Raw genomic sequence first — 72,089 nt, 5'->3', positions numbered from 1 at the left:
CCTTGTGATATATAGTATAAGTTTGGCTATGATTATTTATCCTAAATAATATTCTATAAAAAGTTATTTTTAATGTTTATTATATTTGAATTGACTCGCCCTAATCTGTCGGCGTTAAAATTATCTTCCCCTTAGGATGATTATGTCCTGGAGTCATCAACAAAACAGGGCTTGTATAATTACTCTGTGTGTTACCTTTCCATCCAAAGAGGTAATCGTAACTCTCATATCCTTTTTATTGAGTTTCTAATTCTAAGACTTCTTGATCGCTGACAGTGTTGCACATACTCTTCCTTCTAAATTTGATCTCCATCGGAGAATCCTACTCTTTCTAGAATAGACTTAACCTAAATTAAGGTCCTTACTTCGACCACCGTATCATACCGATGGGTCATGCATCTAATGACCTTTCGTCGTATGAGGCAATGGCTAGACTCAAGTCTTTTGAGTTAGTCTCCAATATGGACGAAACCTTCCTTCATGTTCTAATGTGATATAATCACAATATAGCAGCTAGCAATTCTATCTATAGGCGGCTTAGCTTTACCGACGGTCATGACACTTCTGTCGGTTGCTTTGATTATCCTTTCCTTTAACCTCCTAACTTAAGTCGGATACTACATCGAACATGGTTCTCTGAACCTTTTAACTTATTTCATAGACTTATTCTCAAGTTGGACTCGATTTGATATGACAACTAGGGTTGGAATAACAATCATATTTGTAGTCATTACCGAAAAGATGGTAACGACGGAAACAAACAAAATAGACTCAACTACTATTGCCTTAGTAACCTTGTGACTTTCCTTGATCAAAGTGCAAGTTATGTGCTTCTGGTAGTATACGTGACATCCCCGTTTTCACGGCCAGAAAAGACCGATTTTTTATGCTTTATAAAAATCAGAGTACCTCCTTTAATAAAAATGTTGCGGAATTTGTTCCCAGTAAAACATGATAAATATGTTATCAAAGCATTTCCGAAGAAAAATATTTTTATTCATTTTAAAACATTTGGGATGTCATCGTCAATACATAAACATAAACATAAACAGAACTTACATTCATTATCACTAGTGATTTATATCTCCTTAATCTCTCAGTGTAATGTGACTTCATATCAACACCTGTGATATAAATAAACTGAGTGGGTCTGGTTGGGAAACTTGGTGAGTACATAGGGTTTTCAACCCACAATAATATAATTATTATGTTTAATCATCGAACAGTTAACCCACTTACCCATCCCCATTATCTTCTTTACTCTTAAGGATATACCCTAATAATCGGTTATTTCTAATTCATTCGATCCTAAGGATTATCCTAATGAATTGGAACAAAGTACATCGTTTTCAATGACACAGCTATCAAGCACAACTTCTAGTTCTATCACTTAGGTGCAGCTTCCAGAATTGTGACATTCTCTATGAGGCGCACCTATCGGTATTGTCCTTTGGGCGCAACTTCTAGGGTTATCTCGTTTATTGACAGTATTGTTTTTTAGAGTCCACTCACAATACATGTCAATGGGTTTTTGGAGTACATCAGTGAACACATCGTTCACAACACCTACAGGTTGCGAGCCTGCTAGTGTTCCACTGGACTGTCTAGAATAGTCTGTGGTTGTCAGCCATACTCTACTAGATGACGGGGCCAACATTTGGGAACAAGGCTTCTCACACCGTCCACCTCTCACCCTTACCTCATGGTCTACATCACCTTTCAACTCATCATCCAACTCATATTTCATCTACCCATGTTTTACCCAACATATTATGTAGATATAAATACATATACAGTTTAAATCATATAAAACTTTTATAAAATTGTTCATCCATCATAGATAGCAAGTATATAGATAATATGCACACATAGCATGTAGTTTATATAAAATACTTCATATCTATGTATAAGATGAAAGGCACCATGCACTCATATGAAAAGGTGGTGACTCGGCACTCGGACAACACTTCGTTACTCTTAACATAATTTTCCTTTGACAAAACCTAGTATCATTACCAATAAAGTTTCGTCTAACGCTTGACGTGACTAATTAATAGTCTAGCTATTATTACTATTATCTAAGCGTGAAACAATACTTTTCACCCACTATGTACAGACAGGGGCCAAACACAAAACACTGGAGGGCAGGGTCATTTTGGCATATAACACTTCTGAATCCAGCAACCCAAGCGGGCCTCCAAACCAGATTCCCCGTACCGCGAGTGGTTAAAAAGACATTATAACGACACTTATATAACTCATAATAATAGCCTAAATACTCATTATAAGGTCCTAATAACATTATTATATTAAAACATAAGCTATACTAAAGATAGGTTAGGCATAGCTCACTTACAGCGGGTTTTCTTGAAAATCGAGCTCTGCCGGAGCAGAGTTTCTGAGCCGAAAGGATCTTTTCTCGGGGATTTGGGAGCTTCGAGGATTCCTTCGGGTGCTAGGGGTTTACCTAGACTTTAAGGGGGTTAGGGACCTTAGAGAGAGAGAGAGAGAGAGAGAGAGTAGAGAGAGAGAGAGAAAAAAAAAAGAGGGTTGAGGGGTGGGGAAATGAGGGAACCCGTCACTCTTATTTATAGGCTGAATTCCTGATGGACTCGCCGAGTTGGTCCACTGAATCACCGAGTCAGTGCCATGTGTCATCATCTGATGGCTTTCCTTGGAGAGAAAGCAATGGTTGTGATCGCGCAACGTCACCCTAACTCGCACAACACCCTCCCGACTTAGAACAATCATAACTATCGCATACGAGCTCCGTTTTCGATGTTCTTTCTTTTCACGCGTAGGTAAAAACAAGATCTACAACATTTATTTAGACTCTATCAGTTAATTCTCGACCGATCTTAAATTTAAGAGTACGAGGAGATTAAATTGTTAAATGACCGCGAAAATTTCGTATCTCCTTCATACGAACTCCGTTTTCGTCTGTCTTTTTACTGTTAAGTTCCTATTAATGAGTTATTCAACTCTAATTTAGGTCACGTAAGCTAAAAAACACTTAAACTCATATTCGAGTTTCGGGTCGTACACTGCTATGCCAAATCTTAGAAAATTCATAACTTCCACATACGAAGTCAGATTTGGACGTTCTTTTTTTTTTGTATGTTCTCGGTTTAATGTATACTACAACATTTTTTTAGATTTCTAAGGCTAAAAAGTCATTTATCAAAAATTCACTGTAACAACCCAAAAATCACAACTAAATATTTCCTTTAAAACATTACTAAAACCATAACATAAGTCATATTATAAATTCGGAGTATCAATTCAAAACATGTTCTCATTATTAGAGTAAACATCCCAGGCTGACTAACTATGGTGTATGCCATGCGATCACGCCGAGCTCTTCCCTTCGCCATCGGAAGTACCTGAAACCAAAACTGCAAATTGTAAGCACGAAGCTTAGGGAGTTCCCCAACCTACCACATACCATACATATAACTGCGTACTACAAACACTGGGCCTCTCCCACTACCTCGGGCCGCACCCGCTAGAACATGCCCCGCTAGCTCCAGGCCCAGCCTGGCTTCGAGCCCCGTTCGGTGTATAGATAGATATGTTTCTCTTAGGCCACGCCTATCTCTGGGCCCCACCCACTAAACATATACAAACATATAACATATCACATAATGCATAATCCATAACTACTCTACTGCATTCTTGTACTAAGGTCTCGTTTGTCTTGGACCCCACCCCTGTCCTACTATTGATGAGTCATGGAACCCAGTCCACACTCCTGCTGATAGTGAGATATGAGCCCAGCCCACACTCATTCCTTTCCTGACTTGGGCCTCGCACCTGCTCGGCTATTGATGAGATATGGAACCCCATACATACTCTGCTAATGGTGAGATACAGGACCTCGCCCACACTTACCCTCCCTACCAGGCACATACAAGTATCACACAGACAACAAGTATACTTTATCATGCAAACCATTCCTTGGACACCCGCTCGACGTTGGACCTTGGTCCTGAATATCATACTAGCAAACAGTGCATAGGCCTAACCCCTGGGTCTTCCTACACATAACTACATGGGCCGACATTGTGGCTGTAAACCCATTCACACAATGGGAAACTCACCTACACTGTTGAGCTCTGGTGATAACCATCTGGCTGCTATCCGACAACTCCACGAATTGCTGCTCCTCCAGCTCCCCGAGCCACCAATAACAACAATTAGCCTAACTGTCCTCAATAAGCCAAATAAGTCAACTCCGATCAAGGTCCTTCTCAAGGTCAAAGTCAACGGTTAGAGTCAACTTCCAGTTGACTCGACTCTTCGAGTTGTTCTACCAACTCATCAAGTCCATGCTCCTCAAATCCCAAAACAACCTCGACTCTACTTGTGGAGTCTAGCAACAACTCAACGGGCTCTCATTCAACTAAACATTCGGGACCATCTTCAACCAACTCGTCGAGTTGTTCTACAACTCATCGAGTCCATCTTCATAAGCTAAGGAGATTGCCTTGGACTCGCCGAGTTCCTCCTTGAACTCGTCGAGTACCATGATCTTCATGTCCATTATGGACACATACTGGCTGAGTCCTTCTCTAACCCCACACACTGATCCAACTCATAAACAAATGGGTTTGGGTTTGTAACCCGACTCGTCGAGTCCATGAACTGACTCGCCAAGTCCATCTTATGACAACTCTATTCTGCTGATTCCAGTCCATTCCAACACCTCAAACTCATAGATCCGGACTCCTTATGCAAGCATTGCACGTAAAGTTGCTAACTTTACGTGCATGCAAGGTGTTATGAAGCCAAAACTGTTAATCCAAGCTAGAAAGAAGGTCTAGGTCATGAAATGGGATCTCAGCTGGATGAATCCAACAACTTTGAGCTTATAAAGCTCAAGAATATCCAGATCTGGTGTCCAAATCCATCATGAAGGGTTTAATACTCGGATTAACCTTGGAAATGATCCAAATGTGACATAAAGGCAAACTAGAAAGGGGATCTATCAAACAAAAGGTCAAGGTCCATAAATTTTACCTCCTAACAGTTGCCAAGTCGATATGGAGGCTGGATCTACTCTTCCTTGCTTGCTCCTTTCTTCCAAGCCTTCAAATTAAATCCACTCCATTGGACCTTAATCTTCACCAAAAGCTCAAGAATGAAGTGGGGTGGCTAGGGTTTTGGGGTTCTGTACGAGAGAGGATGTAATGAACCTAGGGAAGAGAATAATATGCTTAAATAGGGTACCAAGTCCCGGAATTAGGGCTTTCCCAACCCATACCAGACTCGGCGAGTCCACTCGCCGACTCGCCAAGTCGGCCACTTATTCTGCGACATGGAGCCCACTCCGACTCGTCGAGATCTTTACTAGACTCGACGAGTTGAACCCCTTTTGACTTAGGGTTTCCTTTATTTTCTTGGTCTTTCTGATTCTGGGTGTTACAATCACAATTAACGTCTCCCAGTGTCGTGCCCATTTTGCCGTAAAACTTCGACGAGCCATAACTTCTTCTTTATAACTCAGATTTCGGTGTTCTTTATATGTATAGTCCACTACAAGTCTTCACCATGACTTATGTATACTAAGACAAGCATTCGGAGTGTCGAGATGAGAATGTAGATAGAAATGGTTTAGACGCGTAATCCTCCTTATCACTCCGAAAATTTATATGTCAGTTCTAACATCGTAATTAAACTTTAGAAACCCAAACACATAAAATTTCCTAACTCTAGTTCGACAACAAATCTTTCAGCAGAATGTATCTTTTATATTACTGTCTTACAGCCTTACAGTAATTAAACTAGTGGTGTAATACTCCTCAAATCTTTCAGCAGAATGTATCTTTTATATTACTGTCTGTGATACAGAAACATAAGCATACGAAATATTACAAGCCTTACAGTAATTAAACTAGTGGTGTAATACTCCTCAAATCTTTCAACAGAATGTATCTTTTATATTACTGTCTGTGATACAATAAACTGAGTGGGTCAAGTTGGGAAACATATTGATTACATAGAGTTTTCAACCCAAAATAATACAATTAATATGTTTAATCATCAAACAATTAACCCAATTTCCCATCCCCATTATCTTTTTTATTCTTAAGGTTCTACCCTAAGGATCATCTATGCTGATAGTACTAGTTCAGGGATTCCTCCTTGGTACTTATCAGTAGGTCTTATTCTATATTTATTCCTAAGGATTTATCCTAAGGAATAGGCATGGAGACCATCACTTCCAGGGTTTATCTAATATGCACTAAGTGTTGGATTAGGTGTCTAAGTTGATAACTATAATTGGTATGTACTTGAATTAATAGCAACACAGTCCTTTTGGGTTGCCCTCAAACCTAGCAACTGGACAAGGAAATTCTGAAATGAGAGATATTAATTTATTATAAGATTAATAAATTAATATAAATGATTTATTAATATGTTAAAAGATTAATATGTTAATAAGAAATCATAATGTTTAACTAATAGTTAACTAGAAATTAATTAGAATTGATCTTGGGGTTAATTGTATTAATTATAAAGTGCAGGAACTAATTTGTAATTATCTAATAGTTGAGTGGAAGGTTCCAGAACCTCCTTGGAAGGGGGTGGACAAAATCTATAGGGGAAACCCTAATGATTTCGTCCAATGGGCTTAGATAAGGCCTTTGAATAAGCTTAGGCCTTAAGCAAAGGAACATTAGGGTTTTCCTTAAACCCTAGCCACCTCAGCTATATAAGGAGGCCTTTGGCTCCCAAAATTGGCCACTCCTTCCTTTGAAGAAACCCTAGTCCAAAACTTGCATACCCTAGCCTCTCTCCTTATAACTTTCCTTCTTGCTAGTTCGTGGGTGTGATTCCATTAGAGGCATTGCATTTGTGGTGCTAAGCTTCCAAGAAGAGCAAGATCAAAAGGATTACCAATTGTTTACTATAACAGTTGAAAGATATGTAACTCTAAAACCCTAATTGGTCAATTTCAAAAATAGCCTCCTCTCTTAGGGTTATTGTTTTGCAATTCAAAGTTATATGGTCAATAGTTAAAACATAGATCCAAAGTAGGTTGCATGTGAATTTAGGAATTGTTTTTCTAGTTTTTTGTTTTACCCAAAACCTAGCTGTGGTATCAGAGCCATTGTTTTTTTTTTTAAATTGAATTGCTATAATATTCGAATTGCAAATTGGGGTTTATAGCTATTAAACCCTAAATGGCCAAGTTTTCGTTTTTAGGGTTTTGGCGAGAAGGGTTTTTTGAAAAACCCTAGCCTCCATGAACCCTAATCGAAATTAGGGTTAGGGTTTTGAAAACCCTAGCCTCCTTCCCTTGATTTGGAAAATGCCTCATAATTTTAGGATTCTTGTTTTGGATAATTGTTGCCTAAATAGATAATTGAGAAAAATAAGGAAATTATCCTATACCATAATTTTTGAAATCTAGAAGGGTTAAGGATTAGGATTAAATAAATCGTTTAATTTGATTAGATAATCCTCACAAGATTTAATAAATTAATTAAAAGTTAATTAATAGATCATTATTAAATCTAGTTTTTTGGTTTATTTAAAATATAAAATTAATGGTTTAATTAATGAAAATTTATATAAACCCTAAAGTTTTAAAAGTTTAAAACACACCTTATATATATTATAATTAAAAGTTAACTATTATATATGTATAAGAATTGGTCAGTCGAATCGCTAGTATGCCTCATTCACGAAGGTAATCTATAAGGGGGTATAAGGAAACTGCCTATAAAATGGTAGTTAAATGGATGTCCATTCTCACCCACCGCTTCCTTGATTAGCGAAGCGTCATTAGCAGAACAGATTTGATAAGACAACTTAATATTATTAAAAGTATAATGTTATTAATGAAGTACTAGAACATTATTTTGTAAAAATCCCAACTCTAGTTACTTTAAGAAAAATATGAAAAGTATGCTAACCCATGAAATTACACATTAGACTTTATAATTCGTTAGTGAAGCGTGTGTGGTTAACCAGCACACTAATTAGGACTAATAAAGAATCGTAATGGGTATCTCATTATTATCGTTTTTGATTGAGCGTGTGTGGTTTACCGACATATCAATAGATAATGGTAAAGACAATGAGGTTACCAAGTACATTTGCGTGGTTATATACATCTTATTTGTGATCCTCGGTATCACAGTCACAAATAGAAGAGCATAATCTGAGATTAAAACATGTCATTGAATATTTTCAATGTATCCAAAAAGAATTAGGAATTTCACTTCATTCGTTTCGTCTTTTGGGGGGATTAGTGAATCGTCATTCACTTGAATTTATGAAATTCACACTTGGATCTCGGCATCCTATTTCTAAGTTGTGAATCCTCATAGTTGGATCCTAACATTGATATTATATCTTTGTGAATCCTCATAGTTGGATCCTAGCCTTGACCTAGTGAAAACTTGCAGTCATCTCGAGCTTTTCCCTTTGCTGCTGGAAGTACCTGAAACCAAAACTGAAAACTGTAAGCACGAAGCTTAGTGAGTCTCCCTAAACTACCCCATACCATACACATAATCACATAATAAAATAACATTGGGCCTAGCCCGCTACAACCGCTCGACATCGGAACAAAATCCGGCATTGGGCCCCGCCCGGTATCGAGAAAAGCTTGGTATACATATAACATATCAACAAATACACATAAGTAAACACATAACATAAACATATAAGCCTTCATCGGGCCCCGTCTGACATCGAACTAAAGTTCAGAAACATATAAACATTCCTCGTGCTTTCCCTGGCATTTGACCGAAGTCCGGAAATACATAAAACAAACACATGCAAGAATTACGAAGACATCAAGCATACAAATACTCCTCGGGCTTTCCCGGTATCAGAACGAAGTCTGGAAACACATACACAACTACATCGGGCACTGCCTGGCATCGAACCTTAGTCCGAAATATGCTAACATACTTAAACGGGTCGACATCGGTGCCCTCGACCCATTCCTACTGGAGGAAAACTCACCTCAAATGTCGGGTGAATTAGCTGAAACGTCTCTGCTTCTTCAACCAGATCTAATTGCCCTATACAGAGAACCCCCTTAGATATCATTCTATACTCAAGACCCCTTCACAGGTTAACCTTGGTCAAAGTCAGGGTCAAGTTCAAAGTCAATGTCCAATCAAAGTCAAAGTCAACAACCCGAGTTAACTCAACTCATCGAGTCATCCCTCTGACTCGTCGAGTTTCCATGCTCAACAGAATCGTGATAAAACGATCAACTCGTTGAGTCCCTCCTTAGACTCATCGAGTTTTGCCTTTTATAGAATCGAGACAAATCGTTCCAACTCGTCGAGTCCCACTATGGACTCGCCGAGTTCTTCAGTCTGTTGCTTCATCTTAATGGATAAACCCCTATTCTTCAGATTTGAGCTTCCTACTTCACATATATACTGGAAATGTCCTTTTAAGGATAAAGTTTCCAACTTTACCCGTTAATAGCCTTACATAATAGGTTTAGCTCAAATCCTAACTCTTTAAGACATATATTTTGATCCAAACGCCATCAATACTCCAAACCAAGGCATATAAACTTAGATCTGGACCCTAGGCACTACAAGAACATGTAAAGCTTCCATGTTTCTTTCCATGCATAGCCTTTTGGAGCTAAAAAGGCCGAAAAGGCATCCTAAAGCTTGCATGGGGCTTCAATGGCCCTAAATTTTGCACCTTTATGCCATGAGAGCCCTTTTAGGTTCTAGATCAGAAGGTATACTTAATTGGGACATACATTTCCCAAAGATCATGCTTCTTGGACCAAAAACCCGATAAAATGATAATAAGGAGATTTAAGAAGTTACTAAGCAAGTTTGAGACTTGCTTACCAGGAAATGATGAGAATGAAATGGAGTCTCTGGATCTACTAGCTTCTTCTTGAATTCCCAAGCTTCTCCTTCCTTCACTAGTTTCAACACACAAAAAACTTCACTAAAAAATGGCTCACAAGCTCACAAATGCATTAGGGTTTCTAGATTTAGGGTTTGGGACTTGGAGGCTGGAAATGAGGCTAGCATGAAGGGATTAAGATGCTTAAATAGGGTGCAAAACCCCGAAATTAGGGTTTCACCCCTACCGGCCTACTCGTTGAGTTGAGGGCTCTCGACTCGTCGAGTAGGTTGCTTAAAACCCCCGTCCAATTTCATTCCTACTCCATGAGTTTGGGGCATCCAACTCGTCGAGTTTATATATAAAAGTGAATAGTTTTGATTAAAATACATAACAGGAACCATGTATTACATAAGGCCTTCGTCAGAGAAGAACAAACAATAATGTTGAATCAAACATTCTCTTACTATTCAGTCTTAATTATGTACTACCCTAATGCATTCATGAAATCATTTTTAGTATCAACAAAATGGTAAAGCACCTAAGCAATGCACACATAACAAGCATATAAAGGCATCTTTGCTGTCATTCATACTCATCATGTGATCATGAGCATATCCTTATCCCTATCCTTGCATGCAACTAACATAATAACATACTAAAGCATAGCATTCATGTATGAGTAATTTGGAAATCACTTACTTAAGATCGACTGATTGCATGCATCATACCCCTTTCTTTATAAAAAAATCTTTTCTTTTTTATAGAAAATATTTATTTATACTCGGTTTGAGTTCAGACACACCCGAAAGTATGTCTGAATCCCTCATACCAAGGCTCCGATACCAACTTGTAACATCCAAAAAATACTAATTAAAAATTTTCACTTTAAAACCACCAAAATCCATATAATCATTTGTTCAAAGCCAACCAATGTATAAAAGTATTCTCAAACATCAGAGTAAATCAAATAGATAGTGTTGAATAGATATGCGAGGGATGCAGTACGATAAAGTGGGATCCTTTGCCTTGGAACCTAAAGTGCCTGAAACATTTACACATAAAACTGTAAGCACAAAACATAATGACTTACCAAAAATACCACATACCATACATAATATCGGGCCTTGCCCACACAACTAAGGCCCCCCGCTCCCATCACGGGACCTGTCCTCATATCGGGCCCCACCTACATCACACTCCCCTTGCAACATACATTGAAGAGTCACAAAGACAATCTAGCATCCTAAATAATATAGTGAGAAAATTCACCTTACAAATGCAGTCGAGAGCTAACAAGCTCACATAGTAAAAAAGCGGGTGCTACACCTTCTATAGAATCATACAAGGTGACCTTTAGTCTACCTTCTAAACCTAGAAATATTACTAAACGTCAAATAGGTCAAATTCAATCCTAACTGACCTCCACGTTGTGGCCACCCATTGGCCACATCTTGGCAACATCATGATAAAACAATTGCGACCACACCAGCCACCACGTCATGGCAACTACAAAAGATAGCTTAATAGATTAAGCTCTCAATTAGTTAAGCCTTTATATCTAATTTTTCAGGATGCTTCTTGGGACCTTGATGGTTCATAATAAAACAAACTTTATGGACATAAATGATCCATGCATGCTCTTAGCCCCAAGTAGGTCAAAATATGAGAAAAATAACCCAAACCACGTGCAAGACTCTAAAAACTCAACCAACTTCTAGATCCATAAGATATTAAGCTCAAGGTAACTTGATGAGTTATAAAGTTACAAACTTTATCTCATTGAACTATTTAAATCACAACTATGAACCCAAATATGCATAGCATCCAAGATCTACTAAGAAGGAACCAAAAAGATTAAGTCTTGAAGTCTTACAAATGGTCCAAAGAGTGATCCCAAAGATGGAAATGATTTGATTGTTCGATCATTGCACTATAATTTTTTTCTTCTTCCTTTTAAATGCACCAAAAACACTAAAATGAGCTCCAAGCTTGCAAAGAGGTAAAGGTTGATCAAGAATACCTTCGGAGATGATGGAGGAACCCTAGTCATCACTTCCTTTAAATAAAGCATTAAGTTCGGAAATTAGGGTTTTACACATATACCATTACCACGTCACGGACATTGCATGACCACGTCGTTGTGTCTAAATGAAACACGCATTTCATGCAGAAATGCCACATCGTGGTGATCCCCTTCCCACGACGTTGTCAACCAGATTTTCTCAAGATTACACAATTAAAACTCATATATGTAATCGGGCGTTACACGAACTCGTAAAGACCAAAACCAAATATTTGCAATAGAAGAAAGCACAGCTAAAGAATAACATGAAGATAGTGGAGTTTGGTGCTCTCCCCTAGAGATCTCCTAAACAAAGTCACCAAGGAGACATATCTTATGTTTGTGTGTAGCCTATTTATTTATATCAAAAACATATATTCTAAGAAACTTATTTTTTAAAGTCGTGTCTTCTAAAATGTCATCCCAAAAAGAAATCAAACTACGCTTTCAAGATGATTTCAACATGATGTCTAAAATCAAGTCAGACCTAAAAATCAAATCCAAACAAAACAAAATTCGCTTTTGCCGGTTTAATTTTTGATTTTGATATGATTTTGAACTTAATAAAAACGGTATTTATTAGAATATCACGTATAGCGTGTATTCAGTTAGTTATTTAAGCTTTTACAAGAAAATAAAATAACAACTATAGCTAATATAATTAGTATCCTAACATGTTTTACAATTTACATGCTTTTAACATTATAGTTGTTTTTTCTTGTGAAAGCATGAAAAATCATCATTAGAAAGATAAATTTTATATTATATACATACATCGATTAAAGCATCGTTTGTCACGATATAAGTATTTCATATTTAAAATTAACCATCAGCCCTACATGAGAGATACACATTATAAAATTGTCTCATATCATTCATTTTGATGCCTTGACCTTTGTCCATAAAAGTTCAAAAGAAATAATTAACCCTCTAGGTGATCTATATTATTATTTAATAAATATGATCCCAAAAGGGTATTTTTGTTGTTTATTACTCAATAAGAAAAAGAACAATAATTAAAACCGACTGGAACACATTTTTATGTATTTGAAAGCAGTTGTGTCATGGAATCATTATCAAAAAGAAAAATCACAGAAAATAAAGAAAAACTAGAAAAAAAAATACTGTTTCTCGGGTTTTTAATGGAAAAAAGTGTAAAGAAGATAAATGAAGATTATTGATAATCTCCCTTTTCACTTTCCTCATAAAGTGGGCGGATTTAGAGATAAACTAATCCAATACAAATGTAAAGTTTTCTCATTTATCAATTTTACCCTTCAATATATATATATATATATATATATATATATATATATATATATATATATATATATATATATATATATATATATATATATATATATAGGTTCAGGTTCATCTGAGACCGTGAGACCAAATCTAAAAATAATTTTAAAATGCAAAATAAATGGAAAAATCCAAAAAATTCTTTTTTTAATTATTATTTTCGGAACTTAAATTAACTAAAAAAAATATAAAAAAAATTCCGTTTTTTTTTTAAATACGTGAAATATTCTAAATAGAAGGATAATGATTTTAATTACCTAAAAAAACTAATCATTTTATAAGGGTATATTAGTAACTTTATATAAATATTAATTAATGATTTCCTAAAATTTAAGGATAATGATTTTAATTACCTAAAAAAACTAATATTTCCTTTTAGTTAATGAAATATATAAATATATTTTTTTATGATTTTTACCAAAAATAATTTGTAACCGTTTCAAAAAAATTACCTAAAAAATTAATATTTCCTTTTATTTTAAATCTGAAAAGAAAATCTTAAAGAATTTTTATTTTCTACTATTTTATGTTTTTGTTTTTCAAAAAAAAAAAAAGAATAGAAATCCAATCCCAAAAAATTCAATGCATTTTTCATCAACTGAAAATAAAAATAGTGTAAAAATTATCATTTCTTCATAAAATGAATACCTCTAATCATAAATAAATGCACTCATTCACATGAATACACTATTATTCATAAATAAATACAATCATTCATACATGAATACATTGCAATTCACAAATAAATACACTGTTATTTATAAATTAATACACATTCTATCATATAATGAATACATCTAATCATAAATAAATACACTCATTAACATTAATACACTACTATTAATAAATGAATACAATCATTCACACATAACTACAATGTTATTCATAAATGAATACACGTGCTATTCAAAAATAAATACAAACATTCATGCACCCCCCTTATGATCCGTTTTTTATTGTTGATCGACTACAGCGACATCAAGAGTGAATCGGTACTATTGAGTTCATCGTAGCCCAAGGTGGATTGAAGGCTTCCTTCCCGTCACTCCCTTTAGGCATTTACTTTCGCTGCCAAATCAAACAAGAAGAAAAAAAAAGGAACCCTTACCTGTTGAATAAAATACATTTCTATTCCTTCCAAGTTGTTGAAGATGTTTATTCATTTTTTGTTATTACAATCATTTAGGTCATCCGTATTTACTCGACCCATATAAAAGAAATCAAACAAATTTTTTGTATTATTGTCAACAAAGTGCTTAACTCATTAACCACATACAGTTTTAATCAAAAATTAATAAAGAACGATTATAATCATCGACAAGAAATAAATCTATATTAAAAAACAAACAAAAAAACAAATATGCGCAGATGAATAAATCACATTCCAAACGCCTCTTATAGACTAAAGAAGTAAACCTCGTTAACGATTAAACTCAAAAAATATTGCATTCTTCATCTTCTTCCTATTCATTTCAAGCAACAAAACAACACCAAAATATATTGGATTAAGCTCATCCATTTCTGTTAAAAAGCAAACCCAAAAACCCACATCAAACTCCACAAATTTCAGTCAAAACAGAAGATAAAAAAGGGAATCAAACAAACACCCACATGAACAAAAAGAAAAAAGAAAAAAGAGGAGCCCTTACCTGTTGTTGAATCGGTGCAGCCCTTCTTGATCACCAAACAACCAAATGTCGAAGCTTTGTCATCGGAAACCAATTGCAACATGAACAGCGAGAACTCCCATCGATTTTCCGTAGATTCCTTCACTTCTTGAATGCATTTCACTTGTATGTAAAGAAACAATATGAACACAAACTATTTTTGACAACCAGGTCCACCGTCGGCTCCTTGCCCTGCCCTAATACCACCGTATCGCCACCCCTGCTACATTCTCCTCCTTTTCGATCTCTCTTTTAGTCACACCCATTCTTTCCCGCATCTTCTAATTCTGTCTAATAACCCACTACATCTAATTTCTCTCAGGATCTATCGTGCTCACCCCCACGATCGGCACACATTGAATATGTGTGTGTGTGTCTCGTTGATTCCCGATCGACCAAACCCACTATAGCCTGATCATGTTTAATTTGACTAATTTATGCTCCTTCTGTTGCTTCCATCCTTCTCCTTTTCTTTAATCGTACCGAGAACCGGTGGTCTTTTTTTCCCCTCCTCTTCGCCATCAATCTGCCACCACCAAACCCTCCTTCTTTCCCTCTGTTGTTCTTCATTCGCTGCCAAGAATAACCACCAGGAAGGTCTGATTTAGACGGATCTATTGAAACTGATGTACAGATGAGGGAGGCTTGCCCTAGGTATAGAGAGAAAGATGAAGTCGAAAATGGAGGAGTGAATGATGAAGTTGTAGGTTTATACAGAGAGAGATTGAGAGATTTTAGGAGTTGTTTAAAATAAGGGAATGCTTAATTACCATGATACCCTTTTCTTATTTTTTAATTCAAATTAATTTAATTTCAACATTTTAATAATAACAAAATTTCTATTTAATTATAGCCTTAGATCTAAGATAATAGATGGATGAGATCTGTTCTCGCGTTCTCAACCTTTTAGGTGTTCGCATTTGATCCTACTCCTATATATATATATATATATATATATATATATATATATATATATATATATATATAAAAGAGAGATTACGTAATATTTATAATTACGATTTTTCAACGTTTTTTGCATAAATTATATTCTCTACTATCAAACAACTTCCCTCTCCTTTTATATCGAAATTGAGAATACGAAAATATAATATACCTTACAATTCCCCTCCTTTTTTCCCTTTATTAAATTCGGGTAAACAATGTAAAAGCCTCTTCAAATTCTTCATAGGTTTTAAAACGAGCAAAACTCTTGAAAATTTCAAACGAAATTATATAACATAGTCTAAATCACTTATGGAACTATGGAAGTAATACATTTGAAATATAAACAAAAACTAGTACTAATAATCATGGTTGTTAAGATCCCGATCTTAATCTGAAGAGTTAACATCTTACGATTTTAAGATTATACAAGTTAAAAACGAGTCCGATCTCACTAGGATCTATATGAAGTAAGATCTATAGTAGGATCTTAGGATCCTAATTAGGATCTTAGGATCCTGATTAGGATCTTAAGATCAAGATCTTAAGATCTTAATATAATCCGATCTTGGAAATCTAGTTATTTTAATATATAGTCGAACATGATAAATTCGTATATTCATCTTGAAATCAAGCAACGTAAGTTGTGAGAAGCCTCATAGAGCATTGTCACTTCATCAATTAATCATGTATTAGGCAAGTCATACTTATTATATTTCATTTATGAGCTTAATCATTTAGTTATAGATCATAATGATCTTGTTTCTTTTTATAATTGAGATGTTTTATTACCAATTTTTACGGTTTGCAGCAACAAAAATTCTGATTCATATTAATAAGTTAAAGTTGGCTCCACATCGACATCTTAATCGACATTGAGTAATAATATAAATACTTCCGATAAAGGTAAGAAAACAAGTAACTCAAATTCCACTTGACAACTTTTTAGTCATCTCATATATGCTTATTTCTTGATAACTAATATTTGTACTATTTATCGATATTTATGCTAAAGTTGTGACAACATGAAAATGATTGTTACTCAAGTTGCTTGATTTTTTTTTAGATTTCTTGTAGGTTGAAATTGGAGTTGACAAACAATAGAAATGGTCGAATTCATCTGGGTTCTTGTGAACGTAAGTAAAATATATTTTGATTTTTATGTTATGAGGGTGTCAAATTTTGTAGTTTGAAAATTAATTGTTACAGTTGTGTTATTTAGAAATTTGAATTGGATCTTTCTATGGGATTCCCCATTTTTTTTTCATACTTTTGACGAATTGTTCAATAAGTTGAGAAATCAAATTATAAACGATAGATTCATACACGATGTATGTCATATCCTTTGCTTTTGGTTGTTAAAATCACAAATTTGTTTTTTTTTTTTTTTTTTTTGATGTGTTAGGATTTGAGACCTTGATTTGGATACTTGGAAATTTTGTTTGGTCTACCTGTCTACTATTTGTTCGATGAAATGCTTAAGGGAACAATATTGGGATAAACTTGTGTCCCGGTTTAAATGACTTTAAAAATATATTAGTTTAAATTACTTAAAAAATATGCATGTCGATTTTTGTTATCCTTCACGGTTTAAATTTATATGGAATGCTACGACTGAGGGGATTCCACATTGTGAGGTGTTGGAATTCATTACAGAAGAAGACATGATTTATATACCTTATTGGCCTATTGGGTATTGATGGAAAAGTTTAATTCTTGCTCATTTAGATCAATAAATATTTTAAAATATGTTCTTTTAACCTTATATTAGGACCTTTTTTGGAAAAAAAATTGCTTTTAATATTAAACTTTGAAAAAAAAAATCATATATAGCATCATACTCTTAAAAAATGATTAATTATGTTCAATATTTCATTAATTGATAGCAACCAATTAATTGATTCTTTATTTCAATATTTCATTATTATCTTTAAACAATTAATTATGTTCTAAAGTTTTGTTATACCAAAATTTTATCGGATATATAAAAGTATTCATGTTTTAATTTTTCAAATTATAAAAGTAATCATGGTTTATGTTTTTCATATATGAAAATCATATTACGAAAAAGAGTGTTAGCATCTACCCATTTTAACATAAATTTCACATATCATTTTAGTTTTTAAACAAATATTTTGACAAAATAACTATTTTTTTAGGATTAATGTATATTTATATATGAATAAGAGGTGATACAAGAACAATATATTACGTGTTCTTTAAAGTATAACATGTTCCTGCTAAGAACATATGAAAATTTGCATTTATAAATAAGTCTCATTTTTTAACCAATTTGCTAATATTTATTGCAACACCCCCCCTCTAAACCTTAAGCCCTTAAATAGTCGTCTGAAACTTATCATCAAGATAAACTATTTGGTATCGTTGCATCACTAATAGTCAAAATAAACTATCTAGAGATTTGGTCCAAAGTTTCCTTTATGTCCGCATGAAGATGACATGTTACCATTCAAGCTGATAAGAAAACAATTTATAATCAAATTATGTTTCGCGATGGCAATCAATAAAGCTTATGGAGAAACATTTCCAAATGTAGGTATTTATCGCCCAGAATCGGTTTCACGCATGTCCAACTTTATGTGGCATTGTCAAGAGGGATATCGCGTGCTAATACAAAAGTATTAGTGAACTCTGACGAACAATTCAACGACAATGAAGTTTACACATCAAATATGGTCAACAAAGATGATATCATTGCTCTGTAGGTATTTATCTTTAAGAATCGTTTGGAGGCAAGACCATTTTATATGGAGATGGCTTTAGACAAATTCTTCTAGCAATACAAAGTGGCAATTGTTCGGATACTGTGCATGCATCATATTCGTCCAAATTACGGCGTGATGTACAGTTTTACGTTTAACCGTAAACATGAGATTTATTTTGGTTGTATAACTAAGATTTGGATGAGACAAAAGCATTTGATGAGTGGATTGTTAAAATTGGTGATGGTAATATTGGCGACCCTAATGCTGGTGAAGCTAAAACTGAATTTCCAGAAGACGTTGTTGTTCGCTCTATATGTGACCATATTCATTCAATTGTATCCATTATTTATCTATCCTTTGAAAATCATCTTGATGATCAATCATATTTTCAAGATAAAACTATTTTGGTCCCTACAAATGAAGAATTTGATGCTACCAATGACTACATTTTAGGATTAGTGGAAGATGAAGGGAAAACATATGAGTTCAAATTCTTTACGTGATACAGAGTTACCAGGTTTTTTTTGAGGAATCAATTTACTCTTCAGCTGTGTTGAATGATTTTAAGGCATCTAGAATTTGCAACCATAAACTTACACTAAAAATAGGTGTACCATTCATATTACTTTGTAATATCGACCAAACCAAAGGTCTATGCAATTGTACTAGATTATAGATTGTTAGGCTTGGAAGAAACGTCATTGAAGCCTGAATCATATATGATAGATTCTTTATGGAGACTACTTATATACCTTGCATAAATTTAACTCCGTCTAATGAAAGAATCTAATTCTGTTTTCAGCGAAGGCAATTCCCAATAGTAGTTTATTTTGTTATGGCCACTAACAAAAGTCAATGACAATAATTATCAAATGTTGGATTATACTTGCATAAGATTGTCTTCACTCATTTTCAGTTATATATTTTTTGTTTCTCGCGTCACAAGTGAAAAGGGATTGAAGATACTTATATATTACGATGAAGGTTGTCCAACTAATAAAACAAAAAGTTATGTTTACAAAGAGATCCTTCAACTATTATAGATATTCAAGTGTTTCTTTGTTTTTTTTCAAACATTTAAATGTTAGCAATAATGCTAAGTTTGTTTATGTTACTTTATTTTTTTTATAGTGCCAACTTTTTTATACATTTACATGTACATTTTTATATGTTTCCCCGTGTTTTACGCGGGGTCATAATCTAGTTAATCATGTATTAGGCAAGTCATACTTATGATATTTCATTTATGAGCTTAATCATTTAGTTATATAGCATAATGATCTAGTTTCTTTTTGTGATTGAGATGTTTTATTACCAATTTTTACGGCTTGCAGCAACAAAAATTCTGATTCATATTAATAAGTTAAAGTTGGCTCCACATCGACATCGAGTAATAATATATACTACACATCAAAGGTCTTACGTGCAAATTTGAATATGAGTTCATTTTGATAGGTTCTTTCCATCCCGATTCGATCTCACGATTGTTAGTGATTTGTTATCACAATGTTATTTAAGTGTAATGGGATTACTTTGTTGACCAAAAGTGATCTTGATAAATATTCAACAAGTAAGGAAGGTGTGGAGTACACACTTGCTTAAGTTTGATCAAGTATCAAAGTATACTGTCATCTAGGGGCGAAGCCCCTGAACGAATGGGGGTCCGGGGGCAGCGCCCCTGGGAGTACCACCCAAATATGATAGTTTTCAAACAAATATCTAAATTCAGTTTTTGATCTCATTTCTGGTACTCACGAAATCATATCCTCTCATTCTCTTACTTTCTCTCTGATATAATCTGAGTCTTATCCAATTGAGGATTTGGAAGTACCATCCAAATACTTCGATTAAAAAGTTATTATCACGATTCTCAAATTTCCAAGTGCCACTAAACCATATTTCCAACAACGATCATGATCTTACAACATTTAAAACGATATTAGGTAAGATCTCGATCTTGAGAATCTTGCTAACAACAATAAATGTTAAAATTGTTTAATGTTTGTATTGATTTTATTTATTATGGAATCTTTTTCCGTGTAGTATTGTTATTTCATTATTAGTTACTATTAGTTTAAAGAAAAGTAATACAAACAATCACTAAAACGTTTTCAAAATGCAAAAAGAAAGCCTTGACTTGTAAGTTTTTTTTTTTTTTTTTTTTTTTTTTTTTTTTTTTTTTTATCATGGATTAAAATTTTAACAAAGCGATGCAACAATACGTATTGACAGATAGAGTTTACATTTATGATTATTATAAGCATTGATAACTTTTTTAAGTTATAGGGGGCAATTTGGCAGTAGTCGGGTATCTTAAATTCTTAATACATTAGTGTATACCTTCAATCACACATTGTTGTGGGTCTCGTCGATTTCTATAAAGAGATAGTTTCATTACCTTTAATTTGACAAAAACAAAGATCGAAAACCAATCTAAAGAAGAAGGTTGATAACTTGTGTTTGGCAAATTTAAACACGAAAGAGTAAATAAGTTTTTTATCTTGGTACATGCAAAACCATAAGTAAGAGTAAATTACACGAATGATCCCTATGGTTTGGGGAAATTTGTGTGTTTAGTACCTAATTTATTTTTTTTAACTTGGTTGATCCCTATTGTTTATTTTTATTGCGTGCTTGGTCCTTCTCTTACCTAAAAGACTATTATCTCCTTATTAATTTATTTTTTAATTAATTTTCTTATTTATGTATTTTTTTATTATATATTTAAAAAAATTAATAAACCCAAATATCTGTATCTCCTCACCATCTCATCTCTCATTTCAATATTTAGTAACATTGACGTCTTCACAATCCCTTATTTTTTCCAGTCATTTAACTCCGATGAATCAACACTACAACCCATTACAGATGAAGAGACAGCGGGTTATGGTGTTGGTTTCCCAGAGTTGAAGAACAAAAAAAAGGGATGGTGTCAATTGATGGGTCTTATACAAACAATCCTATGTGTGCATGCAACCCTAGTATTGGATCTATGTTTTCACTATTAGTTATACAACTTTATGAACACAAAAAGAAACCTGACATGCTACTATAATTTTCAAAATTCATATATAAAGCTAGAATACATACATTTTGTTGTTATATAGCAATAACAACTAGTTCCTTGAATTTCCTTAGCTCTTGAAAGCAAGTACCACAAGTGTAGTACCTCTAATGGAGTCACAAACACCATATGCAACTTGGATGAAGAGGAGAAGAAAAAGAGGCACCAAAAACGGCTGGAAACCCTAATGGAAGTGTTGTTCACGTTTTTGGGGCTTAAGGGTCCCTTTTATACATGTAGGCTATTAGGGTTTACAACTAGGAAACCCTAATCTGACTGCTTAGGCCCTAAGCAGCCCATGGACTCCTTAAACATATCCCTTGGACGATTTCTAATGGGCTTCCCATAGAATTCGTTCAACCTATATATTATTAGGTGATCCATAGCCCAATTATAATTATCTTATAATTACAACTTCAGTCCCCTAAGTTTAATTAATCTCTTTTAACCACAAAATTAATTCTTAATTAATTCTTGACCAATATTAATTAAACAATATGATTTCTCCTTTAATATAATATTCTCATAATATATTAATAAATCATATTTAAACCTTTCTCTCCTTGAATCATCCTACATATTGCTATGGTGAAGGCAACCCAAAAGGACCATGCTCATAATCGGGTCAAGTACATACCAAAACAGTTATGGACTTAGACACTAATCCAACATCAATGTCACTAAAGAGTGAAATAAAATAGAAATTGAGGAGGATGAGAGATGGGATGGTGATGACCGGTTGGACCCAAATTAAATTTCTTAAATCTGGTTTTAGATTTATGATAAGCCAATACAGATATGTAGGGTCTATTAATTTTTTAAATATATAAAAACAAATACATAAATAAGAAAAATAATTAAAAATCAATTAATAAGGGCACAATAGTCTTTTTAGGTAAGACATGGACCAAACACACAACAAAAATAAACAGTAGGGGTCATCCGACTTAAAAGATAAGTTAGGGACCAAACATACAAATTCCCCCAAACCACAGTGACCATTTGTGTTTTTAGGTAACTATTTTTTTTACATAACTATGTAACGAATTTGTTAAAAATATTCACATATAACCATTATGACTTGTTGTAGCCGTAGAGCAGGCCATAATGGTTATATGTGAACACTTTCAACAAATTTGTTACTTAGATGTATACAAAAAAGATAGTTATCCAGATGTAAACAAACCGAAAAGTGAATTACCTTAATAAGTGATATTCCCAAATTTGGAAAGATTTCGGAACAATTTTGTACAATTGAAATACACCACTACTATTTCAAATCACCATTTTTTTTTGTAGTTTAGACCATATTCCTCATTTGTTGGCCAATTGGTTGCCATTTGAAGTGACAAATATGACTGAAATAACCATATGAAGTGGCTGCCAAGTAACCATTTTCTATGGGAAAATGATTTACAAGCGCAATGAAGTTTTCAAACCGTTGAAAAAACCTTAATTATGTTTTGTATGTTTAAGAAAACCCAACAAACTTAACCTTTTATCTAAAAAATCCAAAAAAAGTTTCCAAACCATTTAAAAAATTTTAAATCATGTTTTGTAGGTTAAGTTTGTTGGATTTTTTATATAGACAAAATATGATTGGGGTTTTTTGAATATACAAAATATGATAGGGTTGAATTTTAAACTTGTAAAATTCTAAGGTTTGAAATTTAATTATTTCAAAATTAAACTTTTAATCAAACTTTAAATTCCAACACTTGAGAGCAAGTTTTGAAACATTTCAAAACTATCTAGATTAAAATTCAAATAAACAATTAAACAATTAATTTTGGTGATTATCTAATTTTGACTTAATCCATTTTCATGCAAGATAATTATCAAATAATTAATATTTATTAAATAAGATAATAATTATCTAATTAAATGACAAATTTTTTTTTTTTACAAGGATAATCATAAGTAATCAATAAAATTCGTATTTTATCAATTAGAAACAGTTATGGCAATTATCCTAAGTCAAAACTAGCAAAAATCCCAAAAATCCCTTTATTTGACAGCCCGACTCGCCGAACCCCTTATAGGACTCTCCTACTCGTCGAGTACCTCATTGGGCTCGACGAGTCTGTCAAGCAGAAATCACAAAAATCGATTTTTAGCAATGAACAAATGCATCATACATCAAATACAATAGAAACTAAGCAAGGCTCTGATACCAATGGTGGGTTGTGAGCAAAAGAACATCCTATGTGCACATGCAAAACCCTAAAGCTTTGGATCTAGGTTTCTCTATCGTACATGCAAATATATTCGAAGCTTGAAACCCTAATCTAGCATACTATTAAAACGAAATCTAGAATAAAACAAGTTTAGATAATACCTTTCAATAGTTGCAAGAATCTTTGATCTTCAAGAAGCTTAGTGTCACATGTGTAACACCTCTAATAGCATACAAACACCACAAGCAAGAAGATGATATAGGAGAGAGGAGAAGAGAGGCACAATTTCGGCTATAGTAACCTTATGGTTTCTTGGGTTAGCCGAAACTAAAGCCTTGGGGTCCCTTATATAGCTGAGCTGCTAGGGTTTCAGTCAAAACCCTAATTGGATGATTAAGGCCCTAAGCAGCTTTAGAACCTTCTGGAATTAGGCCTCCTTGGAAAAAAATTGAGTTGACTTACACTCAAAATTCCACCCCCTTAATCCCATGAGGACTCACAGCCCAAAACCAACTATCACATAATTGGCAGTTCCAGTCTCCTTTATTTAATTAATCTCTTTCAGCCACAAAATTAATTCTTGACTAATACTAATTAAACTATATGATTTCTCCTTTTATATATTATTCATATAATATATTAATAAACCATAATAACCTCTCTCTCTCTCTCTCTCCCCCTCTCTCTCTCTCTTTCTCTCTCTCTCTCTCTCATACTCTCTCCATAAATCATCCTATCTAGTTGCTTTGGTGAAGGCAACCCAAAAGGACCATGTACAACGGGGTCAAGTACATATCAAATATAGTTACGGGCTGAGACACTAATCCAACAGGGTTTAGGGTTCTGCTCAGCTTCCAGGGCTCGACGGTATATTCATCATTGGTGTGCGGGTTATCTAGTGTATGTAGTGAATACGTGGGATAAGGATCAACCCTCAGTTTCAGTGGTTCCAATAGTAAGGGAGTTCGCGGACGTGTTCCCGGAGGAGTTGCCCGGAGTGCCTCCAGAGAGACAGGTCAAGTTTTGGATCAACCTAGTGCCAGGTGTGGCCCCTATCGCCAAGGCGTCATACCGATTAGCACCACCAGAGATGCAGCAGCTGTCATCACAACTTCAGGAACTGTTGGGCAATCAATTCATTCGTCCAAGCAGTTCTCCATGGGGAGCGTCGATTCTCTTCATCAGGAAGAAGGACGATTCACATCGGATATGCATTGACTACCGAGAGTTGTACAAGTTGACGGTGAAGAGCCGTTATCCACTCCCGAGGATAAATGATATTTTTGACTGGTTGCAGGGAGCATCTTGGTTCTCTAAGATAGACATGAGGTTCGGGTACCATCAGGCCAGGGTTAGAGAGTAGGACGTGGAGAAGACCGCGTTCCAAACTCATTATGGACATTACGAGTTTGTGGTGATGCCGTTTGGGCTCACCAGCATGCCGACAATGTTTATGGACCTGATGAATCGGGTCTGCAGACCGATGCTCAATCGCTCGGTCATTGTGTTCATAGATGATATCTTAGGGTACTCCAAGACCAGAAAGCAGCACGAGGAGCATCTCTGGGAGTTGTTGGGAGTTTTGAGATGAGAGCGGCTTTATGCCAAGTTATCAAAGTGTGAGTTTTGGTTGTGAGAGGTTCAGTTGCTTAGATATCTCGTTAACCAGGAGGGGATTTTGGTCGATCCGGCCAAGATCGAGGCGGTTATGCAGTGGGAGGTTCCGAAATCTCCTTCGGATATCAGGAGCTTCTTGGGATTGGCAGGGTACTACCGGAGATTCATACATGATTTCTCCAAGAATGTAGTACCCCTCACTTGTTTGACGAGGAAGGGGATGGATTTCCGGTGGGGCCCTGAGCAGCAGAGGGCATTTGAGACCCTCAGACAGTGACTTTGCGAGACTCTAGTCTTGACTCTACTAGAGGGAGTTGAGGATTTTATGGTGTTTTGTGATGCATCTATCACCGGACTGGGAGCGTTACTCATGCAAAGAGGGCGGGTGATAGCATACGATTCGAGGCAGCTGAAGCCGCACGAGACGAGATATCCCACCTATGATCTGGAGCTGGGAGCGGTGGTATTCACTCTCAATATTTGGAGACACTATCTCTATTGGGTCCGTTGTACCATAGACACAGACCAAAAGAGTTTGAGACACATCATGGATCAGCCGAACCTGAACATGAGACAACGCAGGTGGCTGGATGTAGTCAAGGACTACAACTATGAGATCCTTTACCACCCAGGTAAAGCGAACGTGGTTGTGGATGCTCTGAGCCGCAACTCAGCTTGATCTTCTACTATAGCAACATCTATGAGGATATTAGTGGATTCTCCACTTGTGAGCTTGATCAGGGAAGCTCAAGCTGATGGTATGCAACATGAGAATTGGAAGCTTGAGAGGGTTAGGGGTGAGAACACCCAGTTTTGCTGGATAGGCGAGGATTATTGACCCATTACGGTCGGGTCTGGGTTTCGATGTCTGGTGGGGTCAGACAGATTGTTTTAGAGGAGGCTATAAACTCTCGCTTCTCTATTCACCTGGGGGCTGCCAAGATGTACCGGGATTTGAGACTGAGTTACTGGTGGCCATGCATGAAGAGGGAGATTGCATGGTATGTTGAGAATTGCTTGACCTGCTGGATGGTAAAGGTCGAGCATCAGAGGCCGCGTAGTCAGCTGTAGCCTTTAGAGATCCCCATGTGGAAATGGGAGCGGGTCACGATGGATTTCATCACCAAGCTACCGAGGACGGTGAAGGGATATGATGTTATATGGGTCATTGTGGATCAATTTACCAAGAGTGCCCACTTCTTAGCGATACGGGAGAGTTCATCGGTCTAGAAGCTGGTCGAATTGTATATCTGCGAGATCGTTGCTCGCCATGGGATGCCGCTCTCTATTGTCTCAAACCGCGATGTTCAGTTCACCTTCCGTTTCTGGCAAAAGTTCCACGAGGAACTGGGCACACGACTGCACTTTAGTACGACTTATCATCCACATACAGATGACCAGAGTGAGTGGACCATACAAACTCTGAAGGATATGCTGAGAGCTTGCACTATTGACTTCGGTGGGAGTTGGGACTCCTACCTACCCCTTTAAGAGTTCTCCTACAACAACAACTTTCGTTCCAGTATTGGTGCTCCATCATATGAGTTATTGTATAGACTGGGATGTTGCACCCCAGTCTGCTGGGGTGAGATTGGTCACAAGGTGATGGGACGGACAAAGGTAGTTCTGCAGACTACCGAGAGGATTCAATAGGTTAGACAATCACTATAAACTGCTTAGAGTGGGCAGAAGAGTTATGCCGATAGACGCTGATTTGAGCTGGAATTCCAGGAGGGTGACATGGTATTACTAAAGGTATCACCCTCGAAGGGTATGATTCGCTTCAGGAAGAAGGGAAAATTAGGTCTCAGATACATTGGGCCATTCAGGATCATTGCTAGGGTTGACAAAGTGGCGTATAGACTATATCTCCTAGAGGAGATTAGTCGGATCCATAATATTTTCCATGTTTCACAGTTACGGAAGGGCATATTAAATGAGGAGGTGATGGTATTATTGGATGATATACAGGTCGATGAGCGCCTGAATTACGTGGAGAGATAAGTGGCTATTCTGGAGAGGAAAGTGAAGGCTCTACAGAAAAAGGAAGTATCTTTGGTAAAGGTACAATGCGAGCATTGGAGGGGATCCGAATGGACGTGGGAGCTGGAGGCAGAAATACGGGAACACTATTCGGAGTTGTTTACTGCAGCATACTTTGAGGATGAAGTCTAGTTCAAGTGGGGGAGAATTGTAAGATCCCGACTCCCAGGTATAATTTTCAAAGCTTTGTATTCATTTTATGGAGGGAACTCGATGAGTTGGAGGCCCAACTCGTTGTGTTGAACTGGATCAGCCCGCGTGATTTACGACCTCTACTCAACAAGTTGGAGGACCTTAACTCGACGAGTAAGGGACTATGCATGAAACCCTAATTTCAAGGTTTTACACCCTATTTAAAAGGTTATTAGCCTCCCTTACCATCCTCGTCGAGCTCAGAAAAACCCTAATCGCACCTACTTTTGTGTGTTAAGAAGCTTGGAAGGTGGATTTTGTGAAGAAAGCTTGAAGTCTAAGGAGCTTGGAGCAAGAAGAAGCTTGTGGACCTGATTTCTACTTCATCTTAGCATCATCTTGAAGGTAACAAGTCGTTACCTTGATTTCTCTCTAGCTAGATCTCTTCGTGTAAAGGTTTTAGGGCTATTTCTAGTATGTTGTGGAGTTATTCTAGTTTTGGGCATGATCTAAAGTTGTAACTTAAGATCTGGACTCCTCTAACCCCATATAGTCATAAAGTTCTAGTCTTTTCCAAGTTATGGCCTTCTCCTTACCTAAAACCTCTCCCTTAGGTTTGGTTTTGGCATTTAAGACCTTGCATGCACGTAAAGTTTGCAACTTTACATGGAAACCATGCCCTAGGAGGCTAGCTCCATAATTTGGAGCTTTGGGGTAGCTTAAAAACGTATGAGTGAGAAATGTATTGAAGGGACTCGACGAGTTGCATGGTCAACTCGACGAGTCAGATGAAGATTGACCGTTTTTGGTTTCTGCATGGAGTCGGTGAGTTAGTGAGATGACTCGACGAGCTAGTTAGGGTTTCTCCCGACATTTGGACACCGCATGGACTCGATGAGTTGTCTAGAAACTCGGTGAGTCAACTAGGGTTTTCACGATTTCTCAAGTTCTGGAAGAACTCGACGAGTCAAAAGCTATACTCAACAAGTTGGGTCAACATGGATTGTTGAGCTTGACCGTTGACCGTTGACTTTGACTTTGACCAAGGGTTGACCATTTGTCTTTCGAGGGTGTTTTGGTGAATTAGGTATTTATAGAATGGGATCAATGGTGGTTGTAGGTGTTGGTGGTTGGAGTCGTATCTTGATAGCTTGACATTTTAGTTTCCGATCGACATTGTGAGGTGAGTTGTCGTCACTATACTAGCAGGGTCGAATGCACCAATGTCGACCCTTATCAGATTTGTATCCGGGTTTATTGCATGTTGATATTAGTGACATGTTAGGTCGGTATCCTAGTATATAGGATGATGCTATGTTAGTGACCTGTTAGGTCGGTATCATGGTATATAGGATGATGCTATGTTAGTGATATGTTACGTCAATATCCTGGTATATAGGATGATGCTATGATTAGTAATCTGATAGATCGGTTTGATTGTTATACATGCTAGTGTATGATATTTATGTGCACATGATTTTTTGATTGGGGGTTGGGTTGAGGCGGACCTGCTTTGTGTTGGAGGCCAACAAACCCAGGGCGGACTGGATAGACTGCATACCCGATAAAGGCGTACTCGTCAAAACGGATGCCCGACGAGCGTTCCGGATAGGCTGATGGCCTTGCGAGGCGGTACAGACATGCTGATGGCTGGGAGAGCGGTCCAGATATGCTGATGGCCCTGTGAGGCGGTCCAGTCAGGCTGATGGCTCATCATGCATGTTGTTCATTTGTTTGTTTACTTGCTATGATATAACTATGATTTGTATGACGCTGATATTTTGGGGAAACTCACTAAGCTTCGGACTTACAGTTTTTGATTATCTTTTACCTACTTCTGATGATCGCGGAAAGACAAAGGCGTGATCGTGCACCTCCTTATATTTTTATGATTTTATTCTGGGATACTCTGAGGCTTAAACTATTTTGAAAACAAATTGTAATAATTATCGGTTTTTGAATGATTTAAAAAGTTTTAAATTAGCCTGATTTTTATGGACGAATCATATGTACTTGTTAAGTTAAAGAACTGTGGACACATTGTAGGCAATAAATGAGTTTTTGGAAAGAAAATCGATTTAATAATCTCCAACGACAAATGGTTAAAGGTACTATTTATGGAGTATGTTTTGATCCAAATATTAAGGGCCAATTACAAAATAAAACTTCAGTGTTGGATTAAATAGGTTTTTAGTTTATTAAATGAAGGATATTGTGTGTCGACAATTTAAATATGTGTACAATTGTTAGTAAACCATGATTATATGGCCACATGGTATGTTAGTGATGATGAAATGTTTAATAAAGATCAAATAAATGATGGGAAAACTCATGGTGTTCATTTTGGTGTAAAAGGCTTATGATCGATCAAAAGCCTAGAATGGACAAGAGTTTGGTTTCCAAGATTTCAATTTTGAGTTTAATAAGGAGGTTTGCACTTTTATTTGTAGACATTTTTTGTATTAATAATATGATTGGAGTTTGTATGTACTTCAAAGTGGACATTTGTTAGGTATGTGACATGCACACAATATACCACATGTTAAAAATTATAATGGACAGAGGAAAATTTACTTTTGACTTCTTTGAGAGGTCTTAATCAGTCACAAACAACAAGTTCTCGTTTTTTATTCTTTGGATTTTTGTCTACCCATGTTGAAGCTCTCTTGTCTCTATAATGTTTCTCTCGTGAACTTACACTTCAAGAAGTAAAGAAAACAACCACTGTTATTTGTTCTTTTTATAACTTCTTCTGTTTAGTTTTATTTCTTACAAAAATTGGAAATATTAGGTAAAGTATATAGAAAATTAAATAAGTATGTGTAAGTGTTTCACAAATAATAAAGGAAAAGAAAATAAACCATAGAGAATTAACGTTGTTCAATCGATGTGAGCTATGTCCATTGACAGAACCGGAGAACTCTTTTAGTACTCGGTTGCTTTAGAGTGATTATATTGGAATTCATAACCATTAATAATTAAAACTTAAAACCATAGCAACTACTGGGCATATCCCTCATCCTACTCAAAACAATTACCCTTCGAAATCATCATTCGAGTTTCACTTTGTTCCCAATCGAATTATGCATTCGGGTCACAAAACCCAAGTAACTCTCTAATAGTAAATTTATGAGAATAACTTACTATATTAAGAAAATTTCTTGCATTATCATTTTATAGATATTGTGAGGGTAAATATACCATTTAGATGTTATAGAGAAAAAACACAACAAAATTTTTAAATTTGAGGCTAGTTGTTGTTTAAGGCGAAGAAGTGAAAGAGATTCAAATTCAATTATCGAGCTTTGATGGTGTATAGGACCAAGGTTTTTGTTATGATATGTAGGACGGACTTGAAGACATATAGAACTTTTTTTAGGGATTTTATGGCAGATCCAAACAATTACCTTAGTACAAATATCTTGAAAAGATATCAAACATTTATTCACATAAGCAAATGTAAAATCCAACAAAGAAATGGATAACAAACTATGATAGGAAAATATGATAGCAATGTCTAACAATGAGAACATGACATACCTAGATATAACAAATATAATGACAGATAAATAACTTGCAAGGCACGAGCATTTAACATATTCTTACAATTGGGATGATTGTCTACACTCACATGGAGAAACAAATGTTTTGTGTTATTGATCAACAATAAAATAAGGGTTGGTAATCACTTATAAGTAACCAAAACAAAAACCTTTATCTTCACAGAAATTGCTATAGGGTTTTCAAATAGGACTCAAATGGCTATCGAGGATAAGAAATAAGAGGATCAAGGTTCATTAAGTTGTTTAAATAGGGTTCAAACCCTGAAATTTAGGGCTTATCCTGTGCATGTGTACGCGCTGTGTACTACAAGTTTTCCAAAAATGGCAAAACTACCCCATAGGGACCAAATCTACAAAATATTACATACTAAGGGTCAAAATGAAAGTACCTTGAATCGGGTGTTACATGATGAACATGAATTTTCTCACTTGAGAGTTTTACTTTAATCTCATTAAATTAATGTTCAACTGCAAGACAAATTTTCTCTTTCACTTCCCTCAAATCTCCCGTAGAAACTTACAAATATTGTTTAAGTTTGGCATAAGCACCTTCAACTCTTGATGACGATAGATTTCCAAAATTTAAGTACGTATCGGTCCAAACACTAACAAACTTTTCTTACCAAGGCAACCATACATTTTTATGTACTCAATTGCATCTTTCTTCTCTTTATGTACTGACATAAATTCAAACCATTTTCCTTAAAGAGAGCTTCCGTTGTTGAATATACAACATTATTCCAATCAGACGTAAAAATATCGAACTCCTCGGCACGTCCAAAATACTTCTTGTAATTTGCCAAATACATTCTTTTCAATATGCCAAACACATAAAAGATTTAATGTCGTAGGAAAAAAAATTATACCATTCATTAACACCAGCTTCCTATCTAACATAATCACACATGATTCTTGTCCAATAATCTCAACATAACGCCGAAGAATAGTTTTCTTCATCTTCTATTTCCAAGATAACAAACTTAAAATAAAATGAAGTATTAAAACACGAAACACCAATAATATCAAGGAGTGGCATGTTATATTTCTTGCTTTTGTAGATGCAATCCATCAAAAAGATGTCCGAGAAGGCTTTGGCCAATTTAATAGACAAAGGGTGTGCAATAAACAAAAGAGATATATGCCCCTCCGCATTATGTAAAATATCATAAGTAAAACCACCTTTTTCAAGCTCCTCAAATAATGCATTGATCATGGATCGATTCCATAAATTTTCCTTTCGAATTTTTCTCTTCACGTTGTATATGTTTCTAGATATTATTGGTAGATTTGGGTTCTGGTTGACGCAAAAATGAAAGAATTTGTCTCAGGGGTAATCCCGCCCTTGGTCATTTCTTGAACACTTTTTATGCTTTCCAATGGTAATTGACGAAACGATGGATGTCCGGAGATATCTGTAGATGGCTCATGGTTATGTGATAAGTCTTTTACATCAAATATCCAAGCACCATCACCATTAGGCCCATCATTACACCTTTTACCCAACATCTTAAGAGGACAATTGATCAAACATGATTCGGTAGTTTTTTTCGTTCACCTAAAATACCTCGTATATCTCGATATAAACCACCCCAGTCGCATTGCAAAATTACATGCTTGTCATTATTGAACCACGTAGATATCTCTTATCCTTTAGAATAATAAAATTCTCGAACACTCTTCAATAAATCATTTGATGTAGTTAAATAAACATTTTTCACTCGATGGCATCAAAGTAGTTGAGTCCATTGAAATTGTCTGTCACATAATCACACACAAATTAAAAAATTCAGTAAAAATAGTAGTGATAAACAGAAAAATATAGTTTGATGAAATTATAAAAAGCAAGACATCAAGACAAATAACAATGTATTAGATGAAATTAGTAGAAAAGGTAAACATAATATTGATTGATTTTTTGGATGAATAGGGTTTAAGAATATTTACACTTACTAATATAAGCCCGATTTAGTGTAAGTTAGGGAGAAGAATTGATATTTTTCAATCGCAAACAACAAACAATAATGGTTTGAGAAGTGTAAACTCGTTTCCGTGTTTGCATATTGGGAAGGGTTTTAAATGAGAGGCGGTAGATTGTAAAGTTTGTTAAAATAAAAGAGACGGTAAAATTATCGTTTTATAAAAAATTATTGTTTGGGGTAAAAAACTGTTTTATATGAATAAACTCTTTTAAAAAATTACAACCTTTTTAACAACGAAAATATGATACCTATTCTAAAAATAATCTTAATCATGGTAAAGCCATTAGATATACAAAGACTACAACAGTTACGGAACTAGATATGTAAACTAGTAGTCCACCAATATCTGTTACTTTAAAAAAAATCATATATAAATAATTCTCTTTTCTAGAAAAGGAATATAATTATTAGTCAATTTTAATTGCCAAGTACAACCATGAATTATAGATGTGATGGCAACCTTTTCAAGAATGCCCATAATGTTTCCATAGCAAATGGCCAAATATTCTTAAATTTATCATTCATTACCCAACAAACACAAAAAACAACACATACCCATTGTCCAAATTCACAAAAAGATTTTCAAATCTACAAAACCCCAAAATCCGTTTCCTACATGGGAGACATTTTTTATATATTAACTTTTGGAAAACCAAGACCAAAAAATTAAAAACTTTATTTTTAAAAGAGATTAAAGAAAACCCAAAATAGATAAATGACAAAATTTTCTTATCTTTGACATAAGTGACCTATAAGATCTTTGCACATAAAAATCTTGTCACATGGAGTTGGTAAATTTAAACCTTATGATACTAATAAGATTAAAATATGACAATTAGACATTGACCCTTTGGATGTTGAAAAACGTTTGGACCTTTGACACTTAACGACTATAACCTCGTCAGATCCGTCTTCTTGTTGGGTCCTATACTCTATACAATACATACATAACGATAACATATATATATCCATTTGCTTTCTTTCTTTTTCTCTATTTTTCTCAATTTCCCAGACATAATATATACATACATATAAATACATGTATATATAGGTCCACACACTGAAAGAAAGAAGGGTTTTAGTGCAGAGTTAGTCTAGGTTTGAAATTGATTGGTCTGTGTGAACAAAAACCCTTGAAGATTTTCTTTTCTGAAAGGTAAAAAACCTTCCTCCTTAAATCCAATCTTTCCCTAAAAAAGGGTTTCTGTCAAATTTTCAAATCTTTCTTTAAAATAGCAAAAGCTTTGCTTTTTAGTTCACTTTCCCCCGTTAAAAGATTAGGGCTTTTGTTTCTCTCATTGTCAACTTCATCTCTCTGAAATCTGAATCTTTACATTCAAATCGATACCCATCTTGATGATTTTAGACACAGTCTATTTATGTGAAAGTTGACTTTCTTCTTGACTAGGTCAGATTAACAAGTTTGAAGATTTGGGGGTTTCTGGATTCAACGTTTTTTTTATTTATATATATATATATATATATATATATAAAAAAAATCTTTCTGGAGGTTATATTCGAATCGAGGAAGTGGGTTTTGGTTTGATTGTGTAAAGATGCGAGATATTTATCGGTGATTTGATGATCTTCATGGCTGGAAACCAAGTAAGGGTTTTCTTTTTTTCTTTTTTCAGATCTGAAATTATTATAATATAATGTAATTTATTAGAAGATTCGTTGTGTTTGCAAGTGATTCTTTAGATCTGTAATGCCATTCAGCCTTTGATTTCCCCAAGATCTTCATGGTTTTAATTTCCTTATTCTTGAAATGAGTTCACATTCGAAACTTTCTTGAAATATTGATTTAATTTCTTACTATTTTTTTTTTTTATCAAGAGGAATTAATTATATAAACATGGATTTACGAGAAGAAAGTTCAAGACTTGGATCGACGTTAAGAAATTTATCATCTTCATCGACGTTATTCTTCTCTGCAAATCAATCACCATTTTTCTCTCCAAGATCATCATCATGGCAACCAGCTGAGCTTTCAGAAACTCTTTGTGATGGTAAAATTACAAAATTAACCCTGCGTATTATTCGTTTCCAATTTTTGATTTCAAATCTTTAACCCCCAAAAAAACGGAATTTCAGATGTCGCCATTAATGCTGCAAGCACCTCCAGCGATCTACAAAACTTCGACAACTTCCATGAAAACGAAGCTTTTGAAATCGTGGAAAAGTCAAAGAAAGTCGTGAGAAGTCCAATCTCCTCCTTTACGCCGCCGTCAACGTCGTACTGTACAACAAGGTTAAGAAGCTTCGACGTGTACATAGGATTTCATGGACGGAAACCGTTACTGTTACGTTTTGTAAATTGGCTTCGAGCTGATTTAGAAGTACAAGGATTGAGTTGCTTCGTTACAGACAGATCAAAATGTAGAAACTCACGAAAGCATGGAATTGTAGAAAAAGCCATGGACGCAAGTACATTTGGGGTTGTTGTTTTAACAAGAAAATCCTTCAGGAACGCTTACACGATTGAAGAGCTAAGATTCTTTTCGAGTAAGAAGAATTTGGTCCCGATTTTTTTTGATGTGGGGCCCGATGATTGTCTTGTGAGAGATATAGTTGAAAAGCGAGGCGAGACATGGGAGAAACATGGAGGTGAGCTATGGCTTGTTTATGGCGGATTAGAGAATGAATGGAAAGATGCAGTGAATGGTTTGACACGTGTTGATGAATGGAAGCTTGAAGCTCGCGATGGAAAATGGCGGGATTGTATTCTTCGAGCTGTGACGCTTTTGGCTTTGAGATTAGGAAGAAGAAGCGTTGTTGATAGGTTAACGAAGTGGCGTGAAAAAGTTGAAATCGAAGAGTTTCCGTATCCTAGAAGTGAGAATTTCATCGGGAGAAAAAAGGAACTTTCAGAGCTCGAATTCATGTTGTTTGGTGATGTGATTGGGGAGAGAGAACGAGAATATTTTGAACTTAAAGCGAGAGGAAAGAGGAGGGAGGTGAAAACGGAGATTAGAAGTAGGCGGCGGAAAGGGAAAGAGCCGGTGGTTTGGAAGGAATCGGAGAAGGAGATTGAAATGCAGAATGGGGACCACGACGGCGACACCCACTTTTCTTCACCGAAACCTAAACCAGGGAGACGGAAACGAGCGGTGAAAGTTGTGTACGGAAAGGGAATCGCGTGTGTTTCCGGCGACTCTGGAATCGGGAAAACGGAATTACTTCTGGAATTCGCTTACAGGTTTCATCAGAGGTACAAGATGGTGTTGTGGATCGGAGGTGAGAGTAGATACATTCGTCAGAATTATTTGAATTTATGGTCGTTTTTGGAAGTCGATGTGGGGGTGGAGACTGGATTAGAGAAAACCAGAACGAAAAGCTTTGAAGAACATGAAGAAACCGCCATAGCTAGAATTAGAAAAGAGCTTATGAGAAACATACCTTTCTTAGTAGTAATTGACAATTTGGAATCTGAAAAGGATTGGTGGGATCATAAACATGTAATCGATCTTCTTCCTCGATTTGGGGGAGAAACTCATGTTCTTATATCCACACGTCTGACACGATTACTGAACATGGAGCCATTAAAGCTTTCATACTTATCAGGCGTTGAAGCAATGTCTCTAATGCAAGGAAACATGAACCTGAACATGAACGATCGTACCATTTCGGTTTTGGAAATTGATGCATTACGTTCGATTGAAGAGAAACTTGGGAGATTGACTTTAGGTTTAGCCATTGTTGGAGCTGTTCTTTCTGAACTTCCGATCACTCCAAGCCGACTTCTGGATACAATCAATCGAATGCCTTCAAACGGAAGAGAAAGAGAAAGCAATACATTACGTCGAAACACATTTCTATTTCAATTGATCGAGGTTTGTTTCTCCATATTCGACCACGCAGATGGCCCACGAAGCTTAGCGACTCGAATGGTTCTCGCAAGCGGGTGGTTCGCACCAGGTCCAACTCCGGTTCCATTACTGGCCCTCGCCGCTAAACAGATCCCGGAAAAACACCACCGGACACGATTATGGCGGAAGATTTTACGATCATTGACGTGTGGTTGTTCATCGTTATACGATAAGAAATCGGAAACGGAAGCATGTTCAGTTTTACTCCGATTCAACATCGCCAGAAATTGCACAAAAGACGGTTACATCCATTTCAATAATTTAACGAAGCAGTACGTACGGAAACGAAGCATACCAGGAACCGCCCACGCGGTGGTGCAAACGGTGGTGACACGTGGCACAGTGATTCACAACTCAGATCAAATTTGGGCCGCGTGTTTCTTACTATTGGGATTTGGAAACGATCCAGTGGTAATTGAAACAAAAGCATCGGAATTACCTTTTCTAGTCAAAGATGTAATCTTACCTCTTGCGATAAGAACATTCATCCGATTCTCCCGATGCACTGCTGCTTTAGAGCTTTTACGATTATGCACAGACGCACTGGAAGCGGCAGATGAAGCGCTGGTGACGCCGGTGGAAAAATGGCTGGATAAATCGTTGTGTTGGAAACCGATTCAAACAGACGCTCAATTAAACCCTAGTTTATGGCAAGATTTAGCTCTTTCTAGAGCGACTGTTCTTGAAATTAGGGCAAAATTGATGCTGAGAGGAGGACAATTCGACATTGGAGATGACTTGATACGTAAAGCGATCTTCATTAGAACTTCTATATGCGGTGAGGATCATCCAGACACTGTATCTGCACGAGAAACGCTTAGTAAACTTACCAGGCTTTTAGCTAATGTTCAAATCCATACTTCACCATAGATTTATACACAAGTTTACAATAAACCTTTCTTTTCATTCATTTTTTTTTTACTGAATTTAGTGGAAATTTTATACCATTTTTGAGTATTCGAGCTGCAGTTATGGTTTTGACGACTTTGAAGAAAATTGGGGGGAATCAAATGCAGCAGGTAATGTAAGAGTAAGACTCATGACATTTCTATTTATGGAAAGTTTGTGTATGAATTGACCATTTTTGAACGATTGTAATTTGTAGAAATGTTTATATTTAGTTTACAAGAGTTTCTGTTATCGGGAATGTAGAGAAATTTTATAGTATTTGTGCGCATTACATTTCTGTTTTCATGGTTGCAAAATGAGTTGAAAATGTTGAAATGAATTATGTTTTTCCATCAAATTTCTTCATATGAAAAAATCTTTAAATAAAAACTAAATTATGTTGCAAGGGTCTGATTTGTCAAAGTTACAAACTTATTTTGTATTCAAATCAAACGGTCTATAGTGTATATAGTATGTTATACATTGTATGTAGAAGGAAACTATTCATATTCCCAACCCCACCTCTTGTCTCCCCATTCTATTCATATTCCCAACCCCACCTTTGTTCCCCATTCCGACGTCGCTATCACCAATTTCAAGCAATTGCTCATATGTTTTAACTTGATTTAGATATTCAGATTTCCCGATTATTTTAAATAAAACGAGTGGTGGATTCCGGATTTGGATTGTTGGATGATTTTATTTGCTGGGTCATTATATAAAAACAGTTTTAAATATGGGTAATTTAAAAAAGGGTAAGTATTCCTGTAACTCTATGAAGTTTCACATTTTGGTTTAAATGATCTATTTCGTTTTGTTTGTTTGTTTGTTTTTTTTCTCCATTTAAGGGGTATAAAATCTAGTTTTACCGATTTTTAAAGCCATTATATAGAAAGCCAAGGGGTCAGCCGGTTAAACTAATCTTAGTTAGGAGGTAAGAAGCCACATGTCATTTAAAAGATTGCCAACTCGCTATTTCCGTTGTCACGTCAATAAATAACCTTTTGACCTACTTAACCCTTTTGTAAATGACATATTGACTCGTTGCTATCTTCTTCCCCTTTCTTCTTCTTTTTACCGTTTCTCTCCAAATCGCTGCTATGGCGGTGTTTATGAAGGTCGATCTTCATTTTCCTGGCTTTTTTTTCTAGGTACATCGCAATAAGTTACTTAGATGGAGCGGAGCAACACTTTGAAGATGTCGATTTTGTAGGAATGGACTTGAAGGAATTTCTAATGTTTATTAAAAGATTTGCAAATAAGGAATGCGTGAATGTGTACTTTTGCTTGCCCAATATAGAATTTCCTGATGGATTAAGGATAATAGCCATCGAGAAAGACTACCAGGATTTTATTGAAGTAGGGTACGACAATGGATGTGTAATCCAAGTATACATGGATCATCTTGGTGTCAATGTTCATCAATTGATAATGGATGACCAAGCGGAAGTATGCAGTTGTGAAGACAAGCAGTAGGGTGTAGGGGGGAACAATGAGGAGTTACATAGCATGGGAGATTTCAGAACGACATTGAGGACTTGCAAGGTAATATACATGATGACCATGGACATGTTGATCCCATTCCTATGAATAAGACCATAATGATGTTTTTTTTGAGCAAACTATGCCCTAAGGTGTAATCAATCCCATCAAGTCCTCCTCATGAGGACGATAATTTTCGTATAGACGACAATGAAACAAATGTTGAGGAAGTAACAACTTATAATGAGAATGTTAACTGGAAAAAACAAAAACCTGTCCTAGGTATGAGATTTGAAAGTCCAAAACAGTTAAAACATATGTTATGTAATTATGCTGTTGCTAATGGCTATCAGTTGTGTGCTATAAGAAAAATGATAGTTGGAGACTTTTAGTGAAATGTTGTTTTCGACAGTGTAAGTTTAGACTTTGGGCCTCATGGATGAGTGAAGAACAACCTTTCTAGATTAAGTCACTCATAGATGAGCACAATTGTGCAAGAAATTTCAAATTGGGATCAATTGTTAGCTATGCTTGGATTGGCAGCCACTTTACAATTGACTTCTTAAATAGAAAGAAAATGAGTGTTAGGATGCTTAAGGAAGAGGTGAAACAAACTTTTGGAATAGATGTGAGTATGAGACAGTGTAGGAGAGCAAAGAAACATGCCATTGAACTAATTGAAGGCACACTTATTGAGCATTATTCAAAGCTTTGGTCTTATGGTGAAGAGATAAGAAGATCAAACCCTAGATCAACTGTGAAGATTGATGTCAATAGTATGCCTGATGGGAAGACTTATTTTAGTAAATTTTACGTATGTTTTGAAGGACTAAAGCAAGGATGGAGAGGTAGTTACAGAAGAGTAATAAATCTGGATGGGTGTTTCTTGAAAGACTTATGTAGTGGAGAGTTAATATGTGCAGTTGGAAGGGATGCTAATAATCATATATTTCCAATTGCATGGGCAGTTGTTTGTGTGGAAAACAAAGAGAACTGGAAATGGTTTTTGGAGAATTTAAGGGAAGATCTAGGAATGGAAAATGGTTTTGGTATTACTTTGATGTCAGATCAACATAAGGTATGTTTAGTACCATATCCTATCACTTTAATCTAAATGTAGTTGTTTGTTTTAATAATTTCCCTTTATGGTATAGGGTTTGTTGGAGGCTGTGAAAGACATTTTGCCTAATGCAGAACATAGGCAGTGTGCAAGACATATTGTAGCCAATTTTCGGAAAAAAAAATTTAGTGGAGTATATTATGAGCGGATGTTTTGGAGGGCATGCAAAGCATCTACAGAGCCTTTGTTTAATGCAACAACGAAAGAAATCCAACTCCTAAACCCTACAGCCTTTGAATATCTTATGGAGAAGAACTCTAAATCATGGTGTAGAGCTTTCTTTCAGGAAGGTAGGATGTATGATGCAGTAGAAAATGGATTGTCTGAAAGTTTTAACACCGTCATTAGAGATGCAAGGAAAAAACCAATCATCAAAATGTTAGAGGAAATTAGATTGTATGTTATGGAAATGCAGTTTAATTTTAGCAGCAAAGGTAGTTCATGGTCTGATTTTAAACCATGTCTAGTAATTACAACCTTACTTAATCAACTGAAAAAAGCTCATATGTAAATATAATGTAATAATTTTACTTTGATTACTATAAACATACATTAACTTCCAACCAATGTTTCTAAATACTGGTAGGTTCTACTAACTGGTTCAAACCAGTTCGAGACAAGAAACTTGGCTGAGGCTTACGTGGTGGATTTAGACAAGAAGACATTCTAATGTAGAGTGTGGCAACTAAATGGCTATGGCTGTGTGCATTCACTTGCAACAATTTCATTTCTTAATAGGGATGTTGGAAGTTATGTGGATATAATGTACTTTGGAGCAGTTTTCAAGAACACGTACAAGTATTTAATGCATGGGATGAATGGAAGCAATATGTGGCCATGTACTAACTATAGTCCACCACTACCACCATTGAGGAGAAAAATGTCAGGAAGACCAAAAGCGAAGAGAAGAAAGGACCCAACTGAGAAGACTACAAGGCACACGGTCTCAAAGGTTGGCAAAAAAAATTTATGCAGTGTGTGTAAAGAAGTTGGACATAACAAAGCTACATGTCCTAAAGTTGACAAGCCCAAAAAACTTAAGGTCAAAAGGAAAAAGAAAGAAAATGGAGGTGAAGGAGGCAGTGGAACAAACATAAATGTAGGTGGTAATGGAGGTGAAGGATGTACTGGAACAAACACAAACGGAGGTGAAGGAGGCAGTAGAACACAATCAAAAGGAAAAGAGATTACACGGAAAAGGAAATATTCTGAAAGGATTATAAAAAAGAAATTGGCAAAAATAGTTGAAGGAAAAAATGGAGAAGGCAATACAAGTGCTAATCCATTAGATTTTGATTAAGGATAATGTGTTTATTTTCTGATTAAGTAGTTGGATGTCGTTGGATTTACATATGGATGTTTGTATGGATGTTTGTTGCATGTTTTTTTTACCAAATTTGTTTGTGTCTAGTTATGTTATTTGAGATATGATGTTTGCAATCTTATGGTTATGTAACGGACGTGCATGGTTATTCTAACAACTTCATGTATTATTATATATCTATGTGGTCCATTTTGTGGTCCACTGCACTAATTTTCAATTAAAAAGCGAGCATGCAAAATAGTGATAATGTGGATGTTGTGATAATGAGCATTTTCAATAATTTCCAAGAGGAGTACATAACCACGTGGTAAATTATTACAAAGCATCATAAAAAAACATTAACAACCCATTACAACTTATACACTATTGTGACAAAGAAAATAGCCCAACTAAGAAATACACAAATTTTCATCTTCCTAACATCGGACTTAAGCTTCTTATTCGACCTAAGCACAGTTGCAATCATGAAAGCCTCTCCACTTGTGCTATCAACTTCATCAACCCAAAAAATAAACCCTTTTCGTGGATCCTGAAATTAGATATTTGTGAGTAACAAACGAATTGTGCAGAAAACCCTTTTAAAATCTAGGGTTAAAGTTTAAGGAAACTTGCAATCATTTTTTACCTTTTTGGGGCAAGCATAAAAGGGTCGTCCTGGGTTGCTTCGAGTGGTTGAGGTTCGTATTATAGCCTCATACCCACAACAACATTCCACTGATTTCATGGTTCGTTCCATCTTCACACCTCCAATTTCCAACAACAGAAGAAGCAAGCAAAAACAATGATAAAATGGTAGCGGATCTATCTATGTGAGTGGTATATATTGGAGACTACAAATTGAAAGGACAAAAATACCCCCAAGGTCCTCATTAACTAAGGTGATGATTTCCATTAAACAGGATTACATAGTGATTTATACAAAATGCATGCTAACACAAGACTTCATCATCCACTACCAAAAGATTACACAAAAAAACAATTTCAGGAGTTACACAATGATCCACATTAACCCTTATAGACAACATTGCACATCAACACATAAAACACATATAATCTAAATAAACACATCGAGAACAAGCATTAAGAACTCACTATCAGATTAGCATGTGTATTTTCTCCACGAGAAAACCAATCGTCACCACCACAAGTGACACCACCACAATAGTCATAGCCTGCACTTCTTCTCGTTATGGTCTAATCGGCGCTGCACAGCAATCATTTCGATCCTTGATATCACAGAATTACGCCCCATTTCCTCCTTAATGCGATCCATCTCCGCCTGTGTTTCCGCCATTCTCTCCCCACAATCACAAAATATTGTGTGAAGTTCACTAAAGTTCATCCGGTCTCAAGAATTTAAGGAAATCGAATCTGGTGACGGTGGTGGGTTAGCCATCTCGTAAATCTTGTGAAAAGGATTGTCTCGTTCTTATCAGTATATGTTTGGCTGAAAATGGGTATAATGTTTTAGGGTTTGATTAAATAAACCATCCCTTTTATATATCTTGGGTCCACAGTGACCCTTAGTGCCCAAGCAAGTGATTTAACTCAACTCGGTGATGTGTACGATGAGTTGACTCGGAGTCAACACATTAGCTTATGTGGACTATGATTTGGCTTGGAAACCTCTTAAAATAGGTCAATGGATATTTTTAGCCGGTAAAACTAGACTTTATACCCCTTAAATGCCAAAAAAAAAAAAACAAATAAACACACGAAAGGAACCATTTAAACCAAAAAGTGAAACTTCATAAGGGTACAATGACATTTCCCTTTAAAAAATTGTGATATTACAATTGAAAATATTGAAGTACATATTATAATTGTCCTGTAATACCTATCATATTTTGAAAACAATCGATTACAATTTGAATTGGTGCTTGAAATTAATAAAAGGGTTAAAGTCATACAAATATAACCAGCTATCTAAAATGTTTAAAAAAACCATCCAACTGAAAACGTCATTAAAAGGTAACTCTATCTATCATCTTGTTTTAAAATAAATATCATTGTTAAATTGGTAGTTAAAAAGACAAACAATAGTTCGAAATATATTTTATAAACCATTAAACCGAAAGAATAGTTTGTCACCTTTTTTATGATATTTTTTAGTTGAACAGTGCTTTAAAACATTTTGAATCGTTATGTTATCTTTTCATGACATTAACCCTTAATAAAACTCGATTAAACAATTACTTGGATGAAAAACAATTCTTTTTGTGTTGCTGTTTTAGTGTTTTTCCAAGATACCAAAACACACAAATTGGGCTTTGTTTTATTAAAAATAATTATGATATTCCTATTGCATGATGTAAATAATTTAAGGCACTTTGGCCAAAATATTATTGAGGGCACCTCTGTAAATTTAACTTTTTTTTAATCGAAATTGTGTCTATATTTTATAGAAGTTATAGAAGCTCATTAATATATATCATTTTTTTTTACAAACAACAATTTATATTTTAAAATATGGTATTGTACAACATTATAAAATATAAATTACCTGTGAATGAAAAAAAAATATTATGTATGGAATCAATTCCTAATTTTTATATAAAATTTTTGAGATCGTTCTTCCCCCATTTTCAATGTCTTGCATCCATTGATGAATAAAAATGAATTATTAATTTGGATTTTGGGTTGGTTTTCGTTTATAAAATAAAAACAAATAGTCCTAAAAAACCAAATAACAACTTATTATTTATTTATTTTTAATATATATTTTCAATAATTTAATAAATTAGTTTTAATAGGGGGGGGGGGGGGGGGGGGGGGGGACGGCCATCTCAAGGCATATCACAACCTACAGGCAACACCGACGAGACCTGGGAAAGCAACCCGATTGAGAGTCAGAGGATCCATAGTACCTGCAGCCTCCCGAACTTCGTATTCATCATTTTTGAAAGCGGGGAAGGGATCTTTTTTCTACAACGGAAAAAAATGGAGCAGATTTGATTCGGCACAACCCAACGATACATCCAATACCAATGATCTGATATAATACCTAAAAATTTAATTTTTACCAAAAATTATTGTGTCTATTAGATATTAAACTATAATATATTTTCTTAATAGTTGTCTATACATTTTAGTTCATAACTAGTTAAAATTTAGTTTCTTTAAAAAATAGACTAATATTTAAGTTATATATTTATTAAGATGTTTTGCATCTTGAAAGCCGAGTTGTAAAACAATTCCGAATTATAGTTAGTTGGATTGGATAGGATTTGAGTTTAATTTGGACAATTTGGATCCATGTTTTAAAAACCGAAATCAATTTTGACTCATTTAAACGGATTGGATCGAACCGATCCATCAAAATGAACACTCATAAAAACATTTGAGTTTTTCAAATAATTACGGTTTTATCTTAACACCGTTTTTCTAATGCATTGCAGAACCGTTCAATTTTTTTTTTCAATTGTTGCATTTGCTACATATGATAACAGATTTTCAAATTACCACGAAATAAAATTCGTAAAAAATCTACATTTTATAAATTTGTTACGGTTTTACCTTAAAGTATGCTTTTTTTTTTTCTGTATTATACGTATATATGAAAAAAAAATATTATTTATGCATGAAAAGAATTGTTTAATTAAACATTGTATTTATGTTTTTTTTAAATGCTATTTCTTTATATATGTTTTTTTTTTTTTTTTTTTTTTTTTGCCTATTTGTATGGTTCATTTGTGTATCGACCATTTAATATAGATGTAAACATACGTTAAATATTTATCTCTCTTCCATTTATTTTCCCATGAAATTTTAAATACATGAGCGATCAATTTCTTTTAATATGACTTGATTTTTGAATTACAAAAAAGGTTCACGACCCATGGTCCTTCTATTAACATTATGGTGAGTCACTTTGGAAACATATGTAGCTCACAGAGGAGGTTTCGTGAGCAACACATTTTAGATACGACATTAGTAAAGTATGAGCAAATCCAAATGACGTCTTAAGATTGGGGCAAAGTAGATATGGTGCAATGATGATGTTTGGATTGATGGAAATTTAACTATGTTGTTAGATTTTGATGATAAAGTAATGTAAGATCAATGATGAGAAGCTTTCTTATCCAAAATCTATATGGTGTTTGTACAAATATCTTGGGTTTCTTTGTAACTTATTGTTATTCTTATATTTTTTAATACGGTGTGTGTAATTTAGCTATTTTTTGAAGTAATTGTTTACTTTTTTTAGATCTGAAAGTAATAGTAGGTATGTAGAAATGAAGTTATTGCTTAATTTCATTTAGATATATGAACTACAATAAATCCTTTGGATTATGAAAAAAAAAAGAATATATATTTAATTTACAATATAGTTACTAAATTATACTCTTTTTGCATCAAGATACTAAGATGATCATCATAATCTTCTCTTCTTATGTATTTCAAATACTAGATTAATTTATGAAGGTTAGCCCAATGTTATTCCTTTTTACTAATAACTATGTTTTTTTGTAATAAATATGTAAGAAGATTTAAAATTTGTTCTTCTTTGCGAAACTTTTGTTGATTTGATCACGTGGATGTGACAAAGTGACTGCTATATCTAAGACTAGTGTGTATGAATTTATGTTATAATATCATTTTTTTTTGTTATCTCACATGCCATATAATCATCCACATCAAACTATTTTATGCACGAAATGATCATCACACCTTCACACAAAAATAATTTCCAGGTCATTATTTTTTCTTTTTATTTTTGACTTTCTATTTAAATAATTATAAAAACAAATATAATTTTTATAATACACACTATTTAAAATTTTAAATAAAACATACTACTTAAATAAAACCATAATATTTAAAGTGTCAAGTCGTTCAGAATATTGATCATTGTTTTCTAACGATAAAATATTTGATTTCAAATGCTATTCATTTTAGATCAACTTAGCTTAATTTTCGTTGGTAAATCTGTATAAAAGTCACACTTGACTTTTTTGTTTTTAGTTTAACCATTGAAACCGGTAAATACTTGCAAAATAACCTTTATATCCAGTTAGTGTCGGTTTTAAAGGTTAAATTGCAAAAATAAATAATAAAAAAAATAATTATGGATGATTTTTTTTTCGTTCGTAAGAATAAAGTTTAAAGAATTTTATGGAGATTTTCCTTTTTATATATAATAAATTTATTTGAAGGAAACTTGTATATATTCATTAATAAACTCAAAATATAGATAATTTTTTATTATTAAAAAACATAATAATGATAATTTATATATATTTTTGGATTTTTTTTAATAAATATCATTACTAGAATCATATAGATATCATCTATATCTTATGTAACTTAAAAAGACTTTGTTGATTTGTCGCAAGAAATGCATTTTTAGGCCAAATACTATTTTATTGTTGAATTTTTTGATCTTAGGTGCAAAACTTTTACCATAAAACTACACATTACCAAAGATCATTTTCACAATCAAACGATACCTCATAAAATAAAGTTTTATCATGGGTTGCTATTCCTAAATAGAACTCCATTATACACACTATATGACCTAGAAACCCACTCCTTACGATAAATCAACAAAAGTTTTGTAATTGTATTTAACATGTGTTTTTATAACTATTATAGCTTTCGTATTAATATAAAGGATTATGGTCGTAAAAAGCCCTCATATTTACATAAAATGTGTAATCATGCTCTAAGATCGTTTTTATGTTCATTAATACCTTATATTTGTCAAAAAAAAATTATTTTAATATTTTATCAGGTTTTGCATCCTCTTAGTCAGTCACCACTATTATAAAAACTCTCATATTTAAACATCAACACAACCATCCTTTGCCACTAAGAACATCGTCTACTATCACTAGACTTTGCCACCACCACCACCAATAAAGAAACCATCATCTTTACCATCTCAACACCACCCTATTTCTCCATAATAGCCACCATCTTCACCATAAAATACTTGTAGCCCTCATCAACACCATCTCCAACCCACCTTCTGTATTCTTCATCTCCAACTCACCATCATCACCATTGGACCCACCATCATCATTATAAAAAATTCCAAAGATAATATATAAATTATAATTATTGTGTTTTTTTAATAAAAAAAATTATCTTTATTTTATGTTTTTTAATAAAGAAATATAAGTTATTTTCAAATAAATTTAGTATATATAAAAAAAAAATCATTAGAAAAGTCATTAAACTTTAACCTTATTAACCAAAAAGTCCTCCATGATTTTTTTTTTTTTTTTTTTTACAAATTAATTCATAAAACCGACATTTTAATGAGTTATTTTGGAAGTGTTTGCTGGTTTCAACAGTTAAATAAAAAAATAAAAAATGATTTTTTTTGTCAATAGAACAAAAACGTAAGAATATTTATGTAAAACTAAAGAAGAATCCCCCCACCCCACGTTGCAGGGGTCAAAGGGTATTTCATAGCTTCTTAATTACTGTGACTATCTGCTTATTTTTTTATCAACACAAATTTTGTTGATTGTGTTTGTGTTATCATATGGGTCGTTGTAAAACTTGTTACCTAATGTAAATCATTTAATAGCTTCAAGATGGTGTAGGTGATGTTTGAATTGGTTTCAGAAAGTGATTATGTAATAGTGCAGGAAAATAAAGTAATCAAGTCACAAATAACATCATTGTTCCAAAGATTACATCCAAAGACCCATCTAAAAGGGAATCATAAATCAATCATTCGTCAGAAACAACTTCGTGGCATATCAACCACAAAATAATATAATTCAGCTTTAGTGAAGCCCAAATAAAACAGATGCATTTCTGTAATTGTAGCCCTGTAAAATGGCTGAAAAACAAAATATTAGTTACTAATTTTTCCATAATTAGACCAATAGATAGGAACTTCAAAAATTTTAACACCACAATAAGAAAAACAAAATAGAAACAAATAAAAAATTTGTTGGTTTGTATTGCATCAATAAGAGAGGCATCAGCAAGTATCAATGCTTTAGTTTTATTTGTTTTAGGCTTTGACTTTTCAGATGAAATTAGATTTCCTGTAAGACGACGTGGTAGTGATTCATATAAATTAAAATACCAAGTAGAGTTGACAAATTCTACCAGGCTTTCAATAGCCTCTTGCCTAAGTTTTTGATTCCAATACAGAATAAAGAATCAATATTGAGAGAAAATGACAGTTAGATTTTTCACACGGAAAAAATGCAAAATGTGAACAACCTTGTCCCCATCTCATCATAACCTTTAATAATGCAGAAAATAGTTATTTAAATAACCATCTAAATTTCTACAAGGGCAAAACTGTCAAAATGGGGCAAACCTGTTAATATGGGACATACCTGCAAATAAATATAAAGACAAGTAATTTTTTTAATTAAAAGAGAACAAACAAAATAACTGATATTATGAGTTTATGACCCAAATAATACGATATCGTCTCATAAATATTGGATAATGAACTTAATGGGGATAGAGCATGAAAGATATGAAACTTGGAGCATCATAATTGAGTATTCAAAAAGTAGTTTCTACTTTGAACTAACAGATACCAAGGTGTGATCTAATGAAATGGAATATATATATATATATATATATATATATATATATATATATATATATATATATATATATATATCGGTGTTTTTGAGTGAAAACCCCAAAACACCCTTTTCCGTTTGAGATAATTGATAAAATCTTACCTCATGTATGGTTCAAATCACTATCCAAGATCTGCTCAAGAAGGCATTCCAAGGGCATATGTGGCAAATTAGATAAGCAAACATCATTTTTGTTATTATTCCTTTATAAAGAATATGTTTTCAACTGATGACACTATTTTGAATGTATCAAATGGACAGAAAAAGAGTGAAACCATTTAAATGTAGATTTTCAAATTGAATTGAGGTGGTGGAAAACTAAATTTAAGAAACTACCTAAAATTATAGGTGGTAATAGCAACATACATCGAAGAAGTTCAAAAATCAGCATCCAAAACACCATAAGAAAGAAACGATGAAAAATTCAGAATCAGTGTCCAAAACTACCTAAAATTATAGGTGGTTGTATGATGTGGAGGGGTGTTTCTTTACGTGTTCATGTCATACTGGTCAGATGCACCCTGAACCTGCTGAGGTCTGGTGTAAAAGACTGGTGGAGATTGATGATTGGAGCTTATTCAGATGATCATAGAGTCGCAGTTACTTGGGAGCAGTTCTGGGACATGTTCCGCGCTCGCTACATTCCATGGGTCGAGTGGGAGCGGCTAGCTCATGATTTTCTGGAGTCGAGACAGGACGGTGAGACGATGACGGAGATCACCCGCATGTTCACGGAGAGGGCGATGTTCTTCTCAAAGTTTGCCTCTGAGCAGGCTCAGATGACACGTTATCTGAGCATGCTCAAGACTAACATCCGTCAGTTTGTTGCTACTCAATGGCGTGATACCTTGTTGGAGCTACAGGAGGACACTAGGCGACATGATTTGGAGATTGAGCTGCAATTGAGGGAGCAACGACGGGCCCTGACACAGTCACAATCGGCGCTGAAGCGGTCTAAGACCGCTGATTCAAGGTCACGGGGACAGCAGGGCCGCACTTGTGGCAAGTGCGAGAAGGGTCATTCGGGGGTTTGTAGATCTAGTAGCTGGTGCTGCAACTGCGGCCAGGAAGGGCATTTTGCGAGAGATTGTCACCAGCCGGCCCCGGTTCAGGATATGAGGATTTGCTACCACTTTCACCAGGTTGGTCACGTGAAGACCAACTGTCCATAGCTTGTGGCCAGGCCGACGCAGGCTCCAGCGTCGGCTATGTTGGATAAGGTGTCTAAGTCCATAACTTATTTGGTACATACTTGACTCGACCCGACATGGTCCATTTGGGTTGCACTTCACCCAAACGATTTATGGATAATTTTATGTGAATTGTATACTTACGATTTATTAATATATTATAAGTTATAATATATTAATATGAAGTCATGTTATTTAATTAGTTTTAGTTTTAAATTAATTATGAATTAATTTAGAGATTAAAAAGAAGACTGATTAAATTATGGGTTATTATATTTTATATAGTGTGGGCTAATACTCATTTGTTAATGGGCTAAGCTAATATGAAAGTCCATGGATGATCCATGGAGCTTTTAACCCATGGATCCTTGGAAAGGAAAAGACATGGGTTATTAGGGTTTCACCCTAACCATGCACACTATATAAAGAAGCATATGCTGCAAGAAATATGGCTCTAGGTGTAGACTCTAGTTGTGTGAGACTTAGTGGTGGCCGATTCCACCAGAAAGTATACTACTCTCTCAAAGTTTTCCATACGTTTGTGGTGATTTGTGATTCCATTTGAGGCATTCACATTATTAGTGCTAGGCTCTCAAACTCCAAGCAATCAACCACTATCAAAAGGTATGTACTTTTACTAGCAATTTTATGATTCATAATTCTTATGCTATGCTAGTTAGGAAGAAATCTTGGAAATTATTATTTGCATGTATTTTAGAAGAAAACATAGATCCAAGGTTTATTAGGGTTGCATGCGCACTTAGGAAGTGTTAGATTGCTCAAAACACAACAGTGGTATCAGAGCCTAGGCTTGTTTTCTTGAATACTTGATGCAGATTGCTGAAAATCAAAGTTTATGTGCTGTCTGCACAGCAGACTCACCGAGTCCATGAAGGGACTCGACGAGTCCAAGACAAAATTCATCCAACTCGGCAAGTTGGTTTATGCACTCGACGAGTTGGACCCCCAGACAGCATATCTTCGAGTTTTGGTGATGGAATTGGCCTAGAATCATTACCTTAAACTGTTTTGGACTCATAAAACCTGTTTTTGATGTGGTAATGATGATGGTGGACCATTTTCAAAGTTATAATCAAAATTTCAAGTTTATATGTGTTCATATGATTCTTGAAATTGTTGATGTGGATGTTCATGTTCATATGAGTTTTGTTAGATCATAGGAATTATTTGCATAATTGTTTGTTAGTTAATTATTGATCTTAATGTGTTTTAATGGAATTCATAATGTGTCCTCAAGTTATGGAATTCCAAAAGTTTTTTCTTTTAAATGTTTTTCTAAGAAGTCATAAGTTACACTTTAGAAGAGTTTTTCTAATAAATGCTTTTATGGACTTCATAACTTGTCCTCAAGTTATGGATTTTCAAGAGACTCTTCATTAAAAGTATTAAACACTTAATTAAAACTCATAAGTTATGAATATCCAAAAGTTTATGAATTGTTCAAAACTTGCCCTCAAGTTTTGGAATTTGTAAAGTCTCACACAAACTTTAATTCCATACCCTAGAAGTTTTAAAAGTTAAAATTCTACCTTTATACTATTATAAGATTAATGGTTAACTATTATATATATATATATATATATATATATATATATATATATATATATATATATATATATATATATATATATATATATGTATAAGAACAAGTCATTTTACCGTTAGTAGGCCTCATTCACGAAGCCGGTCTATAAGGTGGGTATAAGGTTGTTACCTATAAAATGGCAACTTAATGGGTGTTCACTCTCACCCACCGCTTGCTTGATCGGTGGAGGGTCATTAGCCGAACGGGTAGGACAATGACTTTAAATTCTCATTAAAAGTATAATGATTATTATAAAGTAACTAAATATTTTTTGATTTAATTCCCAATCTTAGTTACTTTAGGAAAAATGTGAATTTGGTGCTAGCCCATGGAATTCACACTTTGTACCTTACCAAGTCGTTGGTGGAGCGTGTGTGGTTAACCGGCACACTAACTTGGACTAGTAAGGATCACGAAGGGTGACTTAATGTTTTTCATAGATCAATGGAGCGTGTGTGGTTAACCGGTACATTGATTACGTGATAATATTAAGGGTACCAAGTGAATTGGTATGGTTATTCACACCTTGTTTTGTGATCCTCGGCATCCCAGTCACAAAATTTGAGAGGGCACACTCGAGATTGAAACATGTCATTGAAAAGTTCAATGAATCTCAAAAGATCTAGGAATTTCAAATCCAATTAAAACCTAATAAATTATTTCGTTTTTCATGGTGGAAATTGGTGAATCGTCATTCGCCTACCTTCAAATATTTTATAGCTTGGATTACGGCATCCCTCTTCCAAATTATAAAATATTGTGTTGGGTCCTAGCCTTAATATTTCATATTGGGTGTTATATTAAGGATTTTGAATCAACTAACTTGATTTTCTCCCATTATAGATGTTTGGTTCAGACAACTATGATCTTCCCAAATCTCTTGAAGATGGTGTCCCTCAACATCATTCTTCACTTCCTCCACCTCCTCCAATTATTCTCCCTCACCCACAAGTTCTTGAAAAGTTTAAAGTCACTCAATCCTATTAGCAAGCATAGTCTATGTGTGCTCACATCTTTGAGATAAAGTCACATATTGACAATCCGGGAGAGTTGGGTGTCAAAGTCTCGTGAAAGTTGGATGTTCAATCACTTTCTTAGTAACATAGTGAGTCTCTTTGGGACTACTATGAGACAGACTATGACATGACCCTTAATGTTGTTATCTATTTGCTTGGTGTTGTGGAATCAGCAATGATTTGGAACACCAGTAAAGAAAATTTGATTAAAAGAACAACTTCCTAAGTCTTAAATGGACATTGACAATGGTAGCATTGGATATCTAGAAAAGGATTTCTCTTCCCAATGGAAAGGGATCGATCATAGTCATCTCGGTTGACCAAATGGTAAAGAGAAAGGCTAAGTCTGAGATAGTCTCATGTGCCATTACCAAAGGGTCCATGTGTTTTGTTGCCAAAGAAAGGGGCATTGGTTGCGAAGCTGCCCTATTCACCTAAAAGGTCATAAGGTTGATCAAGTCAAGAGGTTTGACTCTACTTCGGGTAAAGTCCACTGTCTAACTCTATTAAGTTCCTATTTGGAGATTCTTATTACATAATGTGAATGGGTCACATGTTGATGTTTTAAGAATCAAAGAAAAGATAGGAAGCTTAAAGTAAGTATATGTTGATTCTAATTGCGAAGGCGGGTTTCGATCACATGGTTCGGTGATTAGAACTTTGAGCTGCTACTTAAGAGTTATAATATATTGCTTATGAATAGATAACAACAAGGTTTTCATGTGGATTGTAAGGATAAGTTTTTCCGCAAAGTTTTTAAAATAAAAAAAGGTTTTAATTTTATTTATTTTAAAAAAAATATCCTTACAATCGCATCTGTGGAAAATTGTTGCTTATATGTTTCCAGTAATAGCAATATTGGAAAGTGGATTTGATTCTTTCATTTGTGGTAGTGTCTGAATTTACCAAATGAAGAAAGTTTTTCATCACCCAAGTTTCAATTGGAAAGAAACTTGGAATCATACTAGTTGTAGTGTATGATGAATGAGAATTTTCATCTTTGAAAATTAAGACTAATTCTTTGATCACATGTATATGTGAGTCAATTGAAGGACTAAGGAATTAGGTACACTGGGTGTGCGCTGGTCAAGGTCCACCACAAAGAGTGATTTGTCATGATTTACTAAAGATTAGTAAATATGATTATACTTATGAGGTTAAGTATAATTCTGTAACATTGGAAAGGTTACAGTGTATGACAAAACAAATGAGAAGAATCAACTTAGGCAGAAAGATAAAAGTTTCTCAAATCTGAAAGGATGGTAGAGTACTTTAGTATCGTATTTCATGATCATCTTAATGATTATGAAACCATATCACAAATTCATACTCTAAGGACATCTTAGTGCATTGTTATGGCTAAGAAGAGAGGTCATGAATTGTTGGATTGGTTAAGATCAAGAAGATGAGTCGTACTTCGTTCCAAAACAATTCTTAGAGTCATACTCCAAGATTGTAACCTTGAGTGACAGAAAGGAAGATTTATTAACACTAGTCAAATGTAAGAGTAAAATGTTTTCTACTCTTGTACATTTGAGATTGGTAAGTTGTGATGTCTTGGATGAGACACAGACCAACTAAGACCAATTGTGTAAAGTGTTAGTCTTGATAAGAATCCGCACTATCCCTTGAATATTTGTTTTGTCAAGGAATGGTTCTTGACTGGGGAAACTTATATGTCAAGGGGACAGTGGGAGCCTTAAAGATCCTGAAAGAGTTTCAAGATTTAATCAAGAGTAAAACCTGTAATTTATCACTAGCAGACGACTTAAGGTTTGCAACCTATCGTGTTGACATAATTCTTATTTCTGTACCTACTTCAAATAAGTTGAATTTGCATGTGAGTTATCAGAGTTCAACTTGGAAGCTTTGGTGGGCCTTGTGCTACCAAGGTGACAAGAAACTAAGATTGAACAAGTTTAATCCATGTAAGGCTGAATTTGTCACTAACCTTATCTTGTGATTATGGTTTTGACAAATTCACATGGATAGGAACTCATACACTATAAAATCTAAGTGTCATAAGATTTCTCTCCGATTCATGAGAATGATGGTGAGGAAACGCTTTCACTAAGTAGATTTTAAGTAGATAGCAATTGTGTTATTTGCATTTTCAAAAGTCGTTAGTGGAGCGTGTGTGGTTAATCGGCACACTAACATGGACTTGTGAGAAATAGCAAAGGTCTAAGAAATTGAGACTATGATTATGACATCCCTTTTCATAGTTCTTGAAATTGCTTAGACACACAGGTGAGCTATCTACGGAAAGGTGTATGAATCTAAATTTCAGAAGTCCAACAGATTTCTGGAAATATGTCAGAGCTAGTGGGAGCATAAGTGTTATGTTGATAATCATCATGTTAGTGGGAGCATGATTATTACGTTTAGTGTTGCAAGTTAGCAATGTTAATTATAGAAAACAAAGTTTCAATTCGTGAAGTTGCAGGGGTTGAAAAGTTGTTTTGCTATAAGGGAGAGGAAATTATACTTCATTTCAATTCTAAAGCTTAGATTGAGATTTTAATCATCTTTAGTCAATAACATATATATATATATATATATATATATATATATATATATATATATATATATATATATATATATATGAATTCTATGTTGGAATGGTTCAACTTGAAGAAATTCTATATATATATATATATATATATATATATATATATATATATATATATATATATATATATATATTGCATTTTCAAAAATTTGATTATGATTACGACATCCCTCTTCATAGTTAAATTTTGAAAACATGGCAAATAAAAAAATATTGTAGCAAAAGACTGGTCTAGTATCATGTCTTTATGTCAAACATCATGAATCGTGTCCCATATGCTTTGGATATAGGATCGATTGCATGTGCTATAATCTTCATCTTTTCTAAATTTTCCAAATGCTTAAGGCATTGAGAAGGGAAAAGTCTAGAACTGGATATGACTAAAGTGATTAAGCAATTGTCGAGGAAAAATCTGAGGTTCGCCAAAGATTGGTTGCTCAGGGAAAGTTGGAAGTATGATGTAAGTTGTCGGAAAGGACCGTATTGACATGTTCTAAAAAGAAGTAACTCTTGTTCGGAAGTGATAGTCAAAATGGGACTATGGAAATGTCTCCATAGGTGGAAGTTATTCAATCTATGTAAGATTAGAAAACCTTAATGCAAGAAGGATGTTCAAAGCAATGTACTTCGAATATGAGACTTCCGTTCCATAGAAGTTGACCTTCTTTGGAATACTCTGTAATGACTGGTGACAAGGTTTTGGTGACTTTGTGAATAATCATTACAAGAGGAACATTGCATAAAAGTTTAAAAATCTAATAGATTTTTGTTAAATGATAGGAATCGGGGATTCTCACATTTACAATAAGGATTTGGGATTGTGAAATAAGTATCATTGAAATCATGTTAAATTGATCTACATCACAATGTAAAGATCATAGACAAACATAGTGTGCATACTTGAAGTATGGCATAACTATTGTTTAGAAAAACAAAGTGTACATGCTAGGAGTATGGGATAACTATTGTTTTTATTCAAGTCTTAAGTTGATTGTTTGAAACATTATACAATGAATAATGTGTAATCAATATGGTGATAAATAAAAGGTGGTTCTATTTATATTCAAAAGGGTTTTAAGACTATATTGGATTCGATTATTATTGTGTTTCACTTTGCATGTTTTGACTTCCAAAATAGCTAGGTTATTCTTTCCGAATGACTAAGTTATTTAAACACTCCACAGTCGTTCATATGTTGGAAGTAGGTATGAATCAAGACTGTTATGAATCGAGTTTGTAGATGGCTAAATGGGTTTAGTCATAGCAATGGTTGCTACAACATTCATGAGTGCTCATAAGTTATGAGTATTGGAATAAACCCACGCTCACTTGTATCACTTCATGGAATTTATCTCAAGTGATCGTGAGACGGTAATATCATATAAATCTTCAAACCTAGAGATATGAGTTGTTACCTATGAGTTGGTTGTGCATTAATTGCACGTAAACGTATCAGTAACTTGATGTTATAAAATGTGCCTTTGTGTACAATTCAACAAGTAGTAGAACAAGCATATGAGTCGAAGTTTATTTGTTCCTTCTAGAAATAGAAGCGATATCTGGGCCCCTCGATGATTTTGTTGTGACCTATGTACCGGCCGGTCAGAACTAAATTGATGTGTTCGATTAAGTTCTTTGTCAAACAAATCGAAAATCAGGAAACAAACTGCTGGACAATAAGTACGACGTTGTTCCATGTATTTGTCCGGCTGATATCATGAGAACAGAGGATTATATGATCACTTATCTAAAATGGCGCTTCATAGTTCAACAGAGTTTTCGAGAGCTACGATTGCTGGTTGGTTCCTGAAGTAACATACGCAAATATAGTTATTAGACTTATCCAAGTGGGAGTGTGTTGGATAAGGTGTCTAAGTCCATAACTTATTTGGTACATACCTGACCCGACCCGACATGGTCCATTTGGGTTGTACTTCACCCAAACGATTTATGGATAATTTTATGAGAATTGTATACTTACGATTTATTAATATATTATAAGTTATAATATATTAATATGAAGTCATGTTATTTAATTAGTTTTAGTCTTAAATTAATTTAGAGATTAAAAAGAAGACTGATTAAATTATGGGCTATTATATTTTATATAGTGTGGGCTAATACTCATTTGTTAATGGGCTAAGCTAATATGGAAGTCCATAGATGATCCATGGAGCTTTTAACCCATGGATCCTTGGAAAGGAAAAGACATGGGTTATTAGGGTTTCACCCTAACCATGCACACTATATAAAGAAGCATATGATGCAAGAAATATGGCTCTAGGTGTAGACTCTAGTTATGTGAGACTTAGTGGTGGCCGATTCCACAAGAAAGTATACTACTCTCTCAAAGTTTTCCATACGTTTGTGGTGATTTGTAATTCCATTTGAGGCATTCACATTATTGGTGCTAGGCTCTCAAACTCCAAGCAATCAACCACTATCAAAAGGTATGTACTTCTACTAGCAATTTTATGATTCATAATTCTTATGCTATACTAGTTAGGAAGAAATCTTGGAAATTATTATTTGCATGTATTTTAGAAGAAAACATAGATCCAAGGTTTATTAGGGTTGCATGCGCACTTAGGAAGTGTTAGATTGCTCAAAACCCAACAGGCTACACTGAGGATTACTGACAGGCGTCAGGAACAAGTAGTTCCCTCAAACGCCCAGAGACCTGCCTTCCAACTCACAACCGAGGAGGTCAGGTCAGCGCCAGACATGGTTGTCGGTATGTTTCTATCCCTTATCTTACTGATTATATCTGTTTTATGCTTATATGTGTGTGATTGTGATTAGGTACGTTTTTAGTGAACTCCTTACCTGCTTTGGTATTATTTGACTCGGGGGCAAGTCGGTCGTTTGTTTCTCAGTCATTCAGTAGGGAGTTCGGGTTTCCAGTGGGAGAGTTAGAGTGTCCGTTGTGAGTCTCTATCCCCAATGAACACGAAGTCTCCGCTTCCTCAGTCTATCGGGGTTGCGTGTTAGAGATATTCGGGGTACCTTTTCCGATCGACTTGATTCTGATTCCCATGGGGAATGTGGGTGTGATCGTGGGTATGGAATGGCTTAGTCGCTTCAGTGCCATGATAGACTGTGAGGGTCAGCGGTTGGTGGTTCGAACCCCAAGTGGGGGAGAAGCGACTGTTTACGGAGAGGGGACTAGATTAGGATCCGGGTTCTGTTCAACTGCTAGGGATTGATAGTACATTCAACATGGGTGCACAGGTTATCTAGCGTATGTGGCAGATACGTGGGTCAAGGATCAGGGTTCGGTATCAGAGGTCCTAGTGGTTAGGGAGTTTGCTGATGTATTTCCGGAGGAGTTGCCAGAGTGCCTCCGGAGAGGCAAGTCAAGTTTAGGATTAACCTAGTGCCAAGTGTAGCCCCTATCACCAAGGCGCCGTACTAGTTGGCACCATCAAAGATGCAAGAGCTATCATCACAACTGCAGGAACTATTGGGCAAGCAGTTCATTCGTCCAAACAGTTCTCCTCGGGGAGCGCCGATTCTCTTCGTCAGGAAGAATGATGGTTCACACTGGATGTGCATTGATTACCAGGAGTTGAACAAGTTGATGGTGAAGAGCCATTATGCACTCCCGAGGATAGATGATATTTTTGATCAGTTGCAGGGAGCATCTTGGTTCCCCAAGATAGACCTGAGGTCTGGGTACCATCAGGTCAGGGTTAGGGAGGAGGACGTGGAGAAGACCGCGTTCCGGACTCGTTATGGGCACTACGAGTTCATGGTGATGCCATTTGGGCTCACCAACGCACCAACTATATTTATGGATCCGATGAATCGGGTCTGCAGACCGATGCTCGATCACTCGGTCATCATATTCATAGACGATATCTTGGTTTACTCGAAGACCCGAGCGTAACATGAGGAGCACCTTCGGGAGTTATTGGGAGTTTTGAGGCGGGAACGGCTCTATGCCAAGATCTTGAAGTGCGGGTTTTGGTTATAAGAGGTTCAGTTCCTTGGACACCTCGTTACCCAGTAGGGGATTTTGGTCAATCCGGCTAAAATTGAGGCGGTTATGCAGTGGGAGGTTCCGAAATCTCTCTTGAATATCAGGAGCTTTTTAGGATTGGCAAGGTACTACTAGAGATTCATATAGGATTTCTCCAAGATTGCAGTACCCCTCACTCGTCTGACGAGGATGGGGGTGGATTTCCGGTGGGGCCCTGAACAGTAGAGGCCGTTTGAGACCCTCCGAAAGCGTTTATGTAAGGCTCCAATATTGACTCTTCCGTAGGGAGTCGAGGATTTTGTGGTGTTATATGATGAATCCATCACGGGGCTGGGGGTGGTCCTCATGCAGAGAGGACGGGTGATAGCCTACGCATCTCGGCAGCTGAAGACGCACGAGACGAGATACCCTACTCATGATTTGGAGTTGGGATCGGTGATATTCTCTCTCAAGATCTGGAGACAGTATCTCTATGGGGTTCGCTGTACCATATACACGGATCACAAGAGCCTGAGACACATCATGGATCAGCCGAACCTGAACACAAGACAACGCAAGTGGTTGGATGTAGTCAAGGACTACGACTGTGAGATCCTTTACCACCCAGGTAAAGTGAATGTGGTGGCGGACGCTCTGAGCTGCAAGTCAGCTGGATCTTCCACTCTGACAATGTGTATGAAGATATCAGTGGACTCTCCACTTGTGAGCTTGAATAGAGAAGCTCAGACTGAGGGCATACGACCATAGAATTGGAAATTGGAGAGGATCAGGGGCGAGAACGCCCAATTTATGCAGGATAGCCGGGGAATATTGACTCGATGCAGTCAGGTATGGGTTCCGATGTATGGTGGGGTCAGACAGACAGTTATGGAGGAGACCCATAAGTCTCACTTCTCTATTCACCCGGGAGCCACTAAGATGTCCTGGGATTTGAGTTTGAGCTACTAGTGGTCGTGCATGAAGCGAGAAATCGCTTGGTATGTCAAGAGGTGTTTGACATGCAGGATGGCCAAGGCCGAGCATCAGAGGCCGCATGGCAAGCTACAACCTCTAGAGATTCCCATGTGGAAGTGGGAACATATCATGGTAGACTTCATTACTAAGATGTCGAGGACAGCGAAGAGATTTGATGCTATATGGGTCATCATGGATCGATTGACCAAGAGTGCCCATTTGCTGACCATACAGGATAGCTCATCGACCGAGAAGTTGGCCGAATTGTATGTCCGCGAGATCATTGCTCGCCTGGACATGGAATGGATTTCATGAACTCAATCGAGTAAGAAAATCCAACTCGGCGAGTTGGGGAGGGTTTTCCTGTTACTGGCTCTGCATGAACTCGACGAGTTAGCATGGTGACTTGACGAGTCAACTAGGGTTTTCCCAACATTTGGACATGCATGAACTCGGCGAGTTATAGAGAGAATCGACAAGTCAACTAGGGGTTTTCACAACTTCTCGAGTTCTGGAATGACTCGACGAGTCAGTGAGTTGTACTCAACAAGTTGGGTCAACATGGACTGTTGACCTTGGCCGTTAACCTTAACTTTGACTACGGGTTGACTAGTTGACTTTTGGGGGTGTTTCTGGTAAATTGGAAATTTATGGAAATGGTCTTATGGAAATTATAGGTGGTGGAGTCTGTGGCTGTTATTCGAGAGTTTGAGCTTATCACTTCCGTATGATATTTACGAGGTGAGTTGTCCTCATTATAGTAACAGGGTCAAAGGCACCAATGTCGACCCTTTTCGAATTTGTATCTGGGTTTATTGCATGTTATGCTTTATGATATGTATCCTGGTTATAGGATGGTTTCCATGTTAGAGATCGGTTAGATCAATATCCTGGTTATAGGATGGTTACTATGTTAGAGATCGGTTAGATCAGTATCCTGGTTATAGGATGGTTGCTATGTTAGAGATTGGTTAGATCAGTATACTGGTTATAGGATGGTTGTTATGTTAGTGATCTATTGGATCTGTATAAATACTTTTTATATCTATGTGCGCATGTTTGTTGGTTTGGGGAACGGGTTGAGGCAGGTCCTGCTATGTGAAGTAGGCCAAGACACTCGGGGCGGATCGGGTAGACTGCAAGCCCGGGCCGGGAAAATCTACTCAAGCCAAAGGCCCAACGAGCGATCCAGATAGGCTAAAGGCCCTAAGGGGCGGTCCAGACGTGTCGAAGGCTCGGAGAGCGGTCCAGGACTGAGAGCCTGGGAGGCGGTCCAGTCAGACTGATGGCTCTTTATGCATGTTGTTTGCTTATACGTTTATATGATATGGTTAAATTTGTATGTCGTTGTCATTTTGGGGGAACTCACTAAGCTTCAGGATTACAGTTGTTGGTTATGTTTCAGGTACCTCTGATGATCGCGAGAAGGAAAATGCATGATCGTACAACTCCTCATATTTCATGTTTTTATGATTTGATTCGGGGATACTCTGACATTATGCTATTTTGGAAACATGTTTTGTAATAATCTTGGTTTTGAAAATGTTTTGAAAAGTGTAAATTTGGCATGATTTTTATGAATGTTACATAAACTCTACTCTATCTCACCTTATCCAATATAATGTTGTCTCCTTAACTACAAATAAGTGTATAAAGTTATCTAATGATGATTGATAATGGCATTAGAAGGATGAGAGTCATATCCTGATCTTATATCTTTGCCTCCACTTCCTTTATGTCTATTAGGATGAAATTAAGCTCATCCAAAAAATGTATCATCTTAAAAAAATCAAAGTAAAAATTTTCATTTTAAAAACATAATCCACAAGCCCAAAAGTTATCAAAAAATTATTTACAAATCATAATAAGTTAAAACATCGAATCAAAGTATTAATAAACATATATTGTTGGTTGATGTGTACAATCAAACATTCACTTTTCCCTGCTCATCAGAAGTACCTGAAACATTGAAATCCAAACTGTAAGCCAAAGCTTAGTGAGCTTTCCAAAATACCGCATAATACAAACAATTATAGATATAATACAAGTATGCATACAAGGTTTGTTGGTCTTTGACCTCAACCCAACCATATCGGGTTTGTTGGCTTACAACACATAACAGTAACTCCTCAACCCAACCATCCAGGGTTTGTTGGCACATGGCCTCAACCCAACCATTTAGGTTTGTAGGCATGTGGCCTCAACTTCACCGTACCGGGTATGTGGATTTCCAATCTCAATGCAACCATACCGGGTTTGTTGGCGCGCGACCTCAACCCAACCACCCATATGTCGACATATACACAACCAATCACACATATAACTATCATAGCAATCCTACATCCTAAAATACGTAAACACAATAAATGGGCCGGTCTTTATGCCTTAGACCCATTAGCATAGTGAGAGAACCAATCACACAAGTCTCGGCTCTGAATATCGACTTTACTCGTCACCCATTATGCAAATCATAGCCCAAACTTAATTAATACTAGATTACCCAAAATATCTTTAGGTCAAAATTGGTCAAACTCAACAAATTAGTTGAGTCAACTCAGCCCCGTATGCAGGGTGTACTCGGTCGCGACCAGAAAACGGGGCCTAACTGCATTCGCGCGGCGTACCATCTGGTACGCCCAACGTACGCAACTGAATGCTCTCTTAACCCATTAAGTGCTTAATGCATAAGCCTTTTTCTTCCAAAATACAGATGCAAGTCCCAGATGTTGTCATTGACCATAAAGTTTCCAACTTTATGGTCTTGCATGTCCTTAATGTGCTTAACACTAAAAACCCTAACATCTTAAGCCATTAAGACAACCAAACTCATACATGGGAAAGAACTAAGGGACAATAACACATTTTTATTATTCTAAGCCTAGGAAAACGTCCAAAAGGACAACCCATTTACTCGATAGTATGACATGTACTAGAATACCATATTTGGGGACAAAAGTTCATAATATCAACAAACAAACAAGATCTATCAAGCTAATCACCAATGTATGAACTTTATACCTTATGGAGATTGGGGATGATACAAGACTTCTAGATCCAAGCTTGCTTCTAGCTTCTAAGCTTCACCACTACCACCTTCTTCTTCCTCTTAAACATACAAAAACACACTCTCAAGCTTCAAAATGCAACAATGGGGCAAGTGTTTGCAAGGGGCACGTTTGAAGTGATGGAGATTGGAAATGGGATGAGGAAATGGGACTTAAGGTTCAATATATAGGGTCTAAACCCTAAAGATTAGGGTTTGAGTCCAAGCGGAGTACGCCTCACGTACTCAGAGTATGCCCAACGTACTCCCCTAAAACGGTGTTGCTCCACTTTTTCCCCCTTACGCCCAACATAGCATCCAGGTATGCCCTACGTAAGGGCCAAAGTAGCCAAATCATAAATCAAAGGATTAGAAGGGGAAATTCACCAGGACTCGAGTGTAACAAAAAATCTTTCAAAACAAAACCTTCCTTCACTCTAAGAGAGAGAACAAACATTCTTTTAACAACGACTTATCCGTTGGGGCCTTTATCATGTAAAGAGACTCGGGTTTCATCCACAACCATGATGCACTATCTTGATTGGTTACTTCATATAGTATGTTGTCTGAAAGAGATGGAAAAAGTATAATGAGCATTTTCTTAGTGTTGTTTAAACTCCTAATCAAGTATTCATTCATACTTGCCCTTCTCTCAACAAGTTGAAGTCATATACCATATTTTAGTAACACACTCATCTTAAATTCTTAATCTTCCAAAAACCGAAATTATTCTTACTAGTGCACTTATTTATTACCACAAGTATAGGGAAAATCACGGAAATTAATCCCCTTTGCGATCTCTTTAACCCAAGAACACTATGAAAATTTCTTTGAGGACTTTTATCAAACACTTTGTGTGCAAAAACTAATAACTTTGCATCTATGCAGAATTTAAGTGTAGAGGGAAAGAGGGACCACATTTTTGTTTTATCACACACAAAAAAGGACAATTAAGTGTAATAACTGTGATTGAACTTGCCTTGGAGTTTTATAGACCCAAAAATTCCATAAAAATTAAAATTGCATATATATTGGCTTGATGTTCTTAAAACTGTTACTGAATCATCTCATAATAAACCATTTACTCTCTTTCAATTTATACTTCAAAAAACTACAGCCAATTCAAAACATTTCCAAACAAAAATTCCAAGAAAACCCAACACATAATTTCCAGATATGTAACGCAAGCATTCAAACTCTCATGTAAAGAAAGAAAAAAAAACGATTCAAGATCAAAAAACAAAGAACATACACCACAATACCTGAAAAAAACAATGCCATCTTTCAACAACATCAAAACTAAAACAAGTTCACACAATCTACTAAACATATCTACTGTAGTCCAATAAAAACTAAAAAACAAAAAAAAGACTGCGATGACACTTCAAGATTCCTAGTACAAGAATCTTAAGAAAATTTCACAGAAAAACACAACAACAATTAAACAATCAAGATTCAAGATCTCTACACTGCATATTCTCTGAGCATTTTAGCAACAACCCATGAATCTTTTCATACCCAAATCTGTCCCCAACGGACCCCACCTCTTCTTCATCATTATCACTGTCTATATCTTTCGGTGTCACTCGATTCTGATAACTTCTTCTTCTCAACACAAACACATTGAAGTAATAACTCACAAGATTTTGCTTTGATTTATCACGAATTATATACGCACCTCTTTTCCAAAACTTGTTCATTATCTCATGTCTACTCTTGTTGCTATGTGCTAAATCATATCGAGCTTTTATCACTAAACTTTTGAATACTTTTTCCTCTTCAGGTTCCCATGAAAGTGACACCTCTTCACCCATTTGATTAAATCTCCATTTGTAAAAAAGATCACCAAGTTCGAGTTTCAGTTTATATCTGTTTTCAGCAATGTGAAATCTCACACATTCAGCAGACCCTTTAAACAGACACTCACAATCGCATACGTTTTGTCTTCCTAATCCAATTACCAAATTACCCTTTTTGTTGATTTCATCTGGTGGGGGCCACATTTGGGTGCCTAGCCACTTGGGATCACTTTGAGTCGCTACACCTGTCCATGCTGGCACTACAGCTTGATACAGTGGGCCCATGTTGTGCTTTTGGTTTTGTGGTGGGCCCGTGTTTTCATGCATCCGGAACTTTCCGGATTCACGTTTCGTTCGAGATGATGTACGCAGATTGCAGTTTGTGCATGTGCATTGTTCTGCTGACGTGGCACTTTTGCAGCATACTTTTACTTCAGAAGTATTAACTCTGTTATCATCTTCATACATTGCAGGATGCATCCTCTGGTTCTTTTTCTACAAAAAAAAAGGTTCATGAATCCATCAAACACTTTAATTTATATATAATGATTCCAAGATTTCACATCTTCGATTTTTCACACATCAAATGAGACACAGAAAGTGTGAATTACATGAATCAGAAACTAATAAGTAAGGCAAATGAGTTTATATACCTGTGAAGAACCTTTTGCTTCATTCCCTGAATCAAAACTAATTTCTGCAAAAAGGGCTTTTCTTGATAACAAAGCTTGCTTCCATAGTTTATCAACTGTATATTTTTTCCATTTTGAACTTCTTTGTGAAGTTTTAAAGGCCATATTATGAGGATTCCTTGCAGCATTTGCTACCCAATCTACCATTTCTGATAACAACAAAGATTCTTTCTCTCTCTTCCTCTTTGAAGATCTACTGACATTCTTCACAACATTGCTGATATCATCATCGTTCTCAACAGTTAATGTAACATCTTTGTCGGAATGAAATCTAATTATCTCATCGACAACAATCTTGATTGATGAATCGATTTGTTTTTCATCATCAAGACTTAACTCTTTATCATCATCATTGATCACTGAAAGCCCTACCTTTTTTACAACATTATCTGAAGACAACTCGCATCTTTTGTCATCCAAAACCCTAAATTCTTCATCATTATCATCACCATTGATTCTTGAAAATGGCACGTCAAGATCCATTCCTCCCTCATTTTGATTAAACCCCGAAGTACCCTCATCTTTGAATCCAATAATTTCATCGCGACATAAAGATTTTCCAATTCGATTAGACTCAAAACATATATATTCATCCAAGTGGTGTGACAAAAGATCTAGTTTCGCTATAACATCAGTGTCAATATTATCTTTAAATCCTCCTTCAATCAGCCATTGATCCAATTCTTTCAAGTACTTGATATAAAGCAGCTTCAAAGATGCCTCGAGCCCAATTTCAAACCCGCATTCTTTTGCAACAAATTCCCACATGTTATTCTTGGAAACAAGTTCATAACTCCCTATTCTCTTCACAGTCAAGAACAGCTTAAATAAATCGGCTTCCACTCCATCACCAAGTTTAGGTGGAAAAGGCCTAAGCACATTTTTTTTCACAGATTCTTCTTTCAAGAAAAACGAAAGAACTTGATCAAACAATTCCCTCAATCCATTATCATCCATAGAGGCATCCATACATTCATACTTTACATACAAATCCGGATTTAGAGACACTTCATCGTTTCTACGAGCTCCTGGAATCTCGACCGAATTCAAATCCGACCCATTTTTCAATTCAGAAACATAGGCCATATTTTGACATCAAGATTCCGGTTCTTTTTCCTTTCTATCACAAACAACACACTGATAGTAAAAATTGATACAATTTCTGACTTAAAACATGAGAGAAACAGTGATCGGAGTTGAAAACGAGACGATTCACTCCATGGGTTCTTTGCATATAAATTTTTACCTTTGTACAAGTTTTTGCGGCAAGCCCTTTTAATTTGTTAAGTTTCCTACAACAACAATGGAAAAAGAGTTTCGTAAGAAAGAGGGATTTGTAGAATTAAGGGTTTAAATGATGCATTTTATGTGGAAATCATTTGGGGATTAAAGAAGAAAGAGGTTTAGGGTATTTGAGACCTCAAGAAATAGGGGAAGACAAGTGCCAGAATGTTTATAGAGACATGTTCTTTTTCTTGGAAAAAATGACATGGAAAATAAGACCAATCTTTAAATTAATAAATGGAAAAAGAAAATAGGAAATAATATAGAATGTGAGATTTACCTTATGGTTCAGATTTGTGAAAAGGGGAATTGATGGGGGATCAATCAACTCACTCACCTCTTCCAGTGAAAGTGAATCAAACCCTAATTTTGGAGCATTTCTAGACTTGTAGTTGGAGCCTTGGAGGAGTAAAGACAATTGGGGGTTTTGGTCTAGGTTTGTGGTTTGATGTGTTGTGCACATAAAACACATCTAAAGCCTTTTTTTATAGAACCTTACCAAAGGGTATTTTTGTCAATGTTTTTTACTTTATTATTTTTCATTTAATTATATCTGATATGATGATTATCAGTTTTTAAAATAATAATGTAATCGATAAATATTTATGTAATACTGATGAGTCAGTATATAATAAGTTTTTAAGCAACTTTATATCTTAGATGTTTCAAAATGTTATATTATACCGATCTTAATTGTTTATATCGTTTTTATAAATTATAAATTATGTTTACGATCCATAAATATCTTTAATATTTACATGTTTTTTTTTCCTTCTTTGTTGGATAAACCGCATGCATGAATAAGTAGTGATTTGTGCATAACATTTTTTAGTCGTAAATAACAATTTATATTTTAGATGATCACATTGTACAACTATATAAAACATAATTTTTATATATAGCTAAAAATTGTTGTGAATAAATTATACCATAAATAAATAAAAAATAAAAAATATATAGTCAATTTAGAATATCTTTTCGTTAACTAAATATCTAAAATATCTCATGATGTAATAATATTACCAAACAATAAGTTGTAATGATGCTAATGGTAAATAAGTAATTGAAATTGAAATGAGAAATATTTCAAAATAATAATATTAAGATTTCTATTAGAAAGGATAATTGTCCTTTTTTATACATATTTCAACATACGATTCAAATTTGGATAGGAACGTTATACAAAATAACAGTTACCAATTAAAATTATAATAAATCTAGAAATTATCATAAAAAGTTATTTCTATTAAGAATTGATGTATAATAAAATAAATAAATTACCGCATTCTAATAATCTAAAATGTAAATAACTTTTAGTTTTATATAATTTTAAACTTTAATAAAATTATAATCATTTTTATGGAATATTTTTTGCAAATAAAAACTACACTCCCAAATACTAACTCGTTCCAAGCCTATCCTAATAATCTACTCTAATAAATAATTTTTTTTTTGTCACATATCACATTCTCATTCAATTTGTCAAATATCATTTTGTGGTTATTTTGAATTTATTTATTTTTCACATGTTATTTTATGGATTTTTTTATTTAAATAAACTACACATAATACTTTAATATAATAATTACAATAAATATAGTAATAAATTAATATCAATTTCATTAATGGATTTACCTTTCTATTTCAAAATTTTCTCATTAGTTTATTTTATTTATTTATTTAAATTTAAAAGATAAAAAAATCAATTTCAATAATTCTTTATTTTTTTCTTATAAATCTAAAGTTATTAAATATTTAGACATTTATATTTAAATTTTTTTAATTAATTCATATAATACATTAATCTTACACCTACTAGGTTAATAAAACATAAATGATATAATGTTTATTCTACGAATCATATTAAAAAATATGATATATTTAATAAACATAATATTTTTTTTAGTTCAAATTTACAAGAATCAATTAACATTAAAGTCTCATGCTATTTTATAATTATTTATTTTCGTTAAACGTGCATATAGCCGTATACCATCTTACTTTTGAATTTCAAATCATTTTCTGGTTCATTTTTTCAATTTATTTTATATTTTAAATGAGTAAGTTTCTTAATTATCATATATGTACTTTCTTATAGGCTAATCACTTTATGTAAAAGACAAAAAATCTTCTTTGCCGAAAAAAGTTATAATAAAGATAACTACACGTAAAATAAATGTTATTATAAAATTTGAGACCAATAGAATTTTATGAGATAAATTTTTTGGGTGTAAAAAAAATATTTAAAAAAATAAAAAATGAAAAAAAATGGAAAACACACATATTTATATAAATATAGTTTTTGAAACTTTTTTTTCAAAAAAATAAAAATAATAATAATAAACAAAAAATAAAAAATAAATAACTATCAATAATGTTAGAATATATAGAATATGTAGAAAGTATGTAAATATTCTATAATATGTATAAATATTCTAAAATATTTACATATATTCTGACATAATTAAAAGTATTTTATTTATTTTTTATTTTTTGAAAAAGAAATTGAAAATTTATAAAATTTCATTTGAACTTTTTTTCATATTTTTGATTTAATTTAGACATTATATATATATATATATATATATATATATATATATATATATATATATATATATATATATATATATATATAGTCTCATAAACTCAGATGTGTGCGTTATAGCTGGAGAGGCTGAGATGTGTGTGTTGTAGTCGGAGGTAGAGAAGTCGGTGCATACGCTGGAGATGGTGTCAGGGTTGGCGGTCGGAGATCAATGCTTCAACCATTCAGCATCCGTAAGAGCGTGAGGGAGACGGTGGCTAGGGCAAAGTCTATACATGAAGGGGATATGTGGGTTTCTTTTCGAGTTTCAGGCGGTCACAAGTGGGAAGGAGACTGATATTCGAACATGGAGGATGTCGACTGGTGCGGATGTGGATTTCCGATGAAGGGCGTAGATGGAGGAGCAAATAGGGGGGTCTTGTTAGGTTGAGAACAAATCAAGAAACATTTTAATTAGAGTAATTTATAATTCGGTTATATTTTGATTGAATTAGATTTGAGTTGCATTTGATTGTTATGGATGGTTTTTGTAACTATAATATATTGTGTATGAATAAAAAAATGTACATATGTCAATTTTTTATTCGCTCCTAATTGATGCCCTCAATATTCATTTTCCATAGATTATATATATATATATATATATATATATATATATATATATATATATATATATATATATATATATATATATATATATATATATATATATATATATATATATATATATATATATATATATATATATCCTATTGTCTCATAAAATCTTATGGTCTCATAAACTCAACTTATATTATAACTTAGTTGTTCTAATATATAAGTAAATTTAATATGTTTCCATATTGTAAAAATATTAATTGAAAATACGACCATTTTTATGTATTTAAGTAACTATTTTTAAAATATTTCTATCACAACAACAATATGAAAAATAAATTAAATATCAAGTCATCTTTTCAACTAATTTGTACTACAACTTTCAATGGTGACGTTTAGTGTAAAAGCATTTTACAATTCCTACAAGTCACTAAATAGGTTATTTGCATTTGCATTAGATGGCAATCATATATGTATCAAGTTTTCAACAACTATAACATTATATAACCGAGAATTTTACAAACAAAGTATTTTTGTATAATATTTTTACGTCTTAAATAATTACAAGAAATGGTCCATGTAGCATAATATTGCATCATAAATTCTTCCTGTATGATATGGTTTCACATTGATTGTTTCAAGTTTTCAACAACTATATAACTATATAACTGATAATTTTACAAAGTCTTTTTGCGGACTGTTTTTTACATCCTAAATAATTACAAGAAATGGTCCATTGGTCGTGATGTCAAGCCCACCAAGCAAATTACACCATTTGATTGCTAACTAAACGTAATATAATGGTAAAAAGGGGTATCGATCCTCGGGGAAATGGTTGTATTCAATCACCAATGCAATTTAATAGAACTAGTGAAATTAAACTAACTAACTACAATTAAAATAAAAGGGGGGTGTTTGATTACTTGATAACTAAAATACTTGAATAACTAAAAACCTTGCAATTAAGCAAGTTGATGAGATGCTCAAAGGTTGTGAATAATTGGTTAACTAAGGCAATTCAACACAATGAACATTTGTGTGTTTATCATTAGGATCTAATACAAAGCTTATCTTTCATCCCAAATTGGTTATAGCAATCATGAAGCATGATATGCCAAGATTCCTCATAGATAGTATGGAGGTTGGGGAAGCCCACAACACACCTTCTTAATTAAGATCAAGGGTCAATTGAAGCAATTAATCCCAAGAAATCAATTAGCTTTAAGAATGAAGGAATCCCCAATTCCTAGAGGATGTCAAATGCTTACACATCCATAAAGGAGATATGATTCACAAGCTAAAGATGATTTCTACCATCATAAAGCCTTTGTTCTAGATAAATTCAATGATCCAATGCAAAATCAATGAAATAAATCAACTATTGCTCAATCAAATACTAAGCTCATGATCAAAGTATCAAATAAGCATAAGAATTGCA

The 72,089-nt window shown here is 34.8% G+C and overlaps 3 protein-coding genes across 5 annotated transcripts; 2 read left to right on the top strand and 1 right to left on the bottom strand.

The window, feature by feature from the left end:
• The first annotated feature begins 34,146 nt into the window (after positions 1–34,146).
• LOC145000608 (Disease resistance protein (TIR-NBS class)) lies at positions 34,147–38,159 on the top strand. 3 transcript variants are annotated; one of them, XM_078959865.1, is made up of 4 exons: positions 34,147–34,279; positions 34,532–34,728; positions 34,960–35,132; positions 35,218–38,159. In XM_078959865.1, the coding sequence occupies exons 3-4, from the start codon at positions 34,979–34,981 to the stop codon at positions 37,860–37,862; spliced, it is 2,799 nt and encodes a 932-aa protein (XP_078815991.1). In that variant the 5' UTR covers positions 34,147–34,279; positions 34,532–34,728; positions 34,960–34,978; the 3' UTR covers positions 37,863–38,159. The 3 variants fall into 3 exon arrangements, with proteins under 3 accessions (XP_078815991.1, XP_078815992.1, XP_078815990.1); XM_078959866.1 differs by having other exon boundaries at positions 34,152–34,279; positions 34,537–34,728; XM_078959864.1 differs by lacking the exon at positions 34,147–34,279 and having other exon boundaries at positions 34,296–34,728.
• Positions 38,160–39,939: 1,780 nt separating this feature from the next.
• LOC145002271 (uncharacterized) lies at positions 39,940–41,152 on the top strand. The gene is made up of 3 exons (XM_078961570.1): positions 39,940–40,440; positions 40,517–40,948; positions 41,069–41,152. Exons 1-3 carry the CDS (start codon positions 39,940–39,942, stop codon positions 41,150–41,152), a joined length of 1,017 nt encoding a protein of 338 aa, XP_078817696.1.
• A 23,841-nt stretch (positions 41,153–64,993) lies between these two features.
• On the bottom strand, positions 64,994–67,953 carry LOC145001547 (AT-rich interactive domain-containing protein 2-like). The gene is made up of 4 exons (XM_078960920.1): positions 67,790–67,953; positions 67,472–67,517; positions 66,187–67,345; positions 64,994–66,028 (listed from the first exon to the last, which is right to left on the bottom strand). The coding sequence occupies exons 3-4, from the start codon at positions 67,309–67,311 to the stop codon at positions 65,183–65,185; spliced, it is 1,971 nt and encodes a 656-aa protein (XP_078817046.1). The 5' UTR covers positions 67,312–67,345; positions 67,472–67,517; positions 67,790–67,953; the 3' UTR covers positions 64,994–65,182.
• Positions 67,954–72,089: the final 4,136 nt, after the last annotated feature.

The sequence above is a fragment of the Lactuca saligna genome, chromosome 6, assembly GCF_052625555.1.
Source record: "Lactuca saligna cultivar CGN05327 chromosome 6, ASM5262555v1, whole genome shotgun sequence".
In the NCBI taxonomy this organism is placed as follows: Eukaryota; Viridiplantae; Streptophyta; class Magnoliopsida; order Asterales; family Asteraceae; genus Lactuca; species Lactuca saligna.
This window is presented reverse-complemented; position numbering and strand designations above follow the sequence as displayed.

Excerpts from the sequence above, each read along its gene's own strand:
- LOC145000608 (XM_078959865.1), top strand. The coding sequence starts at position 34,979 with ATGGATTTACGAGAAGAAAGTTCAAGACTTGGATCGACGTTAAGAAAT. Across the intron at positions 35,133-35,217 it reads TTCAGAAACTCTTTGTGATG|ATGTCGCCATTAATGCTGCA; the intron begins GTAAAATTACAA and ends ACGGAATTTCAG.
- LOC145002271 (XM_078961570.1), top strand. The coding sequence starts at position 39,940 with ATGAGTGTTAGGATGCTTAAGGAAGAGGTGAAACAAACTTTTGGAATA. Across the intron at positions 40,441-40,516 it reads TGATGTCAGATCAACATAAG|GGTTTGTTGGAGGCTGTGAA; the intron begins GTATGTTTAGTA and ends TTTATGGTATAG. Across the intron at positions 40,949-41,068 it reads CTGATTTTAAACCATGTCTA|GTTCTACTAACTGGTTCAAA; the intron begins GTAATTACAACC and ends AAATACTGGTAG.
- LOC145001547 (XM_078960920.1), bottom strand. The coding sequence starts at position 67,311 with ATGGCCTATGTTTCTGAATTGAAAAATGGGTCGGATTTGAATTCGGTC. Across the intron at positions 66,029-66,186 it reads AAGCAAAAGGTTCTTCACAG|AAAAAGAACCAGAGGATGCA; the intron begins GTATATAAACTC and ends TTTTTTTTGTAG.